Source organism: Trifolium pratense, linkage group LG1 (assembly GCF_020283565.1).
Source record: "Trifolium pratense cultivar HEN17-A07 linkage group LG1, ARS_RC_1.1, whole genome shotgun sequence".
NCBI classification, from domain to species: domain Eukaryota; kingdom Viridiplantae; phylum Streptophyta; class Magnoliopsida; order Fabales; family Fabaceae; genus Trifolium; species Trifolium pratense.
The window spans coordinates 1132790-1202699 of record NC_060059.1 but is presented as its reverse complement, the minus strand read 5'-3'; the positions used below and the strand labels follow the sequence as shown (position 1 = coordinate 1202699).

The 69910-nt window shown below is 33.3% G+C and overlaps 11 protein-coding genes and 1 pseudogene across 14 annotated transcripts in view; 9 read left to right on the top strand and 3 right to left on the bottom strand.

Annotated features, from left to right (window-relative positions):
* LOC123897371 (EIN3-binding F-box protein 1) overlaps nt 1-1233 on the top strand; it is a 2887-nt gene extending 1654 nt beyond the window's left edge. The window contains exon 2 of the mRNA XM_045947974.1: nt 31-1233. Within this exon, the coding sequence (XP_045803930.1) occupies nt 31-923 (893 nt within the window). The 3' untranslated portion in view covers nt 924-1233. The remainder of the gene's footprint in view (nt 1-30) is intronic.
* An 803-nt stretch (nt 1234-2036) lies between these two features.
* Nucleotides 2037-3583, top strand: LOC123884680 (E3 ubiquitin-protein ligase CIP8-like). Its single transcript, XM_045933843.1, has one exon. It carries the CDS (start codon nt 2319-2321, stop codon nt 3315-3317), a length of 999 nt encoding a protein of 332 aa, XP_045789799.1. The 5' UTR covers nt 2037-2318; the 3' UTR covers nt 3318-3583.
* A 4587-nt stretch (nt 3584-8170) lies between these two features.
* On the bottom strand, nt 8171-9226 carry LOC123903308 (GEM-like protein 4). The gene is made up of 2 exons (XM_045953259.1): nt 8857-9226; nt 8171-8766 (listed from the first exon to the last, which is right to left on the bottom strand). The coding sequence occupies exons 1-2, from the start codon at nt 8990-8992 to the stop codon at nt 8294-8296; spliced, it is 609 nt and encodes a 202-aa protein (XP_045809215.1). The 5' UTR covers nt 8993-9226; the 3' UTR covers nt 8171-8293.
* Nucleotides 9227-10225: 999 nt separating this feature from the next.
* LOC123903309 lies at nt 10226-11424 on the bottom strand (annotated as a pseudogene).
* Nucleotides 11425-14286: 2862 nt separating this feature from the next.
* LOC123924413 (GEM-like protein 4) lies at nt 14287-16002 on the bottom strand. The gene is made up of 4 exons (XM_045977299.1): nt 15769-16002; nt 15597-15668; nt 15175-15449; nt 14287-15093 (listed from the first exon to the last, which is right to left on the bottom strand). Exons 1-4 carry the CDS (start codon nt 15896-15898, stop codon nt 14920-14922), a joined length of 651 nt encoding a protein of 216 aa, XP_045833255.1. The 5' UTR covers nt 15899-16002; the 3' UTR covers nt 14287-14919.
* Nucleotides 16003-18833: 2831 nt separating this feature from the next.
* Nucleotides 18834-19741, top strand: LOC123894140 (GEM-like protein 4). The gene is made up of 2 exons (XM_045944043.1): nt 18834-19070; nt 19161-19741. The coding sequence occupies exons 1-2, from the start codon at nt 18935-18937 to the stop codon at nt 19631-19633; spliced, it is 609 nt and encodes a 202-aa protein (XP_045799999.1). The 5' UTR covers nt 18834-18934; the 3' UTR covers nt 19634-19741.
* A 6327-nt stretch (nt 19742-26068) lies between these two features.
* Nucleotides 26069-31789, top strand: LOC123902373 (putative GEM-like protein 8). Of its 4 annotated transcripts, XR_006807568.1 has the most exons (5): nt 29338-29589; nt 29690-29761; nt 29909-30183; nt 30265-30896; nt 31439-31789. XR_006807568.1 is itself a non-coding variant. In XM_045952076.1 (4 exons), exons 1-4 carry the CDS (start codon nt 26149-26151, stop codon nt 27101-27103), a joined length of 657 nt encoding a protein of 218 aa, XP_045808032.1. In that variant the 5' UTR covers nt 26069-26148; the 3' UTR covers nt 27104-27687. The 4 variants fall into 4 exon arrangements, 3 of the variants coding, with proteins under 3 accessions (XP_045808032.1, XP_045808034.1, XP_045808033.1); XM_045952076.1 differs by lacking the exons at nt 29338-29589; nt 29690-29761; nt 29909-30183; nt 30265-30896; nt 31439-31789 and adding exons at nt 26069-26284; nt 26386-26457; nt 26574-26848; nt 26930-27687; XM_045952078.1 differs by lacking the exons at nt 29338-29589; nt 31439-31789 and adding an exon at nt 26081-26278 and having other exon boundaries at nt 30265-31095.
* Nucleotides 31790-43865: 12076 nt separating this feature from the next.
* LOC123911003 (glycine-rich cell wall structural protein-like) lies at nt 43866-44279 on the top strand. Its single transcript, XM_045962318.1, has one exon. The coding sequence runs from the start codon at nt 43866-43868 to the stop codon at nt 44277-44279; it is 414 nt and encodes a 137-aa protein (XP_045818274.1).
* Nucleotides 44280-45688: 1409 nt separating this feature from the next.
* LOC123910946 (putative GEM-like protein 8) lies at nt 45689-46867 on the top strand. Its single transcript, XM_045962239.1, has 3 exons — nt 45689-45695; nt 46289-46491; nt 46585-46867. The coding sequence occupies exons 1-3, from the start codon at nt 45689-45691 to the stop codon at nt 46756-46758; spliced, it is 384 nt and encodes a 127-aa protein (XP_045818195.1). The 3' UTR covers nt 46759-46867.
* A 1105-nt stretch (nt 46868-47972) lies between these two features.
* Nucleotides 47973-54849, top strand: LOC123918491 (calumenin-B). The gene is made up of 7 exons (XM_045970555.1): nt 47973-48694; nt 48817-48919; nt 49313-49378; nt 51103-51276; nt 51383-51479; nt 54028-54164; nt 54261-54849. Exons 1-6 carry the CDS (start codon nt 48106-48108, stop codon nt 54151-54153), a joined length of 1155 nt encoding a protein of 384 aa, XP_045826511.1. The 5' UTR covers nt 47973-48105; the 3' UTR covers nt 54154-54164; nt 54261-54849.
* Nucleotides 54850-56025: 1176 nt separating this feature from the next.
* LOC123884342 (aluminum-activated malate transporter 14-like) lies at nt 56026-59137 on the top strand. Its single transcript, XM_045933431.1, has 6 exons — nt 56026-56315; nt 56415-56555; nt 56730-57002; nt 57162-57283; nt 57371-57514; nt 57994-59137. The coding sequence occupies exons 1-6, from the start codon at nt 56039-56041 to the stop codon at nt 58651-58653; spliced, it is 1617 nt and encodes a 538-aa protein (XP_045789387.1). The 5' UTR covers nt 56026-56038; the 3' UTR covers nt 58654-59137.
* Nucleotides 59138-59986: 849 nt separating this feature from the next.
* On the top strand, nt 59987-64915 carry LOC123910936 (aluminum-activated malate transporter 14-like). Its single transcript, XM_045962229.1, has 6 exons — nt 59987-60251; nt 60628-60768; nt 61073-61345; nt 63747-63868; nt 63956-64099; nt 64238-64915. The coding sequence occupies exons 1-6, from the start codon at nt 59987-59989 to the stop codon at nt 64913-64915; spliced, it is 1623 nt and encodes a 540-aa protein (XP_045818185.1).
* Nucleotides 64916-69910: the final 4995 nt, after the last annotated feature.

The following is a 69910-nucleotide window of genomic DNA, read 5'->3' as shown; positions in this document are numbered from 1 at the left end:
TGTTCTGCGTGTGTTAATAATAATATACAGGAATTACGGATGTTGGAATGAAAGTTATTGGTGAGGGTCTTTCCTTATTACAGTCCTTGGATGTGTCCTACTGCAGAAAGCTGACTGATAAGGGCTTATCCGCTGTTGCCAAAGGCTGTTGTGACTTGCGGATATTGCATCTTACTGGGTGCAGATTTGTTACGGATAGTATACTAGAAGCTCTGTCCAAAAACTGTCGTAATTTAGAAGAGTTGGTATTGCAAGGATGCACAAGTATCACTGACAATGGACTGATAAGCCTTGCAAGTGGTTGCCAGAGAATCAAGATTTTAGACATCAATAAATGCAGTAATGTCAGTGATGTTGGGGTTTCTAGTATTTGTAAGGCTTGTTCTTCTTCTCTCAAGACATTGAAATTGTTAGATTGCTACAAAGTTGGGGATGAAGCCATATTATCATTGGCTAAATTCTGTGATAATCTGGAGACTTTGATCATTGGTGGATGCCGGGATGTGTCTGACAGCGCAATGAAGTTGCTGGCTACTGCTTGTAGAAATAACCTTAAAAACTTGAGGATGGATTGGTGTCTGAACATTTCCGACTCTTCATTGAGCTGTATTTTAAGTCAATGCAGAAACCTTGAGGTGCTGGACATCGGTTGCTGTGGAGAGGTGACAGATACTGCTTTTCTTCTTATAAGCAACGAGGAGCCTGGTTTGAGTTTGAAGATATTGAAAGTTAGTAATTGTCCAAAGATCACAGTGGTTGGTATAGGCATTCTTCTTGGTAAATGCAGTTACCTGGAGTACTTGGACGTGAGGTCATGCCCACATATTACAAAGGCTGGCTTTGATGAGGCTGGTTTTCATTTTCCTGACTGTTGTAAGATTAATTTTAACGGTAGCATCAACGAGCCTGCTGTTCTTCTTTGATGCTGTAATTATCTTCAAGATTTATTCTATCAAAAGATCTGCAATGTGAACTTTATTGATAAGGTGTACCTTTAGAAATTTGAGGAGAATTTGTCAGTTCTAGTGATGTTAGTTTTCATGTGCACCACCATGTAATGTATCATGTATATCACTGCACCACTGACTGGTGTTGGATGTATTGTATCATAGTTTGTCGATTTGATGGGTTGTAAATTTTGTAAGCACAATTGTGTTGTATTTGGTATCATTCCTTTGTACGACAATTATCAATCACCTAAAATAGTATGATTTTAAGGAATTAGGATGTGGACATCTCTTTGATGAGGCAAAAGTCAATTTGATTTTTTTTTAACCCTCTGGCTCTCTCATGGAGTATGGAACGAGAACTCATTAATTTAGAGTTCGACCGCAAGATAAGTAAAGTTTGATTAAAAATTATTCATATCAGGAATCGAATTCGGATTCTTTCAACGACGCAATTTTTATATTTTTTTATTTTCAATATAAAACATTTTTTTTGGGTATTTTATTTTGTTTGGATATTTTATTTTATAGATAGGAGTATCAAATAGTTAATTCAAACTCCAAGAGTTTGATGTAGTGGTAAAAAAACAAGTCTTGAATTTGGAAGATCCCGCGTTCGAGTCCCCGTTAGTACTTTTGGAGGGAGGTAAATATAAATTACTTTTGTAAGTTAAGAGTCCTAAAGTCTTTCCTACCACTTGAACTTGGACACCATCCCCTTACCTTATATTTTCAACTATAAAACCAAAGTTCAATTGAAACTCAATGGTTCGAAAAACTCCCAATTTAATCGAATGTCGTGAGTTTAATTTGTCAAAATTAATCTCTTGAAAATAATTTTGTTCTCTATTGGTTGAGATTGTACTAGATTGATTGAATTTAATCTCCTTCACAACAATTAATTATTTTTGAATTAAAGTTAGGAACAAATTTCAACATAGTTTTACAAAAATCATTAAAGAACTTGTAATATAATATATATGGCAAAACAAGTAAATAGATGTTGATGTGTTCTATAATTACAACATGTAGTTTGCAAGAAAACAAAAGCACATAATATGGTGGAAAAAATCAATCAAAGATAAGTGAGGATTAGAAAAAATAGATTTTCCTAAAGTAAACAGTATTTTTCTATTTATTGATTGATTGATTTATTTTATCCTTGAAAATGAACCGTTAAATAACACCACTAAAATAATAATTTTAAATAAGAAAGATCCATTATCATTTTGTAATTCGATAATATTATTTTATCCAAAAAAAAATATTATTAATTTCAAGGACCACTACTACCAATGCTATAGCATTGTTCTATCTCACAAAACAAAACGATTCAAACGACAAATCAACCACCACTTTCTCCGCCGTATCATGTCGGAAGCACCATCTCAACCACCACCACCCGCCACCGAAACCCCTCCTCCATATTGGTGCTACCACTGCGACAAACGCGTCTCCGTCGAAACGGTCGCAAATCTCCCCGACCTAATCTGCGGCGATTGCAAAAACGGTTTCGTCGAATCCATCACTACACCTTCTCGTTCTCGTTCACCTTCCTCTTCCTCCGATGATCCCTATTTTGGTTCTCAATTTCTTCAGGTTCTTCGCCTAATCGCTCAATCGTCGCGTGAAGACGACGCGTCTCCTCCACCTCCTCCAAGTCGTTCACCGGAGAACGATTTCCTCAGGATCGAACTCGGTGGTTGGGACCACAACGACGAAGATAACGATGATGATGAATTTCATAACGACGGTGAAGGTGAAGATACCGAAGGTACCGTTGAGGAACAGGAAGATCGATCCGGAAACGAGGATCCACACGGGGACGATGAAGATATGAGACGAAGGAGACGCGATCTATTGCGTCATCGAATTAGGGATTTGGCGACCCGAACCCGAAGCATGCAGAATCGGATCTTGGATTGGGCGGAGATTCTAATGGGACTGGAAGATAATTCAATTGAGCTTCGTCTTCAGATGCCGGAATCGGACCGGTATGTCGGCAATCCGGAGGATTATGTTGATGCGGCGGAGTATGAGGCGTTGCTGCAGACTCTGGCGGAGAGTGATGGAAATGGAAGGAGAGGAGCTCCGCCGGCTTCAAAGTCAGCTGTGGAAGCATTGCCGACGGTGAAGATTGCGTCGGAGAGTGAGGTGGTTGCTTGTGCTGTATGTAAGGATATGCTCGGTGTTGGTGAATTGGTGAAGAGATTGCCTTGTGGGCATGAGTATCATGGAGATTGCATTATTCCATGGTTGAGTTGTAGAAATTCTTGTCCTGTTTGCAGGTTTGAGCTTCCAACTGATGATAAGGAGTATGAAGAAGAGAGAGCTTCGGGTTCGGGTCGTGGTGGAGCTTCCACCATTTGAGTATGTTCTCTTTTGCTGTAATCTGTGTAATCATTGTAATATATTTCATGCTTTCAATCAATCTTTTTCTTTTCTTTTCTGTACTTCTTTTTTAATTTTTGTTATTAGTGTAATTTCATCAAAGCTTGCTCAATCGATGTTGTTTATTTGAGGCTTTGACTAGTTGGCTTCTTGGCTCACAGATGCTGAGATACTTGTATATAGCATTTGGATCAATGTGATGTGATCACATTATATGGAATTTTACTTTGTTGCGTTTGTGCTCATCTTGTCTTTTGATTGCTGGATTAGCTTTCGTCGTATGTTTAGTTTGTACATAACCCCACTGGTATAGTGTCATTGATCTTTGGGGTCCAATTTTCTTTTTTCCTCGAGAAGAATGATCACGGCAGTTCCATATTGTTTGAATTTGGGGAAAGATGCTATGATAGCCTCTTGAGTTTGAATTTGTTTCTAAATTACAACTCTTAGGAGATGGAATATTGTTTAGTTTGTTCGGCAGTTAGATGCCAGTATTTTTGTACATTATTATGTGAGTGGCATAAAGAGGCCAAAAATTGCTCTTATCCTTGAAGAGAGAGGTATATGCAAAAGATTGAGGTCCAATGATTGGCACTCGAGTTTCAAGCTGAAATTCATTTGATACTGTCCAATTTGATTAAAAAAAAAGATACTGTCCAATTAAGTATGGAGTCATTAGACATGGATTGTGTGTTCTTTAAGCATTTGATTTCATAATGGCCACTGCTATAAGAAGTTAGAATTAGAATCTTGTTCATGTATAAACCTTGAGAGGAAGATAGTAATGGTGAATGAAGATAAACGGTGACAGCAGTAGGGGCAAGTAATGGTGGTGCACTCGCAGGCACTCGAAGGCTCAAGTCGGTGTGTGCATGAAAGAGGTGAGAGGTTTTGAATGAATACATAGTACCTTTGGAAGAGGTGAAAAGCATTGAGTCATTGCAATAGCAGAGTAACCGTTTGTGTTAGGTCTTGGGGTGACAGCTAAAAGCTTGCAACTGCATAACAACAGTCCTTCCGTTTGCTTTCCTTTTTTCTGTTGTTCAGTGGGAGCTCCATTTTGGCTTCGAATGAGCTTGAGGCCAACTTTAGGCTGGCTCCTGATACGACCTTTGGCTTAAGGACGTCTAAGGCCGATTCAGAACAAGCCTTCATAATTCTATATATTCTGTGGTACTCAATGCTTGAGTGGCATGGAAAGAGAAAGAACAACAAAATAAATGCTGCTGTTTGCCAAAGAAATAAATGATAAGGATTAAGGAACCGGAACCAGAACATTACCTGGTGAAATTGTGAGAACAAATTGTACCATTTTGTTTTAGAATATTAATGCGGGCTGGGTGTCAATTAAGATGAGAGAGCACAATTTGAATTTGGTATGTCAACATTTTAATGATTCTCTTTCTTTTTCTTTTTTTTGGGTACATAATGATTCTCTTTTCTAATTAGAATCCTTATGGATGAGCAGAGCTCTGATTAAACATTCGAGATAATGTTTCTGCATTTTGGAAAGGGATAGACATCTGGGACTGGTTCTACTCTGCATTTTGTTAGTACTTAGTAGTTATTTATATCTCCCAGTTGCTTCTCTCCTCTCGAGTTTGTCATATTTTGCAACCATGACACATAAGGTTCAACCTATCTCCTATTCTGTTAATCTGTTATAATGTGTAATAAGCCGAGGCTAAAAACTGATTGAGAGTTGTAGGTTGTGAGCTTTCAAAAAAGTGAAAATAATGAACGTTGCGTTTATTCTGATGATGAAGACTATACTTAGATCTGACGGTAGCAATTAGCTTCAATTGTCAGGAGTAAATTTGCAGAAATGAGATGATTTGGGAAGTGCCTGGTCTGAGATTTTATTTGTTTATTCAACTACAGTCCATGATGTTCAAGGGACAAACCATGCTTTGTAATGTAAGGAGTCCAAGATATCGTCAATCACACTGTTTCCTCCTCTCAAAACAGTGTCAATAGATTTCTCCTTCCATTTTTGTAAAACGTTTGATTCCATTGTTAAGCATTTGAACTGCACTTTGCGCTATTTGTATGATGATTAAAGATAGGTTCAAATGCGTTTGTCGTGTAAATATACTTTTAGTACCATGCTTGTTTTTCATTATTCTGAGTTCCTGTTTGTTTAGACCTTCTAATTTCGGTTCATTGCCGCCATTCTTTGTTAGTTTTTCGTTGACATAGCTAACAGAATGTTAACTCATGCGACTGATCAGTTTAATGATTTTCCTTGTACAATTGTCCGATGATTTGTGTTGCATTGCAAATCTATACATTGCATTTTTACTCTTCCCTCTCCCACCTCATCTTTTTCCCTCTCCTACATGGTTTTATTTAGCGCTTGAAAAAGCTATAGATATGCTTTTGTGAGAGTGGATGATATATTGTAATATCAATAATTATGGGGGAAAACCAGTGTCTTCAAAATATAAACACTTATATGTTGTCCATGATTTTGTCCTATCAGATAAAAACTAAAAGTAGTCTAATTTATTAATATAAATAACCACACTTCATCAAACGAAAATACCATAGTTTGCTTTGGTTTTGTGGAAAACACAGTTGAAGATAGCATGGTTGTTCCTTATAAAATACTCCATCCGTCCCAAAATAAGTGAGTCATTTTGATTATATACACTATCACATATCTTACTTTGACCCTATTTTTCTACTAATAAATAAAAACAAATATTAGCATATAAGATGTTGGATTCATCTCGATGAGTATTTTTAAAATATCATATTTTTATAATTTTTACTATTATACAATTAAAATTATTAATCGTCAAAGTTATGCATTGACATACGTGACGCAGTCAACTGACTCACTTATTATGGGACGGAGGGAGTACATTTCATAAAAGTTCCTTGTCATCTACGAATATACACTTAGAAGGCTAACAATTGATTGTTAAACTAAAAAATGCAAAGCTTATATTGATTTAGAAAGAAAATTAGAAGGGAGAATATAGGGAATAGCTTTGTCGTGATTATTCTTTAACAATTCATGCTTCTTTTTTTATACATTTGTTTAGTGTGTCATTCAGAATCAGCATGATAGTAGCTGTTAGCGTAGCTTTCTGATCTAGACAAACTTTTTCTTAAAAATTGTTTAGTGTGTCATTCATCTTTATAAGTTGGCAGGTTAGCTTTCTGATACCAGACTAACCTCAAACTTCTGTTGCAATAAAAAGAAGAAATCAAATGAAAATAAATAGACCATCTGCAATTAAATAAGAACATAAAGATAATTTATCAATTGATAAGAAAATGACTTATATCTCATTGTAAGATTCGCATTCAGTATTATTAGGTAGTGAAAATTCAGTATAGATATGTCATTAGGTTTGGTCTAGTGGTGAAGAATTTTGGTAGTATGTTAGAGGTCCTGGATTCGATTCTCAGCTCATTGTAAACCAAAAATTAAAATAAAAATTCAGCATAGATAGCAAAGCTGTTATAAAATCTGTCTATTGAAGATCCCTTTGAGTACTATTAAAAATACAAGCAGCATTAGTGAAAGCCAGTGGTTATATCATTAAAGTAAGGAAGTAGAAATGCAACTTCTTTTCTTCTTAATTACTATGCAATTACCTTGTTAGCTAAGGAACCATATTATATTTTAGGTCGGCTATGAATATCATGTGGTGGGGGCAGTAAGGTATCACAAACTTTTTAGTTTGAGGAAATTGAATGCCAAATCAAAAATCTTACATCATCCTCCATTTAGCTCACAAAAAAAATAAAAGGTTCATCTGAGTTATTTTATACATTATATGGTTAAAGATGAAATTGGGAAGCCACCTTCAAGGAGTTGTATATCTTACACCTTTCCATTCTCATCCTGCACTGTAATGTAGGTTATCTATCATCTGTCGCATGAAGCTAGCTTAATATCTAGTTGCAATCTTTCCTTTTATTTTATGGGTGGAACATATGTTCTTGATTAGTAGATTATCTATCATCTGTGGCATAACTGAAATCTTATATTATCTTTTACTCATAAATTAGATTGGATTGCCTGAATCACGAGTTTTATATACTTAGTTACAACTTACAATCACCTCATATTTGATATAAACCCCAGAGAATAATTTGAAACTTCTGATCATAAAAACAATAAAGCATGAATTGCGCAAGAAATTTTTTCGGTTAAAATACCGTGCGGCTCTGAGGACATAAGATTTCTTGGTCAAAACAAAAAAATTGTCAGGAGAAAATGCTCCTACCTCACCAAAGTTATGGAGGTATTCTTTTATGTACCAGCTGTTAGAACCAGATTACAAGTAAATAGCTGATAACTTAATACAGAAGCAACATAAATGCTAACTAAAAATTAGCACCATAACATTTTATAGTAGTTATACTTTATCTATATAATTTAACACTTAGGGCCCGTTTGGATTTGGCTTATTTTTGAGCTTATGAAAATAGCTTATGCGAATAAATAAACTTTTGGGTTAATTAATAAATTTTCACCGACAAAAGTTGTATATTTATAAACTGTTTTATCATAAACTACCTTGAAAAACTTATAATAATACATAAAAACTTATTTATTTTCATAAGCTGTTTTGTATAAGCTCAAAAATAAGTCAATCCAAACGGGCCTTTAACACAGTTAATAGAAAAGTAACAGATGAGACCACCAGAGCTTCATATCTTTTATTAAATGAATGATAGCCATTAGCTTGTGTTTTCTGATATTATATGTCCTTGCAGTTTTTAACAGAAAATTTGCCCATGTTTAATTATGTGTAGATTGAGTTTTAAACTTCATGGAACAACTTTGTCTGTTAAGATCATATAACCAAAAGTTTAAGAAACAACTAGCTTTTTATATTTAACAAAATGATGTAAAATATTTGTACACTTTTGGAACATCTGCAACATCAAAGAATAATTGACAAAGTAGAGGAAGAACAATTTCACTTATATTTCTACAAATTTTCCCTCTGAGCTAGAGAGATAGCATGCTGAAGATATCTTAAAGCTTTCTTGTAATTAAAGAAACCCATGAACCAGAAGTCAAAACCATCTACAGTGACCATTTCTATGTACTTTTCTGAAGGTTTCTTCACATTTTGAGTTTGGTTAACATGCTGAATCTTTTCATGTGGAATAGAGACCTTATAGTGGAATCTACTCAATTCTCCTTTTGGGGAAGAAATTTTGATAGATCTCTCACTGTAGAAAGCAACTTTGTGAGTGGAAATGAAGAGGAGGCCAGCTATAGGACCTGATGTGGTGTATAAGTAACATTGTGATGCTTTCAAAAGCTTCTCCCCATCTTTAACACTAAAAAGTTGCATGAAAACTTTTTCTACTCCACCAACCTGAAGAATTCTTGCTCCCAACCTTAATTTCCCTTTTACTGTATTTGTTATCTTAGTCATAACCGAATTTAGTTTACCTGCAAATATAAAAATGACCATGATCAATAAAATTAAATATGAAAGAAGTATTCATTAAACACATTTTTCTAATGCAGCCGTGTTAATACCTTGCTTTGATTTTGTGATGGATTTTCTGTATATGCCAGAAGAATCAGGTAAGAATCTCTTTGACGACTTCCCATTTGGATAAGTTGAGGAGATAGAAATTCCATTAAGTAGCTCATGAAGAAATGATGTCTTCATATTTCTGTTTGTTATCTTGTTCTTGCCTTTGAAGATTTTGTTGTGCAAGGACTATAGCTTGTGAAAGGTTAATTAGCTTGTGATAAGTATTGAAGAGCTCTTGTAATTTTGGTTGATGAATCCTTGAATTCTAAAGGGGCATATATATACTTAAAAGGAAACAAGGTGATTGTTGACCTTTTTTGCAGGATGAGTCAGCTAGGGATCATCAATGAAGACTAAAGGGAAAAAAAAGCTATTCAAAAGTTGAAGATTGCATGTTTAGTTGTCTATAGAAAAAAAGTTTTTAATTATAAACAGCTGATTAGTTTAGGGAATGGGGGGAAACAAATAATAATAATACTAGGTTGGTTTGATTGGACAATGCCACGTGCTTATGACAAAACATAGTTTGGTTGGTTCTTTATTTTATTTATATTTACTAATGCTAATAAAAGGAAGTCATTAGAGCTTTCTGAGCTGGAATTAATCCTTTCTGATGCTATACATCTCTAACTTTTTCTTGTATTAAGTAAAGTATAGAGGGAAAAAAAGTTCATTTGCTTACATAAACCATAATTAAAAACTAAATGAATGAATAAATATGCAACACATTAAGGATTTTTTTCTTTGGTGGAAAAGGGAATGCCAAATCACTCCCACATCATCCCCATGCCCCCACATGGAAAATATAACTTTTAGTACATAATAAGCTATTGAAGATGCTTATGAAAGAGTAACTTTTTTCCAGCAATTGGACAGTAATGCTTATAAAAGAATTGCACTAGCTTATCTTGTTATGTGAGGATGGCCATCAATTCATCAAAGCTATTTATTTGAGGTAGCTGCCACTCTTAACTTTGTGATGTCACCCTTCTTTCTTTAACTTTGTGATAAGGTAACAAAAAGTAAAGAGATATGGTGACTTTGTAATTTGTATAATTAATTATCATGTATACATTTCATAACAGTCATAGGGCACTATACATTCCCATCTGGCTGCCACTGCAATGAAAATTTCATGAGATTTTCCAACCCCTAAACTTTGATGTGTAAATGTTCCATGAGATATGGTAATTGATAGGTAAACAGGTGACTGATATGGCCACTTGCTTGTTTGGGTTTGCCATCACAATAAAAATTAGATTAATCAAGCTTATACCCTTTTATGAGTTTTATTTACTTACTAGTACATTTGTTTATCAATGCAATATGGATTACATTTTTTGTTCAAAAAAATTCCTAGCACAGAAATGTAGAAATTGTTATCGCTACATATTATAAGATTGAATCATCAAGCAAGACAATAAACAATCAATCAATCATCAAACGAGACAACCATAGGCATACGAAATCTGAAGTACATATTATCAATTAATACTATCATCTCATAATAGAGAGGACACTGACATGAATCTATAGTCTGATACATAAAATCCTCATTTTAGAGGTAAGTGTAGAGCATATTGGCATCTCTATAGAGACTTATAATATGAGCACATTTTGACTTTGGTTGACATGTTGAATCTTTTCATGTGGAATAGAGACCTTATAGTGGGCTCTAAGAAATTCTCCTTTTGGAGAAGAGATTTTGATGGATTTCTCACTGCAGAAAGCAACTTTGTGAGTGGAAATGAAGAGGAGGCCTGCTATAGGACCTGATGTGGTTGATAAGTAGCACTGTGATGCTTTCAAAAGCTTCCCTCATCTTTAACACTAAAAAGTTGCATGAACACTTTTTCTACTCCACCAACCTGAAGAATTCTTGCTCCCAACCTCAATTTCCCTTTTACCATATCTGTTATCTTTGGCCCGAGTTTCACTGCAGGTTACAACAACAGTTTCAAGCCATCAGTTACAGCTTCATTCTATTTCTCAACATGCCAAGTTAGGCATTATACATATTGTTTCATGCTTTGATACCAAGTAAAAGTGAAAATTTGAAGATAAGTCTTTGAAGATTACATACCATGCTCTCGTACGCCATGTGCAAAACCATCGGCTTTTCTTCCAAACATGTTCATCTTAGTCAGAACGGAATTTAATTTTCCTGAAAATATAAAAAAGATCATAATCAATAAATTTAAATTTGAAAGAAGTATTTGATGAAATATAAATTTAGTAATGTAGATGTGTCTTAGTGTCCTACCCTTCTTAGATTTTGTGATAGACTTTCAATATTTGCCAGAAGAATCAGGCAAGTATCTCTTTGACGACTTCCCATCCGGTTAAGTTGAGCTGATAGAAATTCCATTAAGTAGCTCATGAAGAAATGAAGTATTCATTTCAGTTTGTTATCTTGTTCTTGCCTTTGAGGATTTTGTTATGCAACTACGTACTATAGCTTGTGAAAAATATTGAAGAGTTCTTCTAATTTTGGTTGATGAATCCTTGTATTCTAAATGTGTGTATATATATGGTCCAAAGGAATCAGCTAGGATGAGTCAGCTAGGAATCATGATGAAGACTAGAGTAGAGTAGAGTAGACAGCACATAGTTGCATAAGTAAAAGATCAGAAACTCCTTCATCAAAGACAGAGTAGAGTAGAGTAGAGTAGACAGCACATGTGTGACTGACATGGCCACTTTCTGTTTGGGTACCATCACAATAGAAACTAGATTAGATATAATCACTTTTATGTTGCTTAATCTGGAATGACCTTAATTTGAATAAATTGGGAGGACCACAAACATTGTATGTTAAGATATGGTGCCCCCATGTTTTTGGAAAAGTGAATTACCAAATCATTGCCATGTGCATCCACATCATTCCACATTGACTATTATACTATTTTCAAATGGACCAACGTTTTTAGAGAGACCTTGCATTTTTAGTTCTACCAGACAAAGTATATATCATAAAGTGAGCTTTTTGAAAGGGCTATGGTAAGGATTAAGGTTATGCAAAGTGAAATATGTGTTTGGTAGAAACTAAGAATGGATTAGAAACTAAAATCTGGCCTAAGGCTGGATATAGACTTGTGTGTTATGACTGATCTATGTAGCACTGAAACTTGAGATCAAAGGTATTCAAAGTCAAATATACTATCATTTGTTCGACTCAAGCATGACATTGATATATGTGGTTATGTTAAAACACTTCCATTTTCTTAAATTATTATCATCAATATTGTATCTTGTTTGTATAAATACTTCGATATTGACCTTACCTCTTCACATCCACATGCCTCTCAAAATTTAGTGAAAAACGAGATTACCAAATCATTACCACATCATCTCATTCCCCCACATGTTATGCTAATTTGAAATTTCAAGAGAATGGTCAAATTTTCTACACCATTTTTTCTTTTATTTGTTGCATTTTCTCAATTAATCTTAAATCCCTATGCATATTACATATTCACACGTTAATGGTGCATGTTGGCAACAAATAGTTTACAAGTATAAGAAGTTAACATATCTTAGATATAAGTTAGTCACACATGATAAACATGGACACCATTTTACTTTTTTCCTAACTTACCAAAGAAAATTTAGAGAAGTAACCATATCAGAAAGTTAGAATGCCAGTTCATAAAGCTCTGATGATTCATCCTCACATAAGCATGTGGAGTACAAAAGTATTTTACTCTTTACTTTTTCTGGTATAATTTCCTTATACTTGGGAGATAGCATGTAAATCCACTATGAAATATTGCTTCTGTACCATCTTTTTCAAAAAGCAACCAAACAATCTATGATGTCAAAATATTATCTTGAATAAAAGTCCTTCAACTTGCCATGCCAATGTCTTTATTACATCGACAAAGATCGTGGTTGATGACCATGATGAGCACAAAGTTAATCTTCCTCCAAATCAATTTGACAGTTTTATAGTTAAGGATTTTTTAAAAAATATTTATAATCTCTGATACCTATTTGAGAGCCTCCTAAAAAATTCAGTAACTAATTTTATAATTTACTCTAAAACTAAGCAACTGTTATTGCCACCTCATTCAATTTCAATGAAAAGGGGCAGAGCTTAAAAAATAAGGACGACACTTATGTAACTAGTATTGGAGTCTGGAGATGTTTTAATTAATTGAATTCATTATGCAGTAACCTCTCCTTAAGAATGTTTTTGCTCAAAATGAGAAGATGATTTAATTAACTAGAGAACAAGACTTATCCTGAACTGAACTGCAATGCAGGTTACATGTAGCTGTGAATGAGACTAGCTTTTTTAAAAAAATGTAAAATATTTGTACACTTTTGGAACATCTGCAACATCAAAGAATAATTGACGAAGCAAAGAGGATGAACAATTCACTTCTATTTCTACCACTTTTCTATCTGATTCTGAGCTAGAGAGATAGCATGCTGAAGATATCTTAAAGCTTTCTTGTAATTCAAGAAACCTATAAATCAGAAGTCAAAACCATCCACAGTGACTATTTCTATGTACTTTTCTGAAGGTTACTTCACATTTTGAGTTTGGTTAACATGCTCCTTGGTGGTATGTTGGTACTTCTGAACATAGATATAAAGCTTGCATAAACTTGGCACATGGTTGTTGGACTTAATTGATTTATATATGTTGATGCCTTTACCGTGACAATTTTCTAAATCCTTAAAAAAATGTCACCCTTTTGAAAATGGGAAGTAGCAAAGCAACTAATGGTTGGGTTTGATTGGACAGTGTCACATGATGAGGGTGTGATTAAAGGTTTCTGAGCTGGAATTAAACCTTTCTGATGCTATACCTCTCTAAGTTTTACTTGTATTAGATAAAGCAAAGGGAAAAAAAGTTCATTTACTTACATAATAACAATCTAAATGAATAGTTATGCAGTAGATTCAAATAAAATAACCATAAATGTGCTTTAGTAAAGCAGCTGATAGTGTGCAATGGAATTAAGGGCCAAATCACTTCCACATCATCTCCATGCTCTCACTTGGCATGTGAAAAGCTCATGCTATATAGTAACTTTCTGTTTTCTAACTTTCAAAGGAAGAATGCTACTACTCCCTCTAGTTTCTTTCAAATATATTCAAAGAATCTGAAAATTTTGTTTCTTTGCTTATATTTGAAACTAGAGCGTATTTTATTATTAAGCACAACAAAATTGACTTTAGCTTAAAGAAATTGATGTTGTGCGCTTGAACTTGGAAGGAAACGTTTAAACTTATAACAATCAAAATTTCCTTGTTTGTTGTATTCCTTGATTCATCACATTTGTTATGTGTCTAAGGCGTGAACGCATAAAAGAAAACAAAGACAAAGTTGTATCATGAATGAATCAAATGGCTCCACCAAATCAACCACAAGAAAATTTTATGAGTTATGACAGTTAAATCCAGATAGGTCAGAAAGCAGGATCACATTAACCAATTTAAGTCTTGCTAGTTAAAATAATTTATAAATAAATTTTCTTAAAGATTTGACTGGTCTGAGTACAAATAATTTGAAAGTAGTTGAGCCTGAAACTAAACTTCTAACATTTTTCTTAGTTCTTTCTATTTACATTTCCTTCCATCTTGTTTTCTACCATAACAATTAATAAATCTCTCTTCGTCGAACTTAACATAGGTCTCTCTGTGGATAAATGGATACCTTCTGCTAATATGGTCCCAAATACCCTATCATTAACAGTCACTGCTTCGGGTTTGTTACAAAGCACACGCCAAATGATCTCTTGCATCGACAACTTTATCAACAATATGTTGATAGATAAGTTTGCATCCGAGCTCATATGAATGAAACCATGTCCAGCTGTTATTTCAATGGTCAATCTTGAGTGAAAAGCCAAAACTTCTACGAGATGTTTTGTCCGCGAAGTCCCTCTATTCAAAGCTTATATTTAATTACATCTGTCTTTACATAGCTTGTTGTTTATCATCTCTTGTAAGTTGTATCTTAATGTTTATCATTCTGTCAACATGAAGCTTCCTTCATGCCTCGACGTACATTATATATTATGCTCTAATAGTGGACTTGTTATATTTATCTAAGCTTGAGAAATTGCCTCCTCGAGATATTTGAAAGTTTTCTGATATTTTGATACACCCATAAGCCAGAAATCAAAATCGTCCACTGTAACTATATTTATGTACTTCTGTGTTGGCTTCTCTATATTTTGACTTTGATTCACACACTTGATCTTCTTCAGTGGAATGGTAACCTGTACATAACAAATCCTTGATTAGGGAAACTGAGATATATGAAAATGTTTGTTAATGTTTTTATACAGTTTACGACTTACCTTATAGCGGATTCTACACATATGACCTTTCTGATTAAAGACTTTTATTGATCTCTCACTGCAAAAGGCAACCTTTTCAGTGGAGATGTAGAGGAGACCGGCTAGAGGACCAGATGTGGTGGACAAATAACAGTGAGAAACTCTCAACAGCGTCTCCTCCTCGCTCACACTAAAATACTGCATAAACACTTTCTCTACTCCACCCACTTGAAGAATTTGAGCCCCTAAGCTCAACTTCCTCTTTAGTGTTTGAGATATGTTTGCTCCCAGTCTCACTGAAATTTCAAAGTTATATAAATAGAATTAGATATCTTCAACTAGCAAAGGACTTAAACTGATATAGATACTGCAGACAAAAGGAATGGTATTCATAAACAGTATCATATCTCGGAAAAACATCTAAGTCTTACTGGGGTACTCACCATGTTCTTGGATTCTTTGTGAGAGACTATCGGCCTTCCTGCAGCGCATTTTCTGGATTGAATTTTCTCTACCTGAAACAATGAAGCACTTTATGTTAGTAAAACCATCAATATTATAATGAAATTAGATTAGAAGTTTGTGATTCGTCTATCAAGGAAAATAATGTCTTACTTTGATGTTTGGGTGGATATTGACATTGATGAGACGAAGAATCAAGTAAGTATCTGTTAACTGACTTTTGAAACTGATCATATATGATTGGAGTTCCAACAACTAGGTCATGAAGAAGTGAGGAATGCATGTTGAATGATTGATAAGGTTTGTGTTATATGTTGAAAGGAATAGGTTGTAGTTTGCTAAGGAAGCTATGCTTGTTTGGTTTGATCAGTCCCTTTGTATTCTAAGGAGGTAGTATTTAAAGAGATGAAAAGTAGGAAGTGAATCTTGATCCTTTTTTGGGATGACTCAACCATGATCTTGGTTGATGTAATTAAGACACACTAGTGTCATGGCAACTTCAAGGAATTTTATTTAAGATAACATTTTTGACATCATGGATTGTTTGGTTGCTTTTAGAAAAAGTTTGTAAATAAAGATATAAATCTGCTTTTTTAAAAGTTTGTTACTTTGTTTTTTTATTTTTAAAAAAATCCTTGAATGTGTTTGTTTTTATAGGCTAAGAGAAAGGTTTGTATATCTTAAGGAGGAAGATTTCATGGTTTATTGGTATTTTGTCGGCCTCGGCCAATCCTTTGGAGAACTGAACTGTTTTTGAAAATGAAACCATTAAAAGGTTAAAGGATGAAATGATTTTGTGAGGATGCATGTTAGAACTCTATGTGTTGGCATTCTAATTTCTAACTTTGTGATGCTAGATTTCTCTAAATTCTGATGCAGTAACATAGGTATATCAAAGTAAAAAAAAAGGCTAGTAAGGTAGGAAAATATGAGCCATCTCATTTATAACTTATGATTATAAGTGATTTAGAGTATCATTTGTAACTTCTTATACATGTATGTATATGTAACCCATTTGTTGCTACCTACTTTGACACGAGTTGCAGTATAGGAGTACCACCAGATAGGGGCTTCTTTCGGTACCACTTTACTTCTGATCACAAGTCTACCCTCACCACTATTTTGGAGAGTGAATTTAATTAGATTATTCCTTTTTTTTATATATTTTTTGGGTCAATTATTTAATATCATTCCTTCCAAATTTCAAATTAGTACAACAGATTGGTAATGTGGATGATGTGTGAATGACTTGGCAGTTTCCTTTTCCATGAAAAACCTTAAAAGCATGTCAAAGACTATTTTCATTGTAGCACACAATGTCAATTGCTGGCCTGAGACCATTTTCAATTTTCTAACATAGATTAAATTCCATGTTCCATAACCATATCTTCTTTTTATCATTAATTTCTTATCCCTTACCATCTCATAGTCATGTCAGCAAGCTCACTTTATATACTTTGACCAATCAAACAACTCTGATGGCTATGTTACTTCCATTGCACACACTAATTTGTTAATGGTGGTAGAAACTAGAAATACAAGGCTCATGTTTGTTGAGTTTTTGTATGTTGGCTACATTTTGCAAAAACATATCTGAAGCCAAGTGTTGAGACAAATGTGCTGAACCCAAGTGTTGTGACAAATGTTGGTACACTTTGGAACAACACCTGTCTCTGTACCTGCGCGCGCCAGCTAGCTGTTATTATTTTCTACTCAATCTTTTGAAAATCTGTTTGAAGAATTGTTTCAAGGTTTCTTACAGAGGAAGGCGCACGTGTTTAATGTGTTTCAGGAGGCAGCTAAACCCTAGTTTTATTTTCCAAAGGAATTATATTTTTGGAAAATATATTTTTGCGCTTCAAAAATATAACTATTGTTTTCAAAAATATATCACTGCTGCCGCAATTCTAGAAGCCCTAATTTTGTCTTGAAGCCCAAGTCGTTCTACTACTATAAATACGAAGGCAAGCATATGGTTGAAGCATCTAAAATCGTGTCTTACAAAGCGTGTGTTCTTAGGGATTTTAGAGTGTTAATTGTGAGCCTTTCTTGTGTCTTATTGATGCAAGCTTAGGACCTGAGTGTTATTGAGTTGTATGTGTGAACTTCTCCTAAGCTTTGAAGTACGGAGATTGTTCTATTGTGTTGTGTGGTTTACTCGCAAGCTTTTAAGCAAGAGTGAATCCTAGTTTCTTAGGAGTGTGTCTCCACCTGTTGTAATCGTTGAGTTTTATAACAACGTTGTCTGTGTTGTTAAGGTGAGAATTGGGACGGGGTCTCATATCTAGGAGTTCCTAGGTAGAAGTGTCATTGGGTAGTGATTAAGTGAGAAGTTGTAAACGGGTGAGTTTAGCTTCGAAGTAATACTGCTGATAGTGGACTTCATTCCTGGATTGGTATCCCCCAGAGTAGGCTTTAGGCTGAACTGGGTTAACAACTCTTGTGTGTTATTTACTTTACTGTTTTTATTGTTTTATGTTAAGTACTCTGTTTTATAGACAAGTGTTGGCGCACCGGTCACAACATCTGTCTTTAACAGACAAGTGTTGATACACCTTGATCAACACATTATGTGCCAGGAATTTCAATGTTGATGCAGTCCATTTAGAATGATGTGGTGATTCCCTTTTTCAGAAACATGTGCACCATCAAGTTTTAGTCCTCTCAATGATATGATCCTGTTTGGTAAACTATAGTTCAATGCCTCAACTTAAATTTGATTCAAGGAATACGAAAATGAATAACATCAAATTTACCAATAATAAAACAGTATATTCATTCTTCCTTTGAAAGTTACAAAAAGTAGCATGAGCTTTTCACATGCATGCCACGTGGTGCATGGTGATGATGTGGGAGTGATTTGGCTGGCTATTCCTTTTTCCACAAAACAAACATTCAAGTATGTCTACCACATGATCTCAAATTTTGATTGTTTCCTTTTTCATTTACCAATTTTCTGTTCCATATAGCACTAGCACTGTCTTCTTTTTCTTTTGATTTAGCCCTTAACTATTGCACACTGTCAGCTACTTTACTTTATTATATAATCTACAAGTCCACTAAAATAAATCATAACTAACTATTCATTTAGCTTTTAATTCTGGTTGGTGTAAGCAAATTAACTTTTTCTCCCTTTGCTTTATCTAATACTCATCATGCAAAAAGTCAAACAGTCACCTTGTTTCCTTTGAAGCATATATATGACCCTTTAAAATACAAGAATTCATCATCCAAAATTATAAGAGCTAGCTCTTCAATAACAAGCTATTCCTTGCACAACAAAATCCTCAAAGGCAAGAACAAGATAACAAACTGAAATATGAAGACCTCATTTCTTCATGAGCTACTTAATGGAATTTTTGTCTCCTCAACTTATCCAAATGGGAAGTCGTCGAAGAGATTCTTACCTGATTCTTCTGGCATATACAGAAAATCCATCACAAAATCAAATCAGGGTATGAACAAACCTACATTTATAAAATGTGTTTAATGAATACTTCTTTCATATTCCATTTTATTGATCATGGTCATTTTTATATTTGCAGGTAAATTAAATTCGGTTATGACTAAGATAACAAATACAGTAAAAGGGAAATTAAGGTTGGGAGCAAGAATTCTTCAGGTTGGTGGAGTAGAGAAAGTGTTTATGCAAATTTTTAGTGTTAAAGATGGAGAGAAGCTTTTGAAAGCATCACAATGTTACTTATCAACCACATCAGGTCCTATAGCTGGTCTCCTCTTCATTTCTACTCACAAAGTTGCTTTCTACAGTGAGAGATCCATCAAAATTTCTTCCCCAAAAGGAGAATTGATTAGAGTCCACTATAAGGTCTCTATTCCACATGAAAAGATTCAGCATGTCAACCAAAGTGAAAATGTGAAGAAACCTTCAGAAAAGTACATAGAAATAGTCACTGTGGATGGTTTCGACTTCTGGTTTATGGGTTTCTTTAATTACAAGAAAGCTTTAAGATATCTTCAGCATGCTATCTCTCTATCTCGGAGGGAAAATTTGTAGAAATATAAGTGAAATTGTTCTTCCTCTCTGCTTTGTCAATTATTCTTTGAAGTTGCAGAGGTTCCAAAAGTGTATAAATATGTTAATTAAATTGGTTCCATTATCCAATAGGCAAAGTTCTTCCCTAAAGTGTGAAAGTTCAAACTTGACGAAATTTAACACAGGGCGCATATTTTTGTTTAAAAAAAATCTGAAATGATATTCGATATATCATATGACAGAAACAGTATATCGATTATAATTCATTTAACGAAACATATCTTCATACATTACTTGTTTTGCTATCTGCTTCGTAAGCTGTATTGACCTGTCCGGATTTGTGTATTCCCTCTTTTCAGAAGATTATAGGCCAGTTTATCTGAGTTTCTTGATAACTTTGTAGATATTGAATTTCACAGCTGTCAAATTAACAATATACTATATCTTTTAAATATTGTATTAAGTAGATCAAATCAATAAAAAATTATATTTAATTCATAGTTTGTCGCGTATGTTCAAAGCTAGATTTGTGAAATTTAATATGTACAAAGAAAATTCAAGCTTAAAAAATTAATATTTAATTCGTCTTTGTTAGAAAAAATGTAACTTTTGTCAGTTAGAATTTATAATATACTAAATATGAATGTGCAAATGTCAAAATTGCTAGTTCATCTCTCTACTATGTGTTTAGAGTTTTCAAATTACTTGTCAATCTCTCTACTTTGGACTCGTTCAAGTGTTAGAAGTTCCAATAGTTAATTGAAAATCAATAGAAGTTTAAGTTTTAGCTCAATTTCTCAATGAATTTATTATGTGCAATTCTCTTAGTTAATTTAACAATTATGACGCCAGCTTTATAGCTTTCTCCGATTTTTCTCTCTCGAATTTTGTGGATAAAATAAATAACAATTGCTAACAATTGAAGAATTATTTATGTAGGATGTAACAATTGAAGAAAAGGTTGATGTTATAATATCTGAGTGGATGGGAGATATGCTGTTTCGAGAGGTATTTCGTAGTAATGATGAAGTAAAATTGTACGAAAATTTTGAAATTAAATATGTTGTTAAGATTTTGTTTTTGTTACAGAATATGCTGCCAACAATTATATCTGCTCGGGACCGTTGGTTAACGGTTGGAGGATTAATTCTTCCAACCGTTGCAAAGGTAAACTTCCTTACCTTTTTGGCTAAATTACATATTTAGTCTCTTACTAATTTTATGTTTTCACTTTGGTCCCATAACTATTTTTTGTTTCATTTTAGTCCCCTAAGTTTATTTTTGTCCGTTGTATTGGTGCTTTTCTATTAGTTTAGCAAAAACGTTAACTTGTACCAGAGTTGCATTTAGGAGTTAGCTGAACATTAAATCTCTTTCTCTTCTCTTAAATTAGGATTCTTGAACTTCTTCATCTCTTTCATTTTCTTTTTTGATATACAGTACTACAAGCTTAAAAGAATTTGCTAGTGCACAAAAAATTTAACTCAGTGATCTGAATTTTGAGTAGATATACAGTACCTTATTAGAGAATATAGCTAAGATAGTCTAAATCAGTTATATAGCTCTAGTTCAGTAATCCTAACAGTAGACCCTAACAGTAGACAGCTGACACTTAGGAGCTATGCATGGGTCAAATAACTATAAATATATCACCTAACGAAACTAACGGTAAGGATCAATTTGATTGGCGGAAGTAAACTTAAAGGATTAAAACGCAACAAAAAATAGCTAGGGGACCAAAATGAAAACACGGACCAAATGTATAATTTGGCCTAAATTTTTTTATATTATATCTCTTTGTTTAATTTGAGATTTTTTTTAAAAATAATTTCAGTTGTATATAGTTTCATTCTCGGATTCCGACAGACATCATAATAACATTGAATTTTGGTCCGATGTTGATGGCATCAATAGTAAGTCAATTATTTAACCAATATATTTAAAATGTTTGGAATTGATATTAATTTATTATTATTATTATTAATTTTTGCAGTGTCGGCTTTAATTAATCCGACAAAGGCGCATCTCAGGGGGAGGGTCCTATGGTGGATACAGTTGAGCAGGATAGTCTCTTAGCAATCGCTAATGAGGTGAGATGTTATTTATTTTAGCAATCGCTAATTTCTCATCCCACCCTCTCACTTTCTCACCTACCCCTTGTTTTTCCATTTTTGCCCTTGGTCAAAAAATTCGGAACGCGTTTTCCGAATTTTTTTTGCCTTTAAAAACAACTTCCGAATGTGTTTTCCGAATTTTTTCCAAATTTGAACTAAAAAAATTTGAAATACGTATTCCAAATTTTTTGACCGCAATTTTTTGAGCTAAAAAAAAGGCCTAAAAGATATTTCATTTAGTTTTTTTTTGGTACAAATATTTCATTTAGTTATAAATATATAATATGACAATAAAATTTTAAATATTAATTTATTTGAATTCGTAAAGGGTAAAGTTAAATGTCATAAACCCTCCTAGAAAATATTTTACTTTTTATTTACTAGCTTATTTTCCCGGGTTAGATCTACAAATAAAATGATATAACTATAGAAAATATTTCATATATATATATATATATATATATATATATATATATAAACTAATTAATTTAAGATAAATAGTTTAGGCATAATAATAAAAAATTCATATGCACGGTACTCGTGGCTGTGGATAAACTTAGTTAGTAAATACCTGTAAATACGGGTGGGGCCCTGAGCACGGCCCGAGATGAACAACTTATGTAAATATTTAACGAACATAAAATTATTCTAATAGTATTGTAAATAGTTAGAGGATAATATATATTTCTTAAATTTGTAAAATTATTTTTTATTTTTATTAATGTATGAAAAAGATAAAAGGAAAGAAAAAAAATAGATATGAAAATAAATAAGAGGTCAAAGAAATAATGATGCACGTAGTATTGCATAAAAAATTAAGGATGAAATGAATTCTAATATATTTATGGTATTATGCATGTAATAACTCATTGTGAATGTTTTTGGTGATCGATATAACTCAAAGAGTCATATTTAATACATGAGAATAAGGGAATTGTGTATGATTTATTAATATTAAAATTTTTAATTTAAACTTCATAATTGGTTGATGGTGTCATGCATGTAATTGGTTGGTGAAATTTTTGGTGACTAATATATATGACTTCATGAGTCATATTTAACATGAGATAAAACAAATTGTGCATTATTTATTTAATATTAAAAAAATTAAGCAGGGTGTATTAGATTAGGATTTTGATGGACATTTTTAACAAAAAAAATCTTGAAGATTTTAAAAAAATTAAAGGATTGTATAGACTTCTAAGACTTTTCTAAAAGGATAATTTACAATCAAGATTTTCCAATTTGAATTATGAAGTACTTTAATGGATTTATAACACAGATTTTTAAGATTTCAAAAGACTTTATGGATTTTTAATATTTACAAAAACTCTCCATTTTTGTCAAAAAGAAAGAATTTTTGTCAAAAAGAAAGAGAAGTGAGTGAAAAAAAAAATTTAAGGTTCAAAATAAAACCTACAATTCACTAATTTTTTTTAACCACTTCTGTATCCTTGATATTATATTTGAACAATAAAAAAAAATCATGAAGACCGTTATCTACAATGAAGATGAAGTTGTTTTTTCTTGTCATCGGAAGCAATTTATCATTATGATGCTATTGAGTTACTACTACTGCATATCTGCATTTTCATTCTTGATTTGGGTGTAGTGTAGTGTAGGTCATATTCATTTTCTACTTTGATTAGTAGAAGTGGCAGCAACATTTTTTTTTAAAATGATTTTGATAAAAATGAATAAAAGTCATACACGATGAACATAAAAAACAACACAACAATTACAACCTCCTTCCCATTTTATAAGAATCACTTTGACTAAATACACTATTTATATGTATTGTTTTGACTGTATTTTTTTAAAAGTATATAAATGTAAATATTCATATAATATCTTGTTTGATTTGTTTTGACGAGTATTTTCAAAATATCAAATTTTTATAATTTTTACTTATACATAATTAAAGATATTCGTAATCAAAATTATGTCTTGACGTACGTACAATAGTCAATGGGATCTTATATTTTAGGACGGAGGAAATGATTTTGATAAACAACAAGGCACCTGAGCATACAACACAAAAAAAATTTATGAAGAAAATGTCTCGAGAATTTTGGTGAGATTGATAGCATTCATATTTTTAATTAAAAAGTCTCACAAAATCCATTTTTTACATAAATCCATCAAAATCCGTGTATTTTTGAATATCACTGGACAATTTATAAGTCATTAGAATACCAATAGATTTTATTGCCTTGAAAAAAAATTTAGATTGTCTTGATTGAATACTACAAGATTAATTTATGTATGTTACCCATTTGGCAGTTCCCTTTGGCATGAAAACCTTAAAAGCATGTTAAAGACTATTTTCATTTCAGCACACAATGTCAATACTCAATTGCTGGCATGAGACCATTTTCAATTTTGTAACATAGATTCAATTCCATGGTCAATGGTAGAAACTAGAACTAGAAATGCAAGGCTCATCATATGTTGATGCAGGTCCATTTGGAATGATGTGGATGCACATGGAAATGATGTGGCAATTCCCTTTTTCAGAAACATGTCCACCATCAAGTTTTAGTCCTCTCAATTTCTTCAAATTAAGCTGTTTCTGTTATTCCAAATTAAATTAAATGTAAAAAATACAAGAAGCATGACCACATGGAGTTGATGAAAAAAGATTAACATAATTGTTTCAATGGTATAAATATTAATGAATTAGCTTGACTAACCATTATTGAGATTAATATTTGATCATGGTCATTTTTGTATTGTATTTGCAGGTAAATTAATTAAATTGGGTTACTTATGACTAAGATAACAAATACAGTAAAAGGAAAACTAAAAATACAAGGCTAGTATCCACATCATTCTAAATGGACTTGCTTGAACAATGAACACTATAGCCTTGCATATTTCTAGTTTCTACCATTGAGTCATTGATAAATTGATGTGTGAAATGGAAGTAACAAAGCCATCGGAGCTGTTTGTTTGTTGGGTCAAAGTATATATCATAAAGTGAACTTGCTGACATGGCTATGATTTGGTAAGGGATAAAAAAAGAAGATCTCATGTCAGCTATTGACAATGCAAAGAATCATTGACATGTTTCTTAAAAAAGGAAATTTGCCAAATCATTCCCATGTCATCCCTATTTGAAATTTGAAGGAATGATATTCAAATAATTGACTTGGTAGTTGGTAGTATTAAAAAAGTAGCCATAATTTGATGGTACTACTACAACTTGTGCCAATGTGGATATATAGCAACAAATGGTTAGATGCATACAGGTATAAGAAGTTAAGGATGATACACTAAGGTACTTATCATCTACCCTTAACTTTAAGACATATGAAATGGAATGAAACCCTTTGCAGTAGGTCCTTTACAACATTTTAACTTTCTGTATCACTTGAACTGTCTAACCTTATTATCCATTTCAAGGTGCAGTAATTCAGTAATCATCACTCATAACATGTCCAGTTGACAATTCTTAAGTTTAATTCATCAAATATCACATTATTATTAAAAACTAACTAAAATAGACAAAATGTTCATGAAGTTTCAGAGTTTGACCTTGAAAACTCAAAGAACATAGTTCTACGGTGGGTCCTATGATGGACAATCTTGATTGATATGTGGTCCGCGGTTATATCGACCAATTCAATATCTTTGCTGTGAGAATAGGGAGAATTGTGAATTCTCCTTCTAGAAGGAAATGTCTTATCATATTAAAATTTCATAGGATTTTTAAGTATCAATCCACGATAGACCACCTAGCAAAGCGGTCCACCCAAAAATTTGCCACATCCCAGCTTTCTACTGACCACACTATCTATATTTGATAAACCTCAGTAACATTTCAGTCATATATTATGTTAAGAGAAAAGTGAAAATGAAAATGATGGTCATACAGGTAAACTTGGCTATCATTTTACTTTTATATACCTACCTTACTGCAAGAGATATTAGACAAGTCTAGCATCAGAAAGTTAAAATGCTGACTCAAAAAGGTTCTGCTGATGCATCCTCACAAAACTGTGCAGTTCTCCAAAGGGTTAGCCGACAACATTCCAATACACAATGATATCTTGCTCATGAAGATATATAAATTAACCTTTCTCTAAGCCTCTAAAAATAAACCCTTTAAGTTTTTTTTTTTAAAAAGCTAACTTATACTATCTTTCTTTACTATCTTTTTCTAAAAGCAACCAAACAATCCATGATGTCAAAATATTATCTTCAACAAAAGACCTTCAAGTTGCCATGCAAGCAATGTCTTTATTACATCAACCAAGATCATGGTTGAGTCATCCCAAAAAAGAATAAGATTCACTTCCTACTTTTCATCCCTTTAAATATTACCTCCTTAGAATACAAAGGGACTGATCAAACCAAGCAAGCATAACTTCCTCTAGTAGTCTCTCAACCACCTCACCTAGCTACTGTTAATCATTCAATATGCAGACCTCACTTTTTCATGAGCTAGTTGTTGGAACTCCAACAATATATGATCAGTTTCAAAAGTCGGGTAACAGATACTTACTTGATTCTGCCTCTCATCAATGTCAATATCCATCCAAACATCAAAGCAAAAGTAAGACATTTTTTTCCTTTACAGACAATCACAAACATCTAATCTAATTTCATTAAGTATTGAAGATGGTTTTACTAATATATATCGTTTCACTGTTTCAGGTATAGCAAATTTAAACAAGAAAAAGCTTGGCAGAAAGGCCGATAGTCTCTCACGAATGGTCCAAGAACATGGTGAGTACTTTTGTAAGACTTAGATGTGTATCCAAGAGATATGGTACAATTTATGAATACCATTCCTTTTGTCTCTAATATATCTAATTCTATTCTATATAACTCTAAAATTTCAGTGAGATTGGGAGCAAACATATCTGATACGATAAAGAGGAAATTGAGCTTAGGGGCTCGAATTCTTCAAGTGGGAGGATTGGAGAAAGTTTTTATGCAGTATTTTAGTGTGAGCGAAGGGGAGACGCTGCTGAAAGTTTCCCACTGTTATCTATCCACCACATCCGGTCCTCTAGCCGGTCTCCTCTTCATCTCCACCGAAAAGGTTGCCTTTTGCAGTGAGAGATCAATAAAAGTGTTTAATCAGAAAGGTCAAATGTGTAGGATCCGCTATAAGGTATGTCGTGAACTATATAATTACATAAACAAACCTCTTCGTATATCTCAGTTTTCCTAATCCAATATTTTCTATGTACAGGTTTCCATTCCACTGAAGAAGATCAAGTGTGTGAGGCAAAGTAAAAATGTTGAGAAGCCAACACAGAAGTACATAAATATAGTTACAGTGGACAATTTTGATTTCTGGCTTATGAGTGTCTTAAAATATCAGAAAACTTTTAAATATCTCGAGCAAGCTATTTCTCAAACTTAGATTAATATAACAAGCCTACTATTGGAGCATAACATAAATAGTCGAGGCTTGAAGGATGCTTCATGTTGCGAGGACAAACATTAAGATGCAAAACTTAAAAGAGATGATAAACAACAAGACAAGCTATGAAAAATGACAACTGTGATAGAAAATATTGGGCTTTGTCTTCGATAAGAGGGACTTCGTAAACGGTATTGATCATCCTGAAACACAAAACATCGTGTGGCATTATGGTTTCTCACCCAAGATTGCCCAAATTATAACAGATACACATGGTTCATTCATATCAGCTCGGATGCAGACTTAGCTGTCAACATATTGTTGATGAAGTCGAGGATGCAAGAGATCATTTGGCGCATGCTTCGTTACATGAAGTGAGATTATTATGGTAGAAAACAAGATGGAAGGAAAAGTAAATAGAAGGGTTGAAGAAAACTATTAGAAGTTTAAGTTTCAGGCTCAATTGCTTAATGGATTTGTTATGTGCAAGTTCTGAGGAACTTCTTAATTGTATTTAGAGTTTAGACCATTCAAATCTTTGATAAAATTTGTCTATAATTATTCAATTTTTTTTGTTTGATAAACTATAATTATTCAAATGTGAATCATTTTCAATTAGTTATCTTAAATAATTAACATAGATTACATCAATAATAGAATTGGACACTCTCGGGAGTTAGAGATTAGGATAAATAAATCCTAGTACACATAACATTGAGAGAGTGATTGCCAAATAATAATAGTAAAAACAAAGTAAGGTAGTAAAAAAATGCTTGAGATTTGTGAAAGTTCCAATAGGAGTAAAAAATGCTGGTAAATATTTAAACAAAATCAAACACCGATCATGACATCTGACATAACAATTTCGACAATTCCAATCATATTTTAGTCATTGTTATAATAGTCATTGTCTATATAGAACATGGATTTTTATTTATGTTAGAAAATGGTCTCATGCAACTATTGAAATTTCGAACACCAATCATGACATCTGACCTAGCAAAAGCTGTGATAGAAAATATTTAAGGGACCAAAACTTACTAAAAAAGTATATAGAGACTTAAAATGAAATTTGAGATTTTTTTTTGGATACAATTTGAGATATTTATAATGACAAAAAACATATTTGACCCTAGTTTTAATATCCCTGAATTTCCAAGAACTATAAGACTAAAAAAATTATAGCTTTTCTTAAAAAAAAAAATATCAACGTTTGAAATAAAAAATTAACTTCACATATGTCATTTTCTTTTTTTTTCTTATGTTGGCGGTGACAACAACACATAGAAATTTGGAGGGAATATAGACAAGTTAAATTTATTAGTTATTACTAAACACCTGATAATTAAGTAAGCACAAAATCAAATCTCGTAGAAGGCCCAAATCCAAAGTCCAGATTTGAACGTAAGTATATAAAGCATCAGTACTACTACTACTACTACACTTTCTCACTCAAAAAATTTGAAGAAGATAAAATCCTTCACCTTCTTCATCTGGCGATCTCGACCTCGACCTTGAACCCTAATCTTCCATACTCACACGAAAACATAACTCAATAGCTCACACCTACACCTTCGTCGTCTCGACTACACTTTCTCACTCAAAAACCTAACAATTAACAGCTAGTTTATGTCTCTTATTACACATTAACTTGCACCTGTCATCTATTATTAATTAGTTAATTTCATTTAGCTTACTACACATGTAACCCTGGAACTTCTTACTCTTGTAGAACCTACATGCCACATCCCAAAGATCTAATCCAGTAACACAGGGTAAACTTGGCCATGTTTTTTTACTTTGATATACCTACCTCACTGCAAGAGAATTTAGACAAGTCTAGCATCACAAAGTAGTGTTTCATTCTTTACCTTTTTTTGGTTTAATTTCCTTATACCAAATTTCCAAAACAGTGCAGTTCTCCAAAGGTTTGGCCGACAACATGTCAAATAGACCATGGAATCTTAGCTTGCTCATGAAGAAATATAAATTAACCTTTCTCTAAGCCTCTAAAAACAAACCCATTCAAGGATTTCTTTTTAAAACTTTTGAAAAAGCTTACTGTACCATCTTTTTCTAAAAGCAACCAAACAATCCATGATGTCAAAAATATTATCTTGAATAAAAGGCCATCAATTTGCCATGACAGTAGTGTCTTTATTACATCAACCAAGATCATGGTTGAGTCATCCAACAAAAGGGTGAAGATTCACTTCCTACTTTTCATCCCTTTAAATACTAACTCCTCAGAATACAAAGGGACTGATCAAACATAGCAAGCATAGCTTCCTTAATTTGTAAACTATACTACCTTTTCCTTTCAACAAAACACAAACCTTATTAATCATTCAACATGCATTCCTCACTTCTTCATGAACTAGTTGTTGGAACTCCAATCATATATGATCAGTTTCAAAAGTCGGTTAACAAATATTATTTACTTGATTCTGCCTCTTATCAATGTCAATATCCATCCAAACATCAAAGTAAGACATTATTTTCCTTTACAGACGAATCACAAACTTCTAGTCTAATTTTATTATAATATTGATGGTTTTACTAATATAAAGTGCTTCAATGTTTCAGGTAGAGAAAATTCGATCCAGAAAATGCGCTGCAGGAAGCCCAATAGTTTCTCACAGAGAGTCCAAGAACATGGTGAGTACCCCTGTAAGACTTAGATGTTTTTCCGAGATATGATACTGTTTATGAATGCCATTCTTTTTGTCTGCAGTATCTATATCAGTTTAAGTCCTTTGCTAGGTGAAGATATCTAATTCTATTTATATAACTTTGAAATTTCAGTGAGACTCGGAGCAAACATATCTCAAACAATAAAGAGGAAGTTGAGCTTAGGGGCTCAAATCCTTCAAGTAGGCGGAGTAGAGAAAGTGTTTATGCAGTATTTTAGTGTGAACGAGAAGGAGACGCTGTTAAGAGTTTCTCACTGTTATTTGTCCACCACATCTGGTCCTCTAGCCGGTCTCCTCTACATCTCCACTGAAAAGGTTGCCTTTTGCAGTGAGAGATCAATAAAAGTCTTTAATCAGAAAGGTCTAATGTGTAGAATCCGCTATAAGGTAAGTCGTAAACTGTATAAAAACATTAACAAACATTTTCATATATCTCAGTTTCGCTAATCAAGGATTTGTTATGTACAGGTTATGATTCCACTGAAGAAGATCAAGTGTGTGAATCAAAGTCAAAATGTTGAGAAGCCAACACAGAAGTACATAAATATAGTTACAGTGGACAATTTTGATTTCTGGCTTATGGGTGTCTTCAAGTATCATAAAACTTTCAAATATCTTGAGCAGGCAATTTCTCAAGCTTAGATGAATTTCAGAAAGTCCAACATATGTGCATAATATAATTAGTTGAGGCTTTGAAGGAAGTTTAATATTGCAAGGACAAACATTATGATAAAGAACTTAAAAGAGATGATAAATGACAACTGTAATAGGCGATATTGGGCGTTGTCTTTGAAAAGAGGGACTTCATGGATGATATTGATCATCCTGAAGAACACAACATCGTGGGATTTTGGCTTTTCCCTCAGTATTGACCGCTGATAACTGAATCAGATGCGCATGGTTCATTCATATCAGCTCGGATTCAAATTTGGCTGTCAGCGTATTTTTGATAAAGTTGTTGATGCAAGCTAGAGATCATTCGGGCGAATGCTTTGTAACAAATCCCAGATGCAGACAATGAGTGTTAATGATAGGGATCATATTGACAGAAGTTATCCATTCATCAATAGAGAGGCCTAAACAGGACAGGGAAAGAAAAAGTAAATATAAAAACTGAAGAACACCATTAGAAGTTTAAGTTTCACCTGTATTACTTACGTTACAAGTTTTCATTCAAGTTTTTTTTACTATTCAATTTTTTCCTAAGAATTTTTTAACATGAGGTGTTAAATTGAGTGTGGCCAAACATACAAAGGGTTAAGAATCAACAATTTATGGGCAGTTTTTTTAATGCTAATTCATAACTTTTTACTAACAAAAATTGTGTCTTTATGAGCAGTTTTTTTCATAAACTATCTTGAAAAACTTATAATAATACATAAAAACTTATTTATTTGCATAAGTTGTTTCGCATAAGGTCAAAAATAAGCCAATCCAAATGGGTCCATATTGGAGAACTTATGAAAATTAGTTGAAATTTTTTTATGACAATTGTTTTAAACTGTTTTTATAAGTTCTCCCAAACAGTCTCACAAAACTTAGGCTAGTAGATATGCTCAAATAAGCCAATCCAAATAGGTCATTAGTTCATGATATTTTTTCAATTTGAGCTAATGATTTTCCATATTCTGTTTTGTTTTAGCTTTCTGCATCCAGCTGATAGTAACAATACAAAGCTTCAACAATGGTTGTGCAAGGAGGAAATTAGGTTGGTAACTAGCTAGTATCTTATGGAAACTTTCACGGCTTGGTATTAGTTTCTTTTAGATCAAGTGATTTCTGTTTGGAAAGTTTTTCCTCTAACATGTTTGTTGTACTATGTATAGTACATTTATTAGTTTCATAGATTTTCAAGTATCTGATTGTGTATCTTTTGACAATTTATTTAACAAATAAATGTATGAATATAGAAGCATATGTACCGTAATGATAAATGCATTTGACAATTGACATGAGTATGAATGAGATGTCACGAAACTATGCATTCTCGTAATAATGGATTACATTTGGCATGCTACATATGACGGGACTGATAAACAAGCTTGGATTTTCATGACAAAACTTCGACCTCTGGTTTTCATGCATATACATTCTTTAATTGAAAAGCTGTTATGAATCTGATATGTTGTACCAAAAAAGTCGGGGAAATCTTTCTAAATTGAAGATAAAGAGCTGCAAAACTTGGAGGGATTGAACCTCCTTATACCCAAAGGCCCCAATTCTCTCTCAGAATGACAAGATGATATCCCTCTCAATCCCACTTGTTATTTATATACATTGAACCCTGCCTCTAACTTCCTCATCCTAACTATTCCCAAGTAGCTACTTGATTGGGCACCCAACTAATTGAGATCAGGTACCAGCAATATAGTTATTAGGAACCTCATATGTATTACAAAGAAATAGGGGAAATTCTTCCGTAATCACGGACACATTATTACAACACTTTGAGGGTTTGGACTTTCCTATATGGTTGTTCATTTCATGTCTGTGAAGAGTATTCCCAGCAATGTTGTGGTTCAATATATGGATTTCCACGTTTGTTACAAAGTCAGGAAATTTATTTTTGGGCATAAAACATTGCTGTAAATGAAATAACTGCCACTTTCCCATGTTTATATTTCCAAGAAAGGGATTGGAAAAAAAACGATTCCCATGAAGGTTGGAATTCCTATACCCTGCAATTACAAATAAGTTGGTAAAGCTTTCTAGTTAGGTATCTTAGATTCACATAAGATACTTGCAATCTGTGGGATCATATTTTTGGCATGTATCATGAAGGACAATACAGTCGTATACCTTGGTACCAATGTAACTCAGGTATTTAGCTTATCAGGGAATCCTCAATATCTAGATGATGATAATGGTGTTCAAATAACTCTTATTCTTATTCATAATTTGCGTAGGTGCTGGTAAAGATAGGAATATTTGAGTGCATGCTTCTGAAATATGCAAAGCTGCTGTATATGTTACTAATATTAATATATATCATAGCCTAATATGTCCTGAATAATGCTCGGTGTCATTTTTATCTCACTAAAATTGTAACTTGTGCACTGAATACTGGTTTGCAGCCATTCATTTCAAATTTCTCTAGCAATTCACCAATGTACTTCTGTTGATGCATTACTATACCATCCTTCACTTTTGAGAATTCCATTCCTAGAAAGAATGAAAGCTCACCAAGATCAGACATTTCAAATTCTGATTTTAATTTGTCCTTCACATCTTCAATTCCTGCAACTCTACTGCCAGTTAGAAGCAGGTCATCCACATACAGACAAATTATAATGATTTCACCAGTTTTGAAGCTTTGCACATAAACTCCAAACTCAACTACACATTTCTTAAATCCAATTTGGATAAGAAACTCATCAATTCTCTTATTCCATGCCCTTGGTGCCTGTTTCAAACCATACAGTGTCTTATACAGTTTGTACACCATATTCTCCTTCCATTTAATCTCAAAACCTGGAGGTTGTGACACAAACACTTCCTCTTCAAGTGGACCATTTAAAAATGCTGATTTAACATCTAAATGATACAATAACCATCTGTTTTTGCAGGCCAGAGCTACTACAAGTCTCACAGTCTCAAGTCTAGCTACTGGTGCAAACACCTCATTATAGTCAATGCCATGCTTTTGCAAAAAGCCTCTAGCAACCAACCTTGCTTTGTGTTTTGAAATTGTGCCATCAGGGTTCAGTTTCACTTTGAACACCCATTTCACATCTATTTTCTTTTTCTTGTCTGGCAAGGCAACTAGCTTCCAAGTCTGATTTTTCTCAATTCACTTAAGCTCCTCTTCCATAGCCTTCTTCCACACATTACTTTTCAAAGCATCTCTGAAATTCACTGGTTCAGAATCAGCTAGCAGTGCAAAATGAATTAGCTCACCTTCATCATTAACTGCACTGTCATGAGTCACTTCACAATCATTCAATCTAGCTGGTGCATGCCTTGTTCTCTGAGGCCTCACTGATGCTTCAACATCTTCTGGCACATCTGCATTTTCTGCTTGTACAGTATCCTCTTCCTCATAACCATCTTCTCCATCTGAATCATCACTTGACTCTAGATGAACATGATTATATTGAACCTCATCTCTATACACAGGATTTGTCTCCCACTTCCACTGTTCTGCCTCATTCACTATCACATCCCTACTAATATTCACTTTATTAGTCATTGGATTGTAAAGCTTATATGCACCTGTTGGATGATACCCTATAAGTATCATAATCTCACTTTTATCTTCAAGTTTGGTCCTCTTAGCATCTGGCACATGTTTATAACACAATGAACCAAAAATCTTGAAGTGCTTCACACTTGGTTTCCTCCCACACCAAGCTTCTTCTGGCACTGTTTTCAACTTCTTTGTAGGGCACTTATTCAAGATGTAAGCAGTTGTAGTTACTGCCTCACCCAGAACTTGTGTGGTAACTTTTTCTGCTTCAGCATACTTCTAGTCATATTCAACAAAGTTCTATTTCTTCTCTCAGCAAGTCCATTATGTTGTGGTGTATAAGGAGCAGTAACTTCATGCACAATGCCTTGACTTATGCAGAAATTTTCAAAATCCTTTGATGTGTACTCACCACCCCCATCTGTCCTTAAAATCTTAATTGACTTCTCACACTCCTTCTCAATTAAGACTTTAAATCTTTTGAACACATCCAAAGCTTCACTCTTAAGCTTTATTGTATACAGCCACAACATTCTTGTATATTCATCAACAAAAGTGATGAAATACTTGTTTCCACCCAATGATGGAACCTCAAATGGACCACATATATCAGAATGGATCACTTGTAAGGCTACACTAGCTCTTTTAGGCATATCAGACACAAATGAATTTCTACTGTGCTTACTCTTCACACACACTTCACAAATTTCATTTCTGATATTAATTTTAGGCAAGCCAATCACCAATTCCTTAGAATTTAAATCACTCAGGCTCCTAAAATTCAAGTGACCATACCTTTTATGCCACAATGCTTCAACATCTGTTTCAACATCTTCACTCAATGCTGTAGACAAACACATCATAGCATCAGTTGTAATGTTGCATTTATAGGTCCTGTTCTTTGACAAGTTGGACTTCAGCACTAAATCCTTCTTTGCATCAAACAGCTTCATTGAATCACCTTCAATGGTTACTGAGAACCCTTTCTCCACCAATTGACATATACTCATCGAATTACAACTCATCTTTGGCACATACAATACATCTTCAATTATCACTTTTCTACCACTCTTGCTTCTGATGACAATGTTACCAGCACCTTCCACTGCAAGTTTGCTGCTGTCAGCCAACCTTATGCTTGTCTTCTTGCTTGCATTAAAGTTGGTTAACCATTCACGATGTGAAGTCATATGCTTAGAACATCCTGAATCAAGATACCAGTCTTCACTTTTCACATTATCATCACAGGTAGTAGCCATCATTAACACAACATTGGCTTCACTGCCTTCTGCAATGTTGGCTTCTTGTTGATCCTTCTTTGACCAACACTCCTCAGCAAAGTGACCATATTTTTCACAATTATAGCACTTTACCTTACTCTTATCAAAGTCCCTTTTCTTCTTGTTTTGGTTCTTGACAAACCCTCCTCCTTTAGAGGACTCAGGTTTATCATCTACCTTGGACTTATCACCATTTACCCAGCTATCTTTTCCCTTCTTGAAGTTCTTGCTGTTACACTCCTTCTTACTGGTTTGAGCTTGCAATGCTTGTTGGTTCGATCTCTCTAAACCTCTATTCACTACCATAATCTCATGTGCTTCTAATGAACTCTGCAATTCCTCGATTTTCAGGTGGTTATATCTTTTGCCTCTTCTATTGCCACTACTATGAAATCGAATATAGGATTTAAAGATCTTAACACTTTCTCTACAACCATTTGATCAGTAATTGTCTCTCCACAGGTTTGCATTTGATTCACAATTGCAAGAAGTTTCGAGAAATAATCACTTACTTTTTGATCTTCATCCATTTGCAGAGATTCATATTGCCTTCTATATGCTTGCAGCTTCACTTTTTTCACTTTATCACCACCAGTATGATAACCTTCAAGAATATCCCATGCTTCTTTGGATTTCGTAGCTTTTGCAATTTTCTCAAAATGTTGAGAATCTACATTTTGCTGAATGTAGAACAGGGCTTTGCAGTCTTTTTTCTTTGCATCTCTGTATGTTTCTCTTTGTGCCTCAGTTGAATTTGCACCCAATTCTTCATAACCGTTTTGCACAATTTCACTCACTTCTTGAGCACCAAACAAAGATTTCATCATCGCACTCCACCGATCCCAATTCTTGCCATCAAGAACCAGAATATTGGTTGGAAAACCACCACCATTCATCTTGCTTATCAAGAAAGAAATCGAATCACACACCTCACTCAGTGTTTCCCAAAGATTGATTTCCCTTCACAAATCACTCGTGTTTCCCTATGATTAAACCGGGCTCTCGATGCCAATTGTTAGCGCAGCACACACACAGGAATGATAAGCAACACTAGAATGATGAAAGAAAGAATGAAAACAGAGAAGAATTATTGCAGATGTAAAAGTGTATTATTCTCATTAACATTCATTGTTGAATTACACAATTACAAGTTTATTTATATTGGTTACATAATATTGCTTATAAGATAAGTAACTACCCAACAAGTAACTAACTCATTCACAATTTTGTAACTGACTAACTAACAGTTAGTTGTAACCAACTAACTAACTTCTAAACTGACTAAGTATTTGAACTGTGAACATCTCTGCACTCTGCAGATGTTCCAACATCAGGCAGCACATTTGAAACTCTGCAGATGTTCCAACATCAGGCAGCACATTTGAATTACACTTCAACAGATAGTAGCTTCTTTCTTTTTCTATTCCCCATGATTTTTTTTAAGAAAAATGGATTGGGCTGGATTGGGCCTCATTTACTAATACACCTTAACATAAATATTTAATTATTACACCCCCTAACTTACTAATACTACTACCCTATAAAAAAATTTTGAGGCCCTCATTTTTAAGGGGCCTTGTTCGACGGCCCATCCCGCACATGGGCCTGGGCCGCCCCTGGAGGAGGTATATGAAAGAGGGTGCAGGTTTATGGTGACGGTTATCCCTGACATCACAATGGAGTGTCGAAGTAGAGGTGATAATATAGATCTTGTTGGAAGATACAAAGGGTCTCTTTGGCAAGACAAAGAAGCTAGCTTTTAGTTTCTGTCTTATAGCTTATAAGCTAAAAGACCTGTTTGGTAACAGTCTTTTCAGAAAGAGCTTTTAGCTTATTTTACTGACTTTTAGCTTCTTTTTCATAAGCTATTTCAAGTAGTTTCTGAGCTTTTAGCTTCTAACTTTTCATTTTTTCTTCCTCTTTTATCCTTATTGTTTTAACTAAAATCCACATTTACCCTTTATAATTTACTATCATTAGAATTTAAAATAAAATAAGTAAATACATGTTTTAACGTTGTTTCTTTTAAAATCGCATGTATATAGTATGTTTTAACATTGCCTTATTATTTATTTTCAAATATGAAGGCTAAAGTTTTTTTTTTTTATCAATCCTTACTATAATTTTTTTTTGAAACAACGTAACTTACTATAATAGGCGATAAAATTGCTTTGATTATTATTTTGGATTATATAAGTGTTGTTAAGATTATCTTTGATTATTATTTTGGATTCATAAGTGTTGTTAATTTTTATTATATGTTTATTTTCATTAAGTGTTGTTAATTTTTTTTAAAGTAAATAAATAATATAATAATTTGAAACTAAAAAAAAAATCTGATTGGAAACTTAAATTATAATATTAGAATCCTTCTTTGTCAATATTCAGTTATCTCCTTCTCCAATCTTATTGTTTTCTCATCCTCGTGTGCTTGTTCTCTCATAGTTCATTGTACTACCAAACAACACACAACCGAAAATGTATATTACATGTGTAATTTTAAGTATCTTAAATTTTAATTTGATATAAATTTTATTATAAATAAATAAATAAAATATATATATATATATATATATATATATATATATATATATATATATATATATATAATTTGACGTGAAATATATATATTACATTAAAATTAAATTAAATTTCAGCATACACAAATTAATTTAATAATAAAATATAAGAGATATATTAATTAATAAATTTAAATTACTATCTTAATTAACAATGTCTTTTTATGTCTTTTTACATTTATCAGTTACTTGAACAACTAATTTTACCAAACACTTCAATTAGCTTATCAGCTAGAAGTTGGAAGCTATCAGCCAGAAGCTATCAGCTAGCTTATCAGCCAAAAGCTATTTTTGCCAAACAGAGCCAAAGTTTGTTGGAACTTGGAAGGTAAAAGGGTTTGGAAGGAAGATTAGGATTTGATGGAATAAAACGTGGGTAAGCAGTTCACAGTTGTATAGTAATTAATTTTAATATTTTAATTAAAATAATGACATGGCAAAACGGTTGAATTTCATTGGTTGTCTGTGTAATGATGATATTACACTGTCTGCTTATGTTCTTTAAATCCGTTATTTTTTTTCTATTGAGTTTCTATTTATTTTTCTCTGACCAATTTTATTGACTTTTAAATTTAGGTCTAATGAGTGTATGGACGTTCTTTAGACATTTCATTTAAAAAAATAGTATATTTAAAAAGTAAAACATTTTAATTTTCAATGTGTAAACTTTACATATTTTCATAAATATTTAACAAAAATTTATTTAAGATACTTAAAGACTGCCCCAGAGGCACACTCGTTAACATTTTCTTTAAATTTAAATATTTATATTTCTCCATAACAATTGAGTTTTTTTTAAAGAGTTTGTTAATATGTATCATAAGGGTAAAAATGTTAAAAACTTAAAAATGAAAAGTTATGTATTGTGAAGAAGATTTTAACTTTGCACATTTCTTAAGACTAATTTTCTAATTTTTTTTTTTTAAATAAGTACTTTAACTTGTGCTCTTGGGGTGGACATATATTAACTTTTTTCTTTTTTAAATGGAAAAAGAAGGTTGCATGTTTGATTCAGGCTAGGAAATCGGATACGTCGATACATAAAATGTTTCAAAACTTTAGATATAATACGTTATTGAAAAATTAAATATATAAATGCACAATATATTAATAAGTGCCAAAAAATAATAAATTTACATATATATTTTAAGCATTTATTGACTTACTGTATTTTATAAGTCATTTGAAGTAAAAATCTCAATTATTTGTAGATATTAGTCCTTTACTAACAAATTAGTATTTTTTAACTATTTTTAGCCTTTTCACTCCACTTATGTCGACGTACCTCCTAATTTATAATAGAACTATATATTAATTTATATTTATTATTGCTCTTATATATATTTATCTTATATAACAGGTGGAAAAGAAAAACAAGAAGTAGAAGGTGAGAGCCGGTTTGCTCAAGTGGCACAGTCAAGTGGAAAATAGAAACAGTGTTGATAGAAACTAAAGGGAGGCGGTGCTCAACAAATTACCTCGCAGTGAAGAAAGATTTCCATCTCAAAGTGAGCTGCACTTTAATATTATAGATAGGGGATGAGTTTGACACTCCACAATCAATTCCATTCTTACACACAACACACAAAACCTCACGAGAGAGGGTGAAGACAGAGGAGATTGAGAGCTACCAAGAAGAGCAGAGGAATCATCTTCATCACCTTTTCATCTCTCCTAGTTATGTACTGTAAGGTTACCATGTTTATATGTAACTAATTCTGTTATTGGGATTAGGTTTAGTTCATTGTAATTCTCATGTAAACGGTTAATCTGGCCGGTTATATATAATATCTATTTCAATTATGTTGATGGTTTATTTATGTGCTTAATGCTTTTTCAACGTAAAACTCCGAAATTGATTATTTGACTCATAAAGTTCTAGACATATACTTTTTGTTTAAGAGAATTGAAATAAATTCATTTGTGAATGTTAATTACTAGGGATAGTGTTAGGTTCACATTCACGTATACTATCGTATCGTAATGACGTGATATTGATTAATGGCTCGAGACATCAAGGTTAATAATATAACACGAACACGCATGTGAGCGATATGTGAAAGCATAATTGAAATTTGGAAAGTACATAATCAATTAAGAGGTTACATTAGAAGAATAATTAACTATATCTAATCCCAGTAACTTGTTTCGTTGTGATTTCTTTCTGAATTTATCTGTGTTGTTAGTTTGGATGTTTATAAACAAAACTCTTTTTCTATACTTAAAATTATATTAATTGTTGGACGGTATCAATATCGCATTAGTCACTGTGGAGACGATAAAAATATACTTACTTTTGTACTATAATATATATAAATATGACTAAAATCGATAATAATAATAATAATAATAATAATAAATTAACATTCGAATTACTCAAAGTGAGCAAAAAAATACCACCCAAAAAAAACATCATCGATACCACCCAAAAAACAAAGAGTTGTCTATTCGTAAAGAACATCATACTCTAATATTCACTATATTTAAAAAGAAACAAAGATTGTATCAGTCTTCTCTCTTTCATTTTTTCCTTCATCAAAGAACATTAATTGATCGATACGCGTATCAGAGAAATATCTGACATGTATCGGTCGTATCTTTTTTAAATAATAACTAGTTTAAAGACTCGTGCATTCGCACGGGTCTACTGATTTTTATTCGATATTTGAGTTTGTCACTATATTAATGTAGAAAATTTATTTTAAATTAAATATTTAAAAATTTGTTATATAATATTGTTAAAATATAAGTGGAATTATTGTGTTAATTATTTCTTGTAAATTTATTTATTCAATTTTTTATGTTTTAGTGACAAATAATGGTCCCGTGTATATTTTTAATAAAAAATTAGAAATTTTATTAGAAATATTTAAAGTAATTTAGTAAGTTCGATACTAATTAACTTTATTATATTATTATTATTATTATTATTATTATTAATTATTGTTTTTTTCTTCCTATTTTTATGTATAAATTGTTATGTTTTGTTCATATTTTTAACCATATCATCTTCTATATTTTTTTCAATATATTTTTTTAGTGAAAGATTTAATTGATATGCACCGACGGTGTAAAATAATTTTACACTGTCAACCAATACCAACCATGTTTTCTGCCACATCACCCCACTTTACACCACTTTCTTGACATGACATGGCAAAATAATGGTTATTTACTGGACGATGGTGTAAAACTATTTTACACCGTCGGTGCATATCAATTAAACTCTTTAGTGAAATTACAATGAAGGATATAAAATTTGCAACATGTTTAAAAGTAATAAGGATAAATTATAAACTCTGGTGGCAATCGATTTTAATATATTAGTTATAGATATTAATTTCCTGATACTCTTTTGTTAAGGGTATACATGAAAATTTATAAAAGTAATAAATGAAAATAATTATCTATAATGTGTTTCCTTGGTATGTGTAATTTTTTTAAAGTATTCCTTATAAAAATGATCGATTCAACACATGCTACTCTCCAAAACTCCAACCGGTTTAATTAGCCACTCTTCAAATCCACTCTAATATTTTTTTAACATACATCTCACGTTGCAGCATGTTCTTGTTTTCATTTTTCAAACATATTATTGATGCGAGACATTGTTATGTTTTTGTCAAATAGCGGTGTTTGTGTTTTGGTTTGAATCGGCTTTGATGTAAAAACTCACCCGATCAGAAAATAAATTTATTTGCAATTCAGCTCATTTTTAATAGTAAATAAAAAATTGATCCGACCCAACAATTTTAAAAAAAGAACATCCAAACACATACAAAAATATTTGATTTTTTGTGGTTTTTGATTTTTTTTGGATCGGCGATTTTTATTTGGATTTGCTTGAATTTAAGCACCCCTATTCCTAGTTGCTAGATTTTTATTTTTTAAAATATCCTCATTTTTGTTTATTGCACCGCTGACCCAACTAAACGATGTAAGTCTCAATTTAATATACATATAACTCACTCTCATTTGACAAGGCAAAGTTGATTGAATTTGTAAAGTTTTATTCAAGTGAATTTGGTCCAACTAGATTGGCGATGCTTGGTTGAAACTGAAAGACATATTTTTTATCCATTAGTTTACCAACTTTTGATGTTACCAATAATTTTGTCCGATGCTTTCTTTTTATACGTTTTTATTGAATACCGTTAATCTTGATCGATCTTAATAATATATGAAACACGTAAAATTAGTATTCATTAAAGCGTTATTTTTTTAATGGAAAATGTATTATATATAAAATGAAAGCATTATTGAGCGGTCTACCATTAAATGTTACATCGGTGACACTATTTAGCATTTGCTATATATATATATATATATTGTAATATTTTTTTAGTACTATAATTTTTTAAAATAAATATTATAATTATTAATTAAATTTTAAAAGTTTGAACCTTAAATTTGGCGGTTCAATAGACCAGATCCTGATGGTGAAAAAAAGAAGTTTGAACCCCCTAATCCGGGTTCCTGGCAACGTCACTAGTGACGCAGTCAATTGACTCACTCATTATGAAACATAGGACTTTTTAATTTAGTTACTTTAATGAGATTCACAAAATACTTTTGTCAAGAGTGCTCTAAAATTTATTTATTTATTTTTTAATTTAATTTAGTTAAAATTCAGTAATACAGTAAACCTCTGCCTAATAAAGTACTAGTAACTTGAAAATCCTGACAAAAAAAAATATAAATAAAGTACTAGACTGACATTCATTCACTTTCACTTTAAAACCAATGTTTTAAGAACCGGACTGGACCGTCCGGTTCAACCGGGAACCGGACACAGCAGCGGTCCGGGTTAGTGCTGAGAACCGATAGTCTGCAGAACCGGAAAAAAACCGCTTGAAACCGGTATGAACCGCCCGGAACCGTTCGAACCGGTGAACCGGGGCGGTTTGAAAAAACCGGCCAGTTCCGAATCTTTTGAAAATAAAAAAAAAAAAAAACAGTGTATTTAACTTTTTTTTTTCCTGTAACCCTAATTTTTTCCTTTTCAAAGAGCGTGAAAACGGTGGAAGGAACCAAATCCCTTAGTTTCATCGCAAAACCACCGGTAAGGATTGAACACCTGCACTTTTTTTCTTCTTCTTCTTCGTTAATTTTTTCTTATATTAGATGGTGGAATGAAACAAATTTATCCTATTGTTATGTTTAGGTTTCTTAATTTGTGGAATGAAGAACTAAAGTTTTGTTCAATTTTTATCTTCTTCTTCTTCGTTAATCTTTTTTTATATTAGATGGTGGAATGAAACAAATTTATCCTATTGTTATGTTTAGGTTTCTTAATTTGTTTCTTAATTTGTGGAATGAAGAACTAAGGTTTTGTTCAATTTTTATGGGTTTCATCTTTATATTATTTGCTTTAGGAAATCTTGTTTCAACACATTGATTGATTGCAACAAGAATAATATTTTTCAGAATCTTGTTTCAAATTTGAAAAGGGTTTTTTTTTCTTATATTACAGTGAAAAAAAAACGTTAAATACAGTAGTTTTTTTTTCCTTATATTTGAAAAGGTTTTTTTTTTTCTTATATTACAGTAGTTTCTAATTTGTGTTTTGTTTGTTTTAGGTTTTTAAAGTTTCTATTTTGTTAGTTTGTTTATCACTTGTGAAGTAGAATAATTATTATGAACCAATTTTAGTAATTTGTTGCTTTGTTTACCAATTTAAAGTTTATTTTCTAAATTTTGTTATGAACATCATGCACTTTAAAACTAAATTTTGTTAATTTGTCAATTTGTCAATTTATGTCTAAGTATTTGTTATTCTGTTACTGATAATTTGTTTATTAGCTACCAGATACGAAAATTATATGAACGTTCATATAAACGGTTCAATAGTGGTTGAACCGGTCTAACCAGTTGAACCATGAACCAGTGACCACACCGGCTCGACCTCCGGTTCGGTTCTTAAAACATTGTTTAAAACAGAAGAAAACATCCACTCATTCACACGCTCACACACAAAGACACACGCGACATAACTAACTCTCACATTCTTCTTGCTCAAGGAAAATGGAAAATCACGGGGGACAAGGCGACGGCGGTGGAAATCATGGCGAGATCGGCGGAGTTCAAATCAACAGCGCTATTCGCGATCTCGGCGGTGGAAATCATGGCGAGATCGGCGGAGTTCAAATCAACAGCGCTAATCGCGATCTCGGTGAAAATGATGGCGAGATCGGCGGAGTTCAAATCAACAGCGCTAATCGCGATCTCGGCGGTGGTGAAAATGATGGCGAGATCGGCGGAGTTCAAATCAACAGCGCTAATCGCGATCTCGATCTCGGCGGTGGTGAAAATGATGGCGAGATCGGCGGAGTTCAAATCAACAGCGCTAATCGCGATCTCGATCTCTTACGGAAGGATGCTGACGAAATGTACTTCAATCACTACTGTGATGTGTGGGTTCACCGACTCATGATATAGGTATTATTGATTAGATTTCGATTAGGGTTTGTAAGAAAGCTTTGATCCACTTTAGTATGTAATCAGGTTAAATTTGAATTGAATGGATTTAAGTTAATTTTTGTTGTTCATGTTTGCTCTTATCTTTGTTTAATTACTTTTGTGTTAATTGTTTGTGATTTTTTCAATTTATTATTCTGCTGTGTTTAATTACTTTTGTTTAATTACTTTTCCTTACCTTTTTACCTTTGCAACGGTTGGAAGAATTAATCCTCCAACCGTTAACCAACGGTCCCGAGCAGATATAATTGTTGACAGCATATTCTGTAACAAAAACAAAATCTTAACAACATATTTAATTTCAAAATTTTCGTACAATTTTACTTCATCATTACTACGAAATACCTCTCGAAACAACATATCTCCCATCCACTCAGATATTATAACATCAGCCTTTTCTTCAATTGTTACATCCTACATAAATAATTCTTCTATTAATCCCAAGCAATACTTATACTTTTTAAAATAAAAAAGACCTTAAAATGATAGCACATTATTTTCAAGATTCTCTCTTTTTTTGCCTTTATTCACCAAAATACATGAAAAATAATTTACCTCAACTTTACCCTGTAGTACAGTTATAACTTCGGACAACCTGTTGTCTTCTACTATGCGTTCAGCAAGTAGAGCCATCTCGGAGGCCTCAATGGCGTAAACCTGCAAATTACAAGAATAATTTAGCAAAAGGAAATAGCCAAAGAATCCCACTTTCTTATAAAATATCCATACCTTCCTAGCTCCGGCTAGGGCACAGTAAATAGACAAGATGCCTGTGCCACAGCCTACATCAACAATAACCTAAACAAAAAAAAATGAGAACAAAATAAAGAGAAAAAGTTTATAGCAAAAAGCATATTTTGAAATGTAAATTAAAAACTAGTCTGTATACCCGTGCGATGCACGGGATCATTATAAGTCATGAATCTTTTTTGAGATAAAAAATATTAGTAAACATTGTTATAATCAAATATGTGAAAAATAACAACTTGAATATCATTATTGACACATTTTTTAATAACTTGAATAAAAATCTTAACATGCTTCGATAACTTCATACATTAGTAATTTAATGTCAGTAAACTATAGTAGAATTTTTGGGATACTTAGTAGAAAGACAATAGACACCATCAAACTACACACTTTTTTATTTCAGAGTTCAACTGATTAGAAAAACCAAACCAATTTGTCGACTAACATCATAAATAACACACTCCATACTGATTATTGATTATATATATCAGAAACAATCTAAAGCAAACAATTTGGATAAAACTTTTGATAAAACGTTCAAAGAGGGGCATTCACCATAGAGGGGAAAAGGGTCAGATCAGAACCAAACATATACCAAACTAAACATCTAAAGTATGAACATGAGAGGTTGATTACATCTCAGATGTTGATAAATCAAGCATTTCAAATTAATTAATAGTATTTACAATCCCATTTTGAAATAGATCTCACAACAATTATTACAAATATAACATTAAGAAACTGAAATCATAAAACCTGAATTACAACACATTCATAAACTTACAGGGCTAAGATAAAAAAAAACTCACCAACTTTAAGGATAAAAATCTTCTACTGTTGCACATCTAAAATCTAGCTTTACTATTTTCAAGCAAATATTTGAGAATGTGACGTTGAAAGAATAGTCACAAGCCAACACCATTCTTATTTCAAGCAAATATTTCGAAACCATACTTAATATGAAACCAACACCATTCTTATTTCAATTTGCAATCATGTAGGCAATGTAGCAAGAAGAATACACATCAGTGCAAGAACATCATGAATATTCCTTTACAATTTCAAAGGCATGATACCAAGTAAAAGTCAAATACTACAACTAAGTTTTAATTAGAGCTAGGTTCCACATTATTTGCAATACTTTGTTTGAATATATTTAAAAAAAAAAATAGAAATAAAATTAGTCAGTGTTAAATATGAATTCACATAATGGAAAGAAGGGGGGTTGAACTTTGCCATTAATCAATATTTTAGTGTGAGCGAGGAGGAGACGCTGTTGAGAGTTTCTCACTGTTATTTGTCCACCACATCTGGTCCTCTAGCCGGTCTCCTCTACATCTCCACTGAAAAAGTTGCCTTCTGCAGTGAGAGATCAATAAAAGTTTTTAATCAGAAAGGTCAAATGTGTAGAATCCGCTATAAGGTAAGTCACAAACTAATATATTCATATCTCTCAGTTTTCCTAATCGAAGATTTGTTAAAATTTTAATGGTATATATATATGTCTCGTGTACAGGTTTCCATTCCACTGAAGAAGATCAAGTGTGTGAATGAGAGTCGAAACATTGAGAAGCCAACACAGAAGTACATAAATATAGTCACAGTGGACAATTTTGATTTCTGGCTTATGGGTGTCTTCAACTATCATAAAACTTTCAAATATCTTGAGCAAGCCATTTCTCAAGCTTAGATGTATTTCAAAAATCAAACATATGTAAAAATTGAAGAACACTATTAGAAGTTTAAGTTTCAACTGAATTACTTACATAACAAGTTTTCTGTTAGAAGTCTCACATTGGCCAGAGATGTGGCAAAGATAGCCTTTATAATATAGTGCGAACCTCAACTCTTAAGCTAGCTTTTGTGGTTGAGTATAGAGCTCTCAAATTCTAATATTTTCATTCAAGAAATTTGAAGTTGTATTTAGAGCATTCAAATTTAATAAAATTCGTGTATAATTATTGAAATGTTAATCTAATTATTGAAATGTGTTGGAAAAAGATACAATTTTTCTATGTTTCTCTCTTCAGAGAATCCAAGTTGATTTCTTTCTCTACTCTGTCCACATATTAATAAAAATTTTGTTTTCGAACTTATGCATTTAATATCTAATTCAATAATTTTATTATTTTTTTTTGACAAATCTTAATTCAATATTTTAAAAGTTCACGTGAGCTAAACTCAGTTGGTAAGAACATAGAGTTATAAATAGGAGTCTAAGTTCGAACGTTGGATACTCCACTTATCCGCCTTTAAGGCGGACTTCCTAGCCACTATGTCATGTGACAAAAACAAAAAACTTTCGAACATTAATTATTTTTTTGTTATACTTAACAAGTGCTAGGACACCGTTTAACATAACTCGGGCGCCGCCCTCTCCCTTACCACTCTTTTCCACCCTCGTACCTAAACCAATCATCATATTGATCTTTAGATCCTATCGCGGGAAAGGCTCGGCTTCAAAACCGTACGTGGAGCTTCCACTTCATACGGTTCCTCAATTCCTCGGTATATCAATAGGATATTTGTATATCGAATTGATATATTCTCCCCAATCTTCAAGAAAGAGGTTTATTTATAAAAATAAAATAGATCTATATTAATGATCTTGCAAAAATTATAAAAAAAAAAACCATTTGGGGTTGGTTAGTGGTGTTAGCTTGGGTCCTTGGAGTATGCTTCTCTCAAGGTCTCAGGTTTAATTTCCCATGGTGCCAATTTCGGTGGGCTAAATCCGTACAAAGCAAAAAAACTCTGGCTTTAAATGGCCCCGCAAATAGGCGGTGAGATTGACCCCCTAACCGGATACCAAGTGTTTTTCTTTTTTTTTTTTAAAAAAAAAAAATTAAAAAAAAAATGATCTCGTAACAAATAAATAATCATATGATATATTTATGTATATATAGTATCTGGTAGGCTAAGATGGAAGGTGGGTTGAATCGTAAGGAAATAATTACACGCAACAAAATCAGAGAGAGAGAGAGAGAGAGAGATCCTATTCGTATTCTTTGTTCTTGTTTGTTTCAAATCTGGAAATATGGGTTTAGCTTCGGTATTAGTTTACACAATCTTAGCACTTCTTGTTCTCTTTTTCCTCTCTTCACACTCTCCCTTCAACAACACAACCACCAACAACCACTCTTCTAACCGTCACCGCCGTCTCAAACTCCGTTCCAACTTCACCACTCTCTCTTCTCCCCATCCCTATTCTAACCACCAACCCGTCCCTTTCGACCCTCTCGTCGCCCAACTCGAACGTCACCGTGAAGATAAACAATGGGAACAACAACACATTCAAAATTCACATCCCGAACTTCACCATCATCACTCCGCTCCTGCTCATGAATCTCAACCTGAGTGGGAAGACTTCATGAACGCTGAAGACTTCATCAATGATGAAGATAAGTTCAATGTTACTTCGAGACTTCTTCTTCTTTTCCCTAAAATTGATGTTGACCCTATCGATTTGTTCATCGATCTTCATGAGTTGACTCTTTGGAATCTTCAACAGGCTCATAGAGAGGTTTTACATCGTTCACAGAGAGAAATGGAACTTCATGATAAGAATCGTGATGGTTTTGTTTCTTTTTCTGAGTATGACCCTCCTAGTTGGGTTAAATCTGCAAGTAATTATTATTTCTTACTAGATCTTTTGTTGTTTCATACTGTTTTTTCTTAGTCAAGTATTGATTTTTTATTAGTGCATTGATTATTTATTATAATAATGTTTGTAATTTGTCTTTTTCAGCTAATGAATCTTTTGGGTATGATATGGGTTGGTGGAAAGAAGAACACTTTAATGCATCTGATGCTGATGGAGATGGTGTTCTTAACTTAACTGAGTTCAATGAGTGAGCTTCTACTACTTGTTGTCTACACTTGTATATTTAGGGCCTGTTTGGAGCTTATTTGCAGCTTATAGTACAAGTTTTTATTATGATAAGTGCTTATGTATAAGCTTACTTAAGCTATTTTTTTTTAATAGAAAAAGATAAGATAAGTATACATTGTTTTTATATATCCTACATGCTATTTTCATAAGCAATATATTGGAGAACTTATGAAAATTAGTTGAATTTTTTTTATGAAAATTGTTGTAAACTGTTTTTATAAGTTCTCCCAAAGAGTCTCACAAAACTTATGCCAGTAGATATACTCAAATAAGCCAATCCAAACAGGCCATATTGGTTCATGATGTTTCTTCAATTTGAGCTAATGATTTTCCATATTCTCTTTTGTTTTAGCTTTCTGCATCCGGCTGATAGTAACAATACAAAGCTTCAACAATGGTTGTGCAAGGAGGAAATTAGGTTGGTAACTAGTATCTTATGGAAACTTTTCACGGCTCGATGTTAGTTTCTTTTAGATCAAGTGATTTCTGTTTGGAAAGTTTTTCCTCTAACATGTTTGTTGTACTATGCGTAGTACATTTATTAGTTTCATAGATTTTCAAGTATCTGATTGCATATCTTTTGACAATTTATTTAACAAATAAATGTATGAATATAGAAGCATATGTACCGTAATGATAAATGCATTTGACAATTGACATGAGTATGACTGAGATGTCATGTTACTAAATGACTAGAAACTATATATTCTCGCAATAATGGATTACATTTGGCAAGCTACATATGACAGGACTGATAAACAAGCTTGGACTTTCATGATAAAACTTCGACCTCTGGTTTTCATGCATTTACATTCTTTAATAGAAATAGAAATAGAAATAGAAATAGAAATGCTGTTACGAACCTGATATGTTGTACCAAAAAAGTCGGTGAAATCTTCCTAAATTGAAGATAAAGGGCTGCAAAACTTTGAGGGATTGAACCACCTTATACCCAAAGGCTCCAATTCTCTCTCAGAATGACAAGATGATATCCCTCTCAATCCCACTTGTTATTTATATACATTGAAACCTGCCTCTAACTTCCTCATCCTAACTATTCGCAAGTAGCTACTTGATTGGGTATCCAACTAATTGAGATCAGGTACCAGCAATATAGTTGTCAGGAACCTCATATGTATTACAAAGAAATAGGGGAAATTCTTCCCTAATCATGGACACATTATTGCAAAACTTTGAGGGTCTGTACTTTCCTATATGGGTGTTCATTTCATGGCTGTGAAGAGTATTCCCAGCAATGTGGTGGTTCAATATATGGATTTCCACGTTTGTTACAAAGTCAGGAAATTTATTCTTGGGCATAAAACATTGCTGTAAATGAAATAACTGCCACTTTCCCATGTTTATATTTCCAAGAAAAGGGGTTGGAAAAAAAGAAGATTCCCATGAAGGTGGGAATTCCTATACCACACAATTACAAATAAGTTGGTAAAGCCTTCTAGTTAGGTATTTTAGATTCACATAAGATACTTGCAATCTGTGGGATCATATTTTTGGCATGTATCATGAAGGACAATACAGTCGTATACCTTGGTACCAAACACAAACATGTAACTCAGGTATTTAGCTTATCAAGGAATCCTCAATATCCAGATGATGATAATGGTGTTCAAATAACTCTTATTCATAATTTGCATAGGTGCTAGTAAAGATGGGGATATTTGAGGGCATGCTTCTGAAATATGCAACGCTGCTGTATATGTTACTAATATATATAGCCTAATATATCCTGAATAATGCTCGATGCCATTTTTATCTCACTAAAATTGTAACTTGTGCACTGAATACTGGTTTTCTTGTGGTCACCCAAATCCGTGCATCCAATTAGGATTAAAGCTGAATGTTTCAATCCTCTGTTGGGCTATCCCAGCTGATGGTTTGTAGGGGATGGATCCACTGTTGGTTTGTTGAATTTTTCCTTGCAGTCACTGGCCTCATCTAGAAGTTACAACATTGGAATAAGTTTTGTAGGGAATTGCTCCACGTATTAGAAATTTGGACAATATTTATATTTAATTTTATTTTCCTGAAGTGAATGGGAGATCTTCAGCTTATATACAATTAGCTTATATGTATCACTGCCTTGGCGTACTCATGTTTATGTATCTTTGTATTTCTTTATAGAGAAAGAGACTCAGACAGAGATGGGAAGGTCAACTTCAAAGAATTTTTTCACGGGCTCTTTGATTTGGTACGTAACTATGAAGAAGAAAGTCACAATGATTCCCATCATTCTGATAATTCATTGGATGCTCCAGCTAAAAAATTGTTTGCTCAGCTTGACCAAGATGGTGACGGGTATTTGCCTATTTTTCATCATTAATGTACTTCCTTTGAAACATTATGGCAGTTTCCTAATCGTATACTATTGTTCACTTTTGGGTTTCCATCTCTATATGTGCAGATATTTGTCAGATTTTGAACTACTGCCTATAATAGGGAAACTCCATCCATCAGAGCATTATTATGCAAAGCAACAAGCAGAATATATCATTTCACAGGTACTGGATTTCACCGTACAATAATTACACTCATATGTTGACAAAAATGTCGTTTTATTTCCATGGGAAGTCATATGAATATACGGATGACCATAGGTCCATAGTTATCAAATTGCAGTTCAAATTGTGAAGCATGGAGCTAGTTTTTTTAATACATTGCATCGTGTCGGATCGCAACAAATATTAGTAGTTAGTGTGTTAATAGTAGTTAGTGTGTTAATATTTGTGGGGAAAGTTGAACCTATGACCACCGTATCATTCCAACCCATTATGTCCCTCCTCCCTTCAAACCAACCCATTCACCTTATAACCCCGAGTTTAATGCTTGATTATTAATTTCAAATTAGAAATTGGAAAAACAACTTAATCATAATTATATTTCAGAAGCCAAAAAAAAAAAAAAACAGAGTAAAAGTTATAGGTGATGAAGGTGTGTGAAAGTGTGCAAGTAACTCTGAAGTCCCTTTGTGAGCAACTAAATGAGTGGCTGTGCTAGGGCAGGTGAGTATTTTCTTGGAAGGATAAAGGAAAGACATTAAACAACCAAAATAATTACTGTTGACAGTTGCAGTGGTTAGTTAGAGGTGATAAGTTAGATAAATAAATAGATGGATGTAAGGGTAAACCCAGGTATTTTAGATCATACAAAAAATTAGGAATAGGGAACACTACGGGGGGAGGCTTAACCCTGTCTGACCAAGCTGATCAAGGAAAACATCGAAAGGAATAGGTTGGGTTATGACAGAAGAGAGAACTGTTCTTGGGAAAGAAAGGCGGATCTATCTACCTGTGTTGGGAGTCTTGGGACCTACTCATTGAAATGGTTCACTTGGCCAGAAAAACTCTTTGAGGTGAATCTGACAATCCTTCAGAGTTGCAAGAACCATGCACAAGGATGAAATCAGTTAAAGACATGACCCAGTGGTAGAGATGCTTGAGGCTGATTGAATTGTAGTGGAAATCAAGGTTTAGGATGAAGGGGATCAGCTGTTCATGCGGAAGCATCCATGAAGGTGTGGGCAATATGGAGTCTGGTTGTTCCCCCACAACAACTTGAGTTGCCAAACTCAAGCTCACATGGGGTGGGCAATGGGTTCATATCACTAGAGATGCACCAGAGGTACATCTTGTTAGCAAGATATTTGGCTTAGGAAAGGGAGAAAAAAAAAGAGAAGGGAATTCTTGACCTATTAGGCCAGGCCCATAGTAGTCTCAATAATTTGATTCACGGGGAGAGGTAAACTGGGAAAGTTTCAAACTAAACTCATTTTACACATGAAGCAAAGCCCAAAGGAATATAGAGTGCCTCAACCATTCTCTTATATGAGGCACAGATCAGAATGGGCAGGCAACAACATAGATCATTACTTAGCTGCTGCCATTAAAATGGGCCTTGAAACTTATCAGGATCTCCATTGGAAAATTATTGGTATCAGATTCCAGACACTCTTAAAAGGAAAACCAGAGCCTGAGGCTCTTACCAGAGACATTCTCTCCTAACCAACACAATAGCAAAAGCAAGAATGACCCCACCACCTCATCATACCTGCCTTATAATTCCATTTTCTAAGGCTATGTTTGGGAGTTGGGTTTTGGAGGGAAAGGGAGGGGGAGGCTTATCTTCTATTTCTAAATTAAAGAAATTATAAAATTGATTGATATATTATATGATCATCTATCATATCTTTACTTCAATTTTTTTTTTTTAAATCTCAAATATATGTCAACATATAGACTTAGCCCTCCAAAACCTTCCCCTCTAAAGCCCTCAAAATGCTAACCATACAAATCCAAACCTTTTCCCAACTCTAACAATTTAATCAATTCAGCACTCTATTGTGCCAATAGCCGTCCACATTAGTTTTAATATATCATATCTTTACTTCAACAAATTAATCAATTCACTATCATATCTTTACTTCAACAAAATTTTAAATCTCAAATATATGTCAACATGTAGACTTAGCCCTCCAAAACCTTCCCCTCTAAAGCCCTCAAAATGCTAACTCCCAACATACCCTAACAGAATCACACGGAATCCCAACACCATGTTACTAACTAACTCACTTTCTCACCACTTGCCTCAACTCTCTTCTAGAATAAACCTGCCATATGGTGGGCCAACCTTGGGTCTTTCCCACTACTGGATCCTCATTAGAATTAGAAGACCCCAAGAGTTCTATCACTAGATGTTTTCATTAACCAACATATCAGACAGAAAATAAAAGTTTGATGTCATTTAAAAATAAGGATTTTAGCTTGCAATTGATAATTCTACTTTCCTTTTGTTCTCTTCAAAATATGAATCTGTTGGTGACAAGTTCCCACTCTTTTAGGCATTTCTAACTCAATGCATTGAATTAAGTTTTCCTGACTATGGCCTCAGTATGCACTCCAACATCTGTTGTGTAACAGTAACATCTCATTAAATGTTGTGATAATGTTATGAGAAGCTGATATTTACATGATAGTTAAAGAGCATTCCAACCACTGTTGAATAACATCATACATTAATTTCATCACTAACTATTGTATAATGTTATGGCAGGCAGATGTTGACAAAGATGGGCGCCTCACTTTGCCTGAGATGATTGAGAATCCATATGTATTTTATAGTGCTATTTTCAACGATGAGGAAGATGAATATGATGATTACCACGATGAGTTCCGATAAATTCACGTTAGGTAAGGGCAATTAACTCTCTCCAAGTCCATCTTAAAATTTAATCTACATTTAGTGAAGATTTCCGTTGTAATGCTTTTAATGATCATCAATTGCAGGATATACACAAAGGCTTGAAGCAATTTCAGTGACGAGGAATCTGTATTTGAAGGTTATGAGATGACAGAATTTTGACAATTTGGCCCTTATTAGGTTGCTAGTCTCAGTCCTGTTGGGGTTTTGTGGCATGGCAACATTTATTGCTTCTTTCCATTCATATCATCTGCGAGTTCTTATGTGCTGATAGGATCCACCGTGGCTTGTCATGGAGTCACACCTGGATCATCTGGAGGATAATAGGATCTAAACTTCATTGTAAAATTAGAATGATATATACATATTTTCAAATCACTTGTTGTTGAGCCATCATTAATTAAGTGTTAGACGTCAATTCTCAATGGATGATACATGTACCATATAACATATTGATCATCATGATCCTAGTTAGACTATCAGATTTATTTTTGGACCCAACTCACTCATTTTGTTTACTAAGCGAAGCGTTTATAAGAAGGATGTACCCCCAAACAAGGTTATAAGATGGCTATCAGTTCTGTATTATTCCAAAAGTTTGAGTAAAACTCCTCTCAAGTACTACTATATTTATGATCATTTAGTCTTTTACAAATTGATTTTGTTTATTTGATATCTCAAAGCTCAAATTTTTAATTGAGTTTAAATTTAGTGCTTTGGTTGTTGTGTGGGCTTCATTTCATTGTCTTGTTTTTAGTTAAAAGACAACACAATAGATTGAAGATAATGGAACATGGGACTTTTTGTTGTACGAAATAACATCACTCTAACTTCAAACATGCTACCATACAAATCCAAACCATTTCCAACTCCAACAAATTAATCAATTCAGCACTTTATTGTGCCAATAGCCGTCCACATTAGTTTAAGGTTTACAACATAATGGGGCTAATGAATCAGGTCATCACATATACTTTAAAAAAGTCACCATGATTGTAATCTATGCTAGCGCCGCCAATTAAATATAACAAAAAAGGTTGATAATGTTTATATTTAAACAATAAACATAAAAGCAATAACATGAGACACAACATGGATTGTTGGATCACTCGCCAATAACAAGCTGCTGCTATGCTATGTAGAATAAACATATATTTTGTGCTTTTTCTCCACTTTACATTGGATCAAGATTCCCCTTGCATGTCTCTCTCTATATTTAGTAAAAATGTGAATAAAAGACAAAATAGAGAAATATATTTTAGGTGAGAAAAAGACGGAAAACACCTTGGAAAATAGTGCAAATGTAGGAACAACAGGAAATTAGGGAATCCTTTCCCTTTTACATTGAATCTATGCATCAGTGAAAGCTGCCACACTGTCTTTCTCTACATAAACATACCGTTATTGCAATGGCCAAAGTGCTAGATATCATGGAACTATCTTCATCTGTTTTTAAAGTACCATTCACTATCAAAGAAAAATATAAAAAAAAGTCCCTACTGTTTTTAATACAAAAATGTTTCACGAAAACTCGTTTTCTGTATCTGTGACACCTGATTAATCACATGTAAAATTGTGATTAATTTAGATGACGTTCAAAATTAATAAATTGTGGTTAATTATGTAGTTTAATTAACTACAATTTTGATTGTGAATTGAATTAACTATCTACTTAACTGAATTAACTATATTTTTTAATGTGATTAATCACGCGTCGCAGAAGTAGACAAAAATTGGGTCTGAATCCATTACACTTTTTAATATTCCTTCTTGTCACCTTGTGCAAGGCTTTTAAGCCGAAAGTAACATGCCCTCTATATAACTGGAAATTTTAATGACTACCTCACTTAGGCATGAAAGTTTAATGGCTGAAACCAACAACAATACTATGAGAAACTCAAGCCATTGGAAATCCATTTACATTTTTGCTCACAAAGTGAAAAGATTTCCAGGTTTATTCAGGAGGACAATTTGGAAAGTTGGCAAAGATGATCCGAGAAGAATAATCCATTCTCTGAAAGTTGGTCTGGCTTTAGCACTTGTATCTTTGCTGTATCTAATGGAGCCATTGTTCAAAGGGATAGGGAACAATGCTATGTGGGCTGTCATGACTGTTGTTGTGGTCATGGAGTTCACTGCAGGCATGCTATTCTCATTTCTTAGTGACATTATTATTATATATATTGTTATATGTTTAAATCACAGCTTCACATATATTGAAGATTTGAATATGATTGCAGGTGGAACCTTAAGCAAAGGACTAAATAGAGGATTGGGAACTTTGTTAGCAGGATCATTAGCGTTTTTTATTCGGTATCTTGCAGATGTTCCTGGTCAGATTTTTCATGCAATTTTCATCGGCGCTACAGTTTTTCTTTTAGGTAAGCATATTGTTGACTCATGGTTTAATGATAATGTATTTGTTTGTTGAAATTTTAAGAGATGTTTAATCGGTATGTTAAACACGAGACTACCATACAAGCTACAAACATTTAGAATCACATTTTCAATGATATAAGGTCAAATGTTTTGCTGATTTGCGTTACTATTGGCAGGAGCTGCAGCTACCTATGTCAGATTCATTCCTTATATAAAGAAGAATTATGACTATGGTGTTTTGATATTTCTCTTGACCTTTAATTTGATAATGGTATCAAGTTACCGCATTGATAATGTTTGGAGCATCGGGAAAGATCGCATCTCTACAATATGCATAGGCGTTGCTCTTTGTCTTGTGATGAACCTATTGATATTTCCAAACTGGTCAGGGGAAGAACTCCATAAATCTACCATATCAAAGCTTGAAGGCTTAGCCAAATCTATAGAAGGTAAAATGCCAGGTCATCTCACCGCTACCTTAAAGAGAATTGCTTCTGTTTGTGAAAACAAGAACAGCTGAAGAATTATTACTAGTAATTAAAGATGAAAACTTTAGTATGATTTTATTGTCTCAATCTATATAATTGATGGTGAAAGTAATGATGCAGTTACTGTTGTGGAATATTTTTATGATTCTGAAAAACAAGCAAATGAAGATGATTCATCGGAGGATCTAATTTCCAAGTGCTATGAAGCCGTTTTAGACTCTAAAGTTAAGGATGAAACACTGGTAAGTTTGTGCCCTATTTTTTCAAGTAAAGTATATAAGAAATTTGGTTCTTTGTGACAGATGATTTTATAGTGTCGAATTAATCAGGCATCGCAAGCCAGTTGGGAGCCAAGATACTCAAGATGCTGCCGGAGGATCCCATGGCAGCAATATGCTAAAGTAGGAGCTGCTCTTCGCCATTTTAGTTACACTGTCGTAGCATTGCATGGATGTTTGCAGTCAGAAATTCAGGTACTAAATCATCTATCTTAATCGAGTTCCATTATATGAGCCGACAGTTGTTTTTTTTGTCTTACTGCTGTCATCATTCATTTAATTCCAAATCATACAGATGGTAATTGTGAAAAAAAAAATCTTTCAAATGAAAACAACTTACCACTTTATCTATCTTTTCAGAAAAAATTGCTTCCACTTATCTATAAGGTTCATCATTGCGTTCCTAGATTATCTGTAATGCTATTGATAGCACATGGATGACTATAACTTAATATAGAAACCAATGATTAAGATCTATATCTAGGATCAGAAAGATGTTAATGGTCATTTTCTCTATAAATTATACATGAAATGCAATAGTCTTACATTATTCTATTGGCTAGCATCTTCTTAATTATTGGAATAACCTTTTAGTATAAAATATAACATTCTTATTTGATGCTTGGTTTTGTGCCTTTAACTTACGTATTATTTAACCTATGATTGCTTTGAAGACACCGATGTCAATCCGTGATCTATACAAAGATTCTTGCATCAGACTTGCACAAGAAGTATCAAAAATACTAAGGGTAATGGCCAATAGCATAAGGAAAAAACATCAATTTTCCGTTCAAATTCTCTCAAATAATCTCAATGAAGTTTTACAAGACCTTGACAATGCATTGAAATCGCAACCCCATCTTTTACTAGGCTCGAGGAATGGTCGAAGTCGAACACCCAGAACCCCTAAAACCCCCAAAACCCCAACTCAAGCAACTACTGCACATAATGGCAACAAGCTTGAAGAAGAAACTAGAACCTCGTTATCAAGTATTAAAAGTGATTGTTGTTCTCCAGTTGGAAGTAGACTAAAAGAGCACTCCCGAGAACAAACAAAAGAAGGGCATGGACACAAGAAGGTTTTGAGGCCACAACTTAGTAAAATTATAACCACTAACCTTGAGTTCTCAGAAGCACTACCTTTTGCTGCTTTCGCTTCACTGCTAGTGGAGATTGTTGCAAAACTAGATCATGTTATGGATAAAGTTGAAGAGTTGGGAAACATGTCTCACTTTAAAGAACTCAGAGATGATGATGAGAATATCGTTGTCACTTGTGAGAGACCAAAAGTGAATATAGTTGACAATGACTTGCCTTCTTATGGAGCAGAATAGTTGTTACTGGATGTGTATCTCTCCACGAGAAAAAGTGAATATCGTTGAATGATGTTTACAATATATTACTTATTTTATGCCTTCTGCATAGGGAAGATTAAGGCACGTCCTGCATCCGGACAAGTAGTTTGTGCGTACATTATAGCTGTGAAGTTTCAGTTCTTTGAGAGCCAAGTCCTAATTATCATTCCTTGATAGGATCTATTTGGTACTATGAAGATCCAAAGAACAAGCTAGTAAATGTTCTGACTTCTGAACATGAACACTGACAGAACACAACTACCTTTATTTGTTAATAAGCAAAGACATGATATGTTTGAATCTTAATATTTTACTTACTGCTGCAGAAAATTGCATAGCTTTGTCTTTAGTTATTACAAAAACTTTAAAAAACAAACAAGGTATTCTTGAAGCACTAATCTAAATAGATGTTCTATATATGATATTCACTACTGGTTTTCTAGGCCTTGAGGGCTTATCATCAGAGTTAATGTCAATGAAATTAATAATTATATAAAATATGAATTATATAACAAAAAAAATTACAGAACTAAAATTAGCCATTTTGAAAATGTGGGAGATCAATAAGTTACACTAATAATTCGACCTCAACACCAAGGCACCGTCTTTTCTTAAGTATTGTCGGCTTTGGATTTCATGGTCTTGTTTTAGTTAAAAGATATCAAAATAAGTTGAGGAGAGAGAGTGTTTATAGATTATTACGAAATTTGGAGTACCGAAATATTCCCTAGTTAGCATAAAATCCAAGACATTCCCTGCAATTCAGCACTGTGTTATGGTACTAGTAGCTGTCCATCCAGATTAGTTTAAGCTTACAAAATGGGGGTGATAGATCAGATCATATTATTATAATAATTTAAAAGAATCGTCATGGTTGTAATCTAAGCGCCGCAGTTTAAAATAACAGAAAAAGCTCGACGTAAGGTAACTTATTTAATAATAAACAATCATGTAAATTTTTTCAGGAAAAAAAAAACATGTAAATCAATAATAGCCAGCTTTGAAATTAGTATAGCTCATATACATGTACACTGTCTGCATACAGCAGCTATTTTCTAATCTAAGCATTTCTCGTGCTTGGGTTTGTTTATGGTGGTTAATAAAATTTCCTTTGCATTTTCCAAAAATTTAGTATCCAATGCAATGCAGTATTCACCATCAAATGAAAAATATTAAAAAAAAATCCCCACTTTTTTTAATATTCTTTCTTGTCACCTTGTGTAAGGCTTAAACATAACATGCCCTCTATCATATAACTGGAACATTTAATGATTGCCTCACTCAGAAATCTGATTTAGGTATGAAAGTTTTAATGGCTGAGACTATGAGAAGCTCAAGCCATTGGAAATCCATGAACAGTTTTGCTCATAAAGTGAAAAGATTTCCAAGTTTAGTGAGGAGGACAGTTTGGAAAGTTGGCAAAGATGATCCAAGAAGGCTAGTGCACTCTTTGAAAGTTGGTTTTGCTTTAGCATTGGTATCTTTGTTGTATCTAACGGAGCCATTGTTCAAAGGGATAGGGGAAAATGCTATGTGGGCTGTCATGACTGTGGTTGTTGTCATGGAGTTCACTGCAGGTAGGCAGCCTATTTTCATTTCTCATTCACAGTGACATTATTATTTGTTGGATATGACTCGTAGTTTATTGATAAGTGGACCTGTCGCTCGAGCAGGTCAGTGGTAATCTTGTAGCTGGACTGTAGTATTGAAACACTAGTTGTATTTTGTAAATCTTAAGTTTGAATAATAGAAAGGTTTTGTAGCCACTTTGCAGTTGGAGATGTAGGCACAATCTGCCGAACTCTGATCAAATTTCATGTTTTCTTTGTATGTATGTTTTTTCTATCTGTTATCTTTTGAATTGGGGTCGCTTTTCTAAGATTATTATCATTTACTACTACTGTGTTTAGATCACATATCCTCAAGTTATTGAAGGAACAATTATGATTTCAGGGGGAACTTTATGTAAAGGACTAAATAGAGGATTGGGAACTATGTTAGCAGGATCATTGGCATTTTTTATCAGGTATCTTGCAGATGTCCCTGGTCAGATTTTTCGAGCAATTTTCATCGGTGCTGCGGTTTTTATTTTAGGTAAGCATTTATTACATCGTGAACGAAACTTAAGTATTCTAGGTTTAATAATAGTACCTTTGTTTGTTGAAGTTTTAAGAGAAGCTCAATTGGTATGTTAAACATGACTCTATCATACAAGATACAAACATTTAATGTCCAAAGATATACAAATCCTCTATAGTATTCATAGTTCTAACTAATCTTTATCCTATGCTTGTAATTTTAGGTATCTTATAACGTAATTCTAATAAAGTTTTCTGTCTTGTGGATGAAGCTTCCCAAATGTTTTGCTTAACCATATTGTTTAACTGTTGGTTTGCAGGAGCTGCAGCTACTTATATAAGGTTCATTCCTTATATAAAAAAGAATTATGACTATGGTGTTATGATATTTCTCTTGACCTTTAATTTGATTATTGTATCAAGCTACCGTGTTGATAATGTCTGGAGCATGGGAAAAGATCGCATCTATACCATATGCATAGGCGTTGGTATTTGTCTTGTTATGAGCCTCTTTGTATATCCAAACTGGTCAGGGGAAGACCTTCATAAATCCACCATCTCAAAGCTTGAAAGCTTAGCCAACTCTATAGAAGGTAAGGTCAAAATTTGAAAAAGACTTGGCAGATCACCACTTCCTTAAGTTAAAGAAAAACATCCCAACAACAGCAGCAAAGACGTATTCCACTAGGTGGTGTCAGTCTATGAAATACTTGTTGGAACTTAATTAAAGCAAGAACATACACACATAATTGAGAGAGAATTAAGAGAGAAAGAAATTATTGTTATTGATCTCACTATATCTCAATGTCACTTTACACCACTATTTATAATGTGTTGCTTAAAGTTTAAGTTACTAATAAACTAGTAACTATCTCTAACTAACTCCCTAAGATCAAGTAACTAACATAACAGAAAAACTAACAAACACACAACTCATCACATAAAATCACCTAACTAACTCTTTTACTTGTGTTACAAGTAAACAACATTGGTTACAATGAATTACCCTCAACACACCACCTAATTCATTGTTGCCAATGTAATGTCTCTACACTTTGGTTTAGCCAAATTACAATACTCAAAAGACAAAATGTTGCAATCCAAACACTAGACACATGACAGCCCTTTAAAGCACACTTTCTTGCCACCACCAGCACCACACTTAGTCAACAATGCACTCACCACCAGCATCACTGACTATGTACCAGTCCCACAAAGAGCTAACCATTCCAAATCCTGACAGTATGCAGCAATTGCTCACAAACTCTGTGATATATTGTAGGATTCTTAGTAAGCAACACAAGATCTTGCAAATTAGTGCACTTTTTGTAACAGAATCATCACCAATCCTGTTAGTTTCCATCCATCAATATGAAGCCTTTTTATCATCTTGCAATTCTCAACAACAAGTTCAGCATTTGGACACTCAAGTGTTATTCACAAGGTGCAAAGTTTCCAATTTGAAACACTTTGATATACCACCAAGACCCCATCACTAACTTGTATCTTATCAAGATAAATCTCAACCAACTCAGAATTCAATTTCTCTACTGTCACTGGTACTTTCTTCTGTTGAACAGTTTTCTTTCCCTTGTATTGTGGGCATCGTTCCTTGTAATTTGATCATCTCTCCATTACCCTTAAATTCATTGCAAGGATGTTGCATTTGTTGAATCATATCAACACCTAGCTGCCTCATAGAAATCTTCATACCAGAACCTTGATGTGCCCTTTCTTCCCTAGATTAAACACCACCAAAAATAGATTCTTCACCCTCCACATCACAACTTTACCACTGTCACAAGAGTCGTCCCTCAGTCACCAATACACCGAATCCATTCCACAGTTTGAAGCATTTTCGAACAAATTATTAACATCTCAAATGTGTGGCCATTAACAAGATCTTTCAAACTAATTGATCTATTTCAATGAATATGACTCATTACTAGCAAACGATTTAGCACTATCATCATTGTTAACTATACGAAACCTCTTAACAGAAACTTTATTGATAATGATGTTGTAATCTACGACGACATGAACACACTTAACACCGAATAATTACGACATAACTGAAATCTTCTTCAAATTCTTACAATTCTTTGCAAGAATAAACACGAGCACATATCAAAGAATTAAACATTTTTTTACCTCAACATTCAGAATCACTTCATCATCAAGACTCTCTTTCTAAAATCTCTCTCTGTGTGTTGTGGTTGATACCACTGCTGTAAGCAATCACTTTCCTTTTCGCCAAGCAGCACCTTTCTTCTTTGGCTCCACTGTGATCTTTGTTTGAATCTTTTGACGCTTCTTTTGCACTTTTGGTAGAAGAACTCCTCTGAAAATTCACTCTTTTCTCGGATTTCTTGTAGGAAGCACTATCTTCCTCTTCTTGGATACCTCTTTGCACCATTTCCAGCACTCTCCAGAAACCAAAGATTTCTTGCATCCTCACCACCCACTTCTCAATTCTTTGATTGAAAAGTAATCTCTTTTGCGGAAGCCATTATTGAAACCCCATGGATCAATAGCCAATGGCTCTGATGCCACTGTTGGAACTTAATTAAAGCAAGAACATACACACATAATTGAGAGAGAATTAAGAGAGAAAGAAATTATTGTTATTGATCTCACTATATCTCAATGTCACTTTACACCACTATTTATAATGTGTTGCTTAAAGTTTAAGTTACTAATAAACTAGTAACTATCTCTAACTAACTCCCTAAGATCAAGTAACTAACATAACAGAAAAACTAACAAACACACAACTCATCACATAAAATCACCTAACTAACTCTTTTACTTGTGTTACAAGTAAACAACATTGGTTACAATGAATTACCCTCAACAATACTAACACAAACACCAGACATAGATTATACCTCTATCCAAATCATTGACCTCAAAGTCTATCTTTATATATTTCCCTATGGTTTCTAGTTCTATTTTCCTCAATCTATATAATTGATTGTGGAAACAATGTTGCAGTTTCTGTCATGGAGTACTTTTATGATTCGGAAAAACAAGTAAACGAAGATGATACATCTGAAGATGCAATTTACAAGTGCTACGAGGCTGTTTTAGACTCTAAAACTAAGGATGAAACACTGGTGAGTTTGTTTCTCTTTCTTTCCAAGTAAAGAATATCTTAAATAGGTTCTTTGTGACAAAAAGTCTTATATTGTGTAATTAAACAGGCATTACAAGCAAATTGGGAACCAAGATACTCAAGATGCTGCCACAGGATCCCATGGAAGCAATATGCAAAAGTAGGAGCTGCTCTTTGCCATTTTAGTTACACTGTTGTAGCACTACATGGATGTTTGCAGTCTGAAATTCAGGTACTAAACCAGCTTTATTAATTAATCGAATTGCATGATGCAAGCTGATATAGCTGCATTTTTTGTCATATTACTGTTAACATTCATTTAATTCCTTTAACTTGTGTACTATATTTAACATATATATCATTGTTGAAGACACCAAGGTCAATCCGTGATCTATACAAAGATTCTTGCATTAGACTTGCACAAGAAGTATCGAAAGTACTAAGGATGATGGCTGACAGCATAAGGAAAAAACGTAAATTTTCCCTTCAAATACTCTCTAAAAACCTCAATGAAGCTTTAAAAGACCTTGACAACGCCTTAAAATTGCAACCACAACTTTTACTAGGCTCGAGGAATGGTCGAAGTCAATCTCCCAGAATCCCAACTCAAGCAACTGCGCATAAGGACAACAAGCATGAAGCAGAAACTAAAATCTCATTATCACGGGTTAAAAGTGATTGCTGTTCTCCGGTCGGAAGCAAATTCAAAGAACATTCGCGAGAACAAACAAAAGAAGGACAAGGACACAAAAAGGTTTTGAGGCCACAACTTAGTAAGACTATGAGTATGATTACTAGCCTTGAGTTCTCAGAAGCACTACCTTTTGCTGCTTTCACTTCATTGCTAGTGGAGATGGTTGCAAAACTAGATCATGTTATGGATAAAGTTGAAGAGTTGGGCAGAATGTCACATTTTAGAGAGTTTAGAGATGATGATGATGATGATGATGATGATGATAATGATGAGGATGAAAATATTGTGGTCACTTGTGAGAAACCAAAAATGAATATTGTTGATAATGAGTTGCCTTCTAATGGAACGGAATAATTATTACTAGATAGATGTGTATCATCCCATGAGCTAAGTTATACATGCATGCATTGATTTAGTTGAATATTATGCCTTCTAGATAGGGAAGATTAAGGCCTGCATTGCACTTGATTTAGTTTAATAATTCTCGCGCCGTATTTTTACTCATCCGCTACATATGAGTTTCTCGCACGCCCTATTTTTACTCATCCGCTACCTACGAGTTTCTCGGGTGCCATATTTTTACTAATCCGCTACTTAAGTAGTGGATGATATTTGAGAAACTCGTATGATAGCAAAATAAACTCTTATAATACAAACTATGTTCAAGTCATCCAAAACAAATTATTTATATTTATTTTTAATTTTAATTTTTTTATAATAATTTATTCGGTCTTGCGGGCCGCCCGTGGCCCATTCGGGCTAGCCCATATTTTAATCGGGCTTTTATCAGTCCGGGCTAAAAAGCCCGGAAACAATTCGGGCTAGAATTTTCAAGGCTCAAACCCGGGAAAAATCGGGCTTGGCGGGCCGGCCCATTCGGACTAGCCCATTTTGACATCTCTACCCACCTCCAAACTTTTTTTTATAAGCAATTAACGGTTATAATTTCTAATTCACTTTTCTGTCCAAAACTAAACCAACGCCAACAACAACACGAAATCATCATTCATCATCACCGTCACCGAAATCATCATCACCGTCAATATTGGTTAAATGGTTTCAAAATGAATCATGATTTTTGAAATCCTTAATATTGGTTAAATGGTTTTAAGATGTTATACACTAAATCATTATTAAATGGTTTTAAATAATGATTATTACTGAAACCATAAATATGGTTTAATGGTTTTGATAGTCTTCAATGTGAAATCAAAATAATTGTCTAATGATTTTGTAATAAAACAAAATACTAAATGTGATAAATAGCCAACTCTATCGAAGGTAAAATATAGAACTGCTTAAGAAAATTGCTACTGATTGAAGACGAAAAAGGCTACTATGGTTGTATTGTATCGATCTATATAACTGATGGTGAAAGTAATGATGCAGTTACTGTTGTGGACTATTTTTAGTATTCTGAGAAACAAGAAAATGAAGATGATTCATCCGAGGATCCCATTTACAAGTGCTACGAGGCCGTTTTAGACTCTAAGGAATTAACTTACTTGCTACGAGTCCCTAATCCTCTATTTAGTCCTTTGCATAGTGTCCCCCCTGAAATCATAATCCATACCTATGAGACTTACTAAGAAATGAGAATTAGGAGAGAACCATGCCTACAAGTAAGTTTTATAATTTCGTTAAAAAAAATCAATTTTATAAAAATGAGTCAACATTTGATAAAAATCAGAACGGCGGCTATGAAATTAGAAAAGAAATAAATTAAAAGGCCAAAATATTTCAAATTAGGGAGTTAATATATCGCACAATTGGAAAACTAAAGAGTCAAAAATACAATTAAGCCTATAACAAACTATGATATCAAATTTTATCCAAGATCCATTCGCCTACATGGTATCAAAGTCAAACTACTCGGGTCATGATCCATATCTTTGTGTTTAGAGTCTCACACTGGTTGAGGTAAGGCCTAAACATAAATTTGTGGGTTTTGAGACCAAAAACCTAGGGATGATAACCAGCATGGGTAATAATTGCATGAATTGCCAATAAATAATAGGTTTTCATGCAGTTTTAACCTCTAAGCGTTAAAATTGTTGGATTTTGGCCCCCAAATTTAACCATTTTTTCATTTGCTAGTCATTCATTGACTTTTTTTATTAAAAATTACTTATGTAGCATTTTTAAATAAAAAAATGTGTTCAAAATAAATAAAATGTTTAGAAATTTTAAAAATTGTTTTAAATCTTTTCTAAAAATAAATAAATTATTTTTTAAAAAAAAATATAGTATATAAAACACATTTTTTCATTTGTTTTAAAAATAATTTTTAAAAATTTTAAATTGTCGCTTAAGCAATTTTTAGTCAAATGAGAATAGTAAATGCAAAATGGGGGAAAATATAGTAGTTAAAATCAAACGGTTGAAACTTAAAATGTCATAATCGAGCAATTGTTAAACTTATGAGATAAAAATTAAGCGATTGAAAGTAGGTTTCAAAATCAATTGTGAAACTTAGACGTAAAAACTGTAGTTAAACTTAAATAATAATGGATTCAGATTTTGTGTCAAAAAATTTTCTAAGATACATTTAATAAAAGAAAAATAAAATAAAATAAACTGAATTTTTTTTTTTTACACAACTTTATCTCAATCGATAAAAATTACATTACTAAATATAGTAAATAACTTGTTTTTTTTTTTACTCAAGTAAATAACTTTTTTTTTTTTGGAAGAAAGTAAACTTGTTTAAACCTAACTTTTTAAACCTAAATACTAAAATAGAATAGAATTATTATTATTATAAAAGGTAAGCAGTACGTGCCTTTTATTCACGTTTTGGGTTTTGATATGACGGCACGGCACCTCAGAAGAACAATTCTCTTCACTCGCTGTGCATATTCCCTTTGATCTCCCCGTGGAAGAAATACTGTTGAGAATGGAACACCTCCGTTAACTCTGCTGCGTCTACAAGTCATGGAATTGTCTCTTGTGTTGCTGCGAGCTTCGTGGTGGGAAGCTCCTAGGTGGTGATGATCCAATTGAGTTTGAGTTTATCTTCTGATGGCGTGATTATCTGCATGGTGGAAAAGAAGAGAAGGAAAAAATAAATGAACCTTGTGTCGCTGCCTGGCCTGAGATTTGTTAATGGTAGGATATGATGGCATGCATATAGTGATGGTAAGCCAATAATGATTGTGCTCATGGTTTCGTTGAACTGAGAAGGACCAAATTGCATCTCTGAGTTAGTACGTAGAGGAAAAGAACTTGAAGAAACACTTAATCTACAGAAAGCTCAAGAGACTCTTGATAGTATAAGTGTTCTTGTTTGAAGCCTGTAAATAATGCAGATGATATACACAATAACATAAGGAAGACAGCTTCTCGTGAAGATTCGAGTGATCACTTCTTATACTGTCCTAGGGCTTGACTTTAAACATTTTCAACGGCAATGGGGCAAAGGGGAGCCGGTAATTGTCAGCAATGTACTTGAATGTACATTTGGTCTACGCTGGAAACCACTTGTCATGTGGTGCGCATTCCGACAGATAGGTAATACCAAACGCAAATCACTTTTGGATGTGAAGACAATTGATTGTTTAGATTAGTGCGAGGTATGTTAAACTTCTCGATCGTGAGCATGAATTCTTTTCGATATCTAAATTTTGAGCTTGTATTGATCTGTGCTAAAATTCACTGGCATTTTCATTAACTTTAGTTCTTATTTTATTTTATGTCATTTAGGTTTATTTTCATACAATTTTCTGAATTTGGTATTTCCACCTTTTTGGGATTACAAGAAGTTTTGTTACATTTAATTTTATCCATTACTCAATTTATACATCATATCTGTAGTGAATGTCTTAGAAAAATAAGGGAGAGTACCAAGTTTTTGTTCCAACTATTTTTTGGTGGATAAGTTCCTAGATTGTCTGTTGTTTGGGTAATGAAGAGATACCAAAGGTTAAAGATCTAATTATTCGCAGATATATACCTAATTACTAATTAGAATTGTAACTTAGAAGCCACTTTCTGACTTTAATTGCAATGTAGTCAAGATGTTTTCAGTCCTTGTGGCTTGTCATATGCTGATATTCCACATCATTATCAACAAATTTGGATATTGTGTGCTTAATTTATAGAGCCTTAATTATAATTTCTCTTATTGTTCTCTTAGTAATAGGTCCCACTCATTTTCTCATTCTCTTATGCTTTACAGGCATCTCAATTTCTTGCACTCTAGTGTCCCTGTTCTTTTTGCTTAATCTACCCAGATAATTTCTTGTTGCCCTTGTCAGTGAATTTTAGCACAGATTAATACAAGCTCAAGATTTAGATATAGAACAAAATTCATGCTCAAGATTGAGAAATTGAACATACCTCGCACCAATCTAAACAATCAATTGCCTTCACATCCAAAAGTGATTTGTGTTTGGTATTACTTATCTGACGAAATGCGCGCCACATGACAAGTGGTTCCCAGCTTAGACCAGATGTACATTCAAGTACATTGTTGACAATTACTGGCTCCCCTTTTCCCCAATGTCATTGAAAATGTTTAAAATCCTCTTTGTGTAGGTCTACATCCCTAGGACAGTATAAGAAGTTATCACTGGAATCTTCACAAGAAGCTGTCTTCCTTATGTTATTGTGTATATCATCTACATTCTTAACAGGCTTCAAACAAGAACACCTACTATATATCAAGAGTCTCTTGTGCATCCTGTAGATTAAGTGTTTCTTCAAGTTCTTTTGCTCTACGTACTAACTCAGAGATGCAATTTGGTCCAAGTATGCTTCTCGGTTCAAGGAAACCATGATCACAATCATTATTGGCTTTTGGACGGGGAATGCTACCATCATTATATGCATGCCATCCAGATCTTGACCGTTCACAAATCTCAGGTTGGGCAGCAGCACAAGGTTCATTTTTTTTTTCTCTCTTCTTTTCCACCATGCAGATAATCACGCCCTCGGAAAATAAACTCAAACTCAATTGGATCAGCACCACCTAGGAGCTTCCCACCACGAAGCTCGCGGCAACACAAGAGAGAAATGTCAGTAATAGGATGTAGATGTTGTGTTATGTAACTTGAGCTAGAGACTCACCGCAACATATATGTTAATTTATGGTCTTGTTTATTTTATGCTTGCTCTGGTTACCTGTGACTTCATGGATTATTGTTAATTTATGACGTGTGGAATATCCAGCTTGAGAAATTACTATGTTATTTTCATTTATTTGTTATTTAGAGTATTCCTTAGTTTTGTTTTCCTATGTTACAGTTTAATTTTATCTTACCAGGGCATTTTTCAATAGGATTGCTTGCATCTTTTTTCAGTTCTAAAATTTGTAATCATGTATAAATAAAAGGGTAGAGAATATAATAT

Bases quoted from the DNA above. Each gene is read 5' to 3' on its own strand.
- LOC123884680 (XM_045933843.1), top strand. From the start codon at position 2,319: ATGTCGGAAGCACCATCTCAACCACCACCACCCGCCACCGAAACCCCT.
- LOC123903308 (XM_045953259.1), bottom strand. From the start codon at position 8,992: ATGAAGACATCATTTCTTCATGAGCTACTTAATGGAATTTCTATCTCC. The intron at 8,767-8,856 runs GTATTAACACGG...TTATATTTGCAG, and splicing joins CATCACAAAATCAAAGCAAG to GTAAACTAAATTCGGTTATG.
- LOC123924413 (XM_045977299.1), bottom strand. From the start codon at position 15,898: ATGCATTCCTCACTTCTTCATGACCTAGTTGTTGGAACTCCAATCATA. The intron at 15,669-15,768 runs GTAAGACATTAT...TCATTGTTTCAG, and splicing joins ATATCCACCCAAACATCAAA to GTAGAGAAAATTCAATCCAG. The intron at 15,094-15,174 runs GTAAGTCGTAAA...TGTTATGTACAG, and splicing joins TGTGTAGAATCCGCTATAAG to GTTACCATTCCACTGAAGAA.
- LOC123894140 (XM_045944043.1), top strand. From the start codon at position 18,935: ATGAAGACCTCATTTCTTCATGAGCTACTTAATGGAATTTTTGTCTCC. The intron at 19,071-19,160 runs GTATGAACAAAC...TTATATTTGCAG, and splicing joins CATCACAAAATCAAATCAGG to GTAAATTAAATTCGGTTATG.
- LOC123902373 (XM_045952076.1), top strand. From the start codon at position 26,149: ATGCAGACCTCACTTTTTCATGAGCTAGTTGTTGGAACTCCAACAATA. The intron at 26,285-26,385 runs GTAAGACATTTT...TCACTGTTTCAG, and splicing joins ATCCAAACATCAAAGCAAAA to GTATAGCAAATTTAAACAAG. The intron at 26,458-26,573 runs GTGAGTACTTTT...CTAAAATTTCAG, and splicing joins ACGAATGGTCCAAGAACATG to TGAGATTGGGAGCAAACATA.
- LOC123911003 (XM_045962318.1), top strand. From the start codon at position 43,866: ATGGAAAATCACGGGGGACAAGGCGACGGCGGTGGAAATCATGGCGAG.
- LOC123910946 (XM_045962239.1), top strand. The intron at 46,492-46,584 runs GTAAGTCACAAA...TCTCGTGTACAG, and splicing joins TGTGTAGAATCCGCTATAAG to GTTTCCATTCCACTGAAGAA.
- LOC123918491 (XM_045970555.1), top strand. From the start codon at position 48,106: ATGGGTTTAGCTTCGGTATTAGTTTACACAATCTTAGCACTTCTTGTT. The intron at 48,920-49,312 runs GTGAGCTTCTAC...CTTTTGTTTTAG, and splicing joins AACTTAACTGAGTTCAATGA to CTTTCTGCATCCGGCTGATA. The intron at 51,480-54,027 runs GTACTGGATTTC...ATGTTATGGCAG, and splicing joins CAGAATATATCATTTCACAG to GCAGATGTTGACAAAGATGG.
- LOC123884342 (XM_045933431.1), top strand. From the start codon at position 56,039: ATGGCTGAAACCAACAACAATACTATGAGAAACTCAAGCCATTGGAAA. The intron at 56,316-56,414 runs GCATGCTATTCT...ATATGATTGCAG, and splicing joins GGTCATGGAGTTCACTGCAG to GTGGAACCTTAAGCAAAGGA. The intron at 56,556-56,729 runs GTAAGCATATTG...TACTATTGGCAG, and splicing joins CGCTACAGTTTTTCTTTTAG to GAGCTGCAGCTACCTATGTC.
- LOC123910936 (XM_045962229.1), top strand. From the start codon at position 59,987: ATGGCTGAGACTATGAGAAGCTCAAGCCATTGGAAATCCATGAACAGT. The intron at 60,769-61,072 runs GTAAGCATTTAT...GTTGGTTTGCAG, and splicing joins TGCTGCGGTTTTTATTTTAG to GAGCTGCAGCTACTTATATA. The intron at 63,869-63,955 runs GTGAGTTTGTTT...GTAATTAAACAG, and splicing joins AAACTAAGGATGAAACACTG to GCATTACAAGCAAATTGGGA.